The following is a 72089-nucleotide window of genomic DNA, read 5'->3' on the forward strand; positions in this document are numbered from 1 at the left end:
ATATATATATATATATATATATATACACACACACACACACACACACACACACACACACACACACACACACACACACATACACCTCAACTCCATGGTCACACTACTATGACCAAAAGAAATGATCCTATATTATGTTACAGTAAATGGAGCATAAGCTATAGCACAAATCAACAAACCATGATTTTGACAGGTTGTGACATATTTACAACAGATGTGTGAGGTCGCACCATCCCCAGGGTTGGGGAATATGTCCTTTCTGATATTAGGACATCTCAGCATTAGTATATATAATTATCAAGGGGTGGGGGGTGCAGGGGGTTTAACCCCCCTGCAAATAGTGGCATGCTATTGTTGCATTCTCTAAAGTTATACCTTGGAACATGCAGACTCATGTGTCAGTATTTTTCTTTTCAATTTTTTCATGTTGACATTAATAATGAACAGGCACCTGACTAAGCGCAAATGCTCAAACAGCAACATATCAAAGCAGAAACAAGAGGGAATAAACATTTGCTTTTTTTGTGTTTTTTTTTTTTTTTTTTTTTTTGCAGATGGGCAAGCCTCACTTCACTCTGTGTGGGCACACCCCTGTTTATTATGTACATATCAAATCTGAGATTGCATTACATTGATGAAAGGTCATATTCTCATATCCCCCCTGTACCATGATCCCACTCAGAAAAAAACTGCCAGATAGTGCTACCAGATGATTTTCAATAACACAAGACAGCTGTTTTTCCTTTCAATAAATAGAGCATTCAATAAACACCAACTACATATATTTATGGAACCATGCAGTTCTTCCAATATTCATATCAAATGTTTTTAATTAATATGTGGGAGGTTGTAGTACAGTAGGGAGTGGGAATTTTCCCTTTCCCCACTGTTCTGAGATCACAGAGTTGTGTGCGCATGTGTATGTGTGTGTGTAAATATATATATATATATCTATATATATATCTATATATATATATATATATATATATATATATATGGTTCCCTACCAGAAGCCTGAAACACTATAAGCCTGAAAATCAAAATCCTGAAAACTATAGACTGAAAATTCAAAATCCTGAAAGCCCAAAATCCTGAAAACACAAAATGGACATACTGACGTCATTGTGGCTTTGCTATTGTTAGCCCTGTGGTGTTGGGTCATGCGTTGGGTTCAGGTAAGTGTGCGGTTGGTTTTATGTTAGGGTTAGGGGCGGTTTAAGTGAGTTAGGGTTAAGGCGCAGGTTAGGCATGTATGCAATAGTGACAAATATTGGGGTTAGGGGCGGTTTAAGTGAGTTAGGGTTAGGGCGCAGGTCAGGTGAGTGTGCGATAGTGACGGACCTTAGGGTTAGGGTTAGGGTCAGGGTCAGTTGGTAGATATTAGTGTCTTTATAGTGACATATTAGCATTATTTGTGTTTTCAGGATTTTGTGTTTCAGGATTTTGGGCTTTCAGGATTTTGAATTTTCAGTCTATAGTTTTCAGGATTTTGATTTTCAGGCTTATAGTGTTCCAGGCTTCTGATAGGGAACCATATATATATATATATATATATATATATATATATATATGTGTGTGTGTGTGTGTGTGTGTGTATTAAAAGGGTGCAGGGGACTTGCCTCTGCAAAAAAATAAATAAATTAACAACAATTTGGGGGTAGTTTTTGTTGATATTTTCTTTTTCACTCTAAAAACAACTGATATTTTGTGGTTAGATGGGGCTGTTGTTCATTGAATCATACCACATTCATACATATACATACACATACACACACGCACACACATGCACATGCACACACACACACTCTCAGAGTAGAATACACTTAGAAAAGGGGTGCTGTACTGGGGTATTTAGACCTCAATGAATTTAGATCACATCTCCTGTGCCTGTGCTCTCTTTATTGACTATTCAGACACTACAGCTAGGTTGTTCTCTGGACTTGAGTGACACCTGTGTGACTGCTGCAGAAGTAATGTCGATTTTGTTGCACTGTCAGCTTTTCTGACAGCAAATAGCCGGACTTCTAGTTATTTCCTTCACAAATATGTAAGTATTTCTGTATCTTGGGCCCCAGGAAGAAACTGCTTCCTGATTCTAGAATATTCAAAATACATGAAGAATACTGCTGTCTTGGTATGGTATGACCATAACACATGAAGAATACTGCTGCCTTGGTACGGTATGACCATAATACATGAAGAATACTGCTGCCTTGGTGGGGTATGAGTGGCTACTGGAAGATGTTTGAGCAGAAGCCATATTCTCACTTCCACCCTCATATGCATATGACATAAAAGTTGTAAGAAAACTTAAGTAGTCAAAATGCAGACTTCCACATTTTTTCATTTATCACTATATAAAAGACATAAATAAATGTGTTTTGGAATTGCACATATAAGCCGTACAGTAAATGGTTCTAATTCTGTATTAAAGAAATGTTGGAAGACATGTGTGAACATGACATGAGCACCACAATAGAAGCAACTCTGTACAAAGAACCCAAAGGAATTGGACTAGCAATAATTGAGAATGGACCATTTCTTCAGATTCTGAAGCTAATCGACTATAGCCCTGCAGCCAGAAATGGAAAACTAATTCCAGGTAAAAATTCAGAAAATTGTTTCAGTCTGTTCCATGTCACACATTCACATGTCAGAATTTTCCCACTATCTGTGTTGTAGGTGAAGTATGCTCAGTCCTTTTTACCATAATATTTTTTCAGCTTCAGAAATCTGACTAGGAGTGCCAGTTGTAAATAATGGTCATAATTCATCTTCACATCTCTAAGCTGCAATAACATGCTACACAGTCATGTATGCTGTCATACACATATACATGCACAAACTCAAACACACACATTTATGAGTTTGCTTTTATTACTTATTATGGATGCAGTATGTTTCCCAGATGTTATTTACATCAAATGTCATTTCCCTGACTGAAGTTTTCAGTTGGCATTATATGGAAAAATCAAATAAACAAACAAAAAAAGAAAGTATTTTGCACTTTGTGACATTGTTCTAGGCATGGACACCTGATGCTCCTCGGAGAAGTGGTTGCTAACTTAGTATATACCTTAACTGAGGATGGGAGTCCTTGACAGACTTTCACATGCTCAACGAGGAGCTATACATTGGTTAGCTTGAAGCTGAGAGCCATCCCTATTTACCAAAGGCCATAAGTAAAAGCATCTGCTGCATACCACACCATACCATACTATACTGTACTGTACTGTACCCTGCCACACCGTACTGTGCCATATAGCATACCATGCCATACCACACTGTAGCATGACTTATCAAAATGTACATCAAACTACACCATCCTGTACCACACTGTACTTTGCTATACCATACCACATCACACCATAACATAACATAACACACCACACACCATAATATACCATACTATACCATATATCTTGTCATATCAAACATACCATAGAGTATCATATCAAACCAATCCCACACTACATCCATACCATATTATACAAATAATGCTACACCATGTCATACCATACTTTACTATGATATATGGCATTACAGTGTACCTTTCATGCCATACCATACCATATCATACCATTGAACTATTGACCTGGATACACTTGTACATGATTTCTTGTTGAGCCTTTGTGAGAAGTATACTGCAATAGTTTAAATAACAATACTATCTAGACAACTCTTCCTTTGACTTTGTAAGGTGCTGCCTTGCCATGTGTACCAACCACACTGACTGCTGATCTTTCTTGGAAGCAGACAGCTGAACTTAATTAGTTAAGGTCATGTCCTGTTAGGCAATCTGGATGTCAGATGCTGTGAGCAGCAACTATGCTCTTTGGGTTGAAAAGCATTCTGCCAGCTGGAATGGTTTTGAAGCCAAATAAGTTTTGTTTTTAATGTAGTGAAAACAAGACCAGTGTGCAGAACTGCTTCTGGGTTCATTTTGTCTAATTTTCTGTGAAGATTTGTGGGAATTATTCTGGGAGACTAGAGAAGAGTCACCATAGAATTAATAAGAGCATTATTGCATTCTGATAATAAATACTGGAAAATAGAAATGGATTAAAAACTGATCCCTGAGTATACTGCAGGTGTGTTTTTGGGGGGCTCTGAGTGTTTGTACAGCATACTGAGCACACTAGTGTAAACAGCCTTTGAGTTATGTATTTGTCTCACGTTAAGTACTGCTGTTCCTCACCCAGACGCTTCTCCTTTATGATCAAATCAGACCAGAGGCCATCATATTTTTTTTTCCTAAAAACCCAACATAAGACTGCATCCAACATCACTGCAGCAGGGATTTCTCTAAGGCCAACCATCTAGCACTCTCTCATGACCTAGGGAAATTAAAAAGCTATACCCTGGGTACTCTATAGCAAAAGACACCACTTATAACACTGACATTTACTCCCACCTTAATGCTGCTATTGAAGCTTGGTATATCTATGTCAAACGATGGCAAATTTAAGAATAAATCCCTATGGTGTAACCTCACAATCAACAAACCATAATAAAATAAAAAAAGATCTTTTACTAAGGAATAAACTCAAATTACCACTTTCTACATGTGATCACAAAAAGGGTCTGCAAAGAGTTTAGGAATAAGATCAAATGTTGCAAACTCAAGTATGAAGTGGTTATTGCAATCTCTTCCAAAGAAGGTAATAAGACCTTCTCTAACTACAACAAGAATCTTGAAAGCAATGCTCAGTACTACACATAGCTAATCCTAAGTGGTATCATCATCTCTGACCCAAAAATATATTTTGGTCAGATTTAAAGTGAACCCTGTAGTTCCATTCAATTGTCATTACAAGAGACATCTCTGCACATTTTTCAGTTTCTATTTATTTACCCTGGAAAAACATCTGCAAGTGTGTTTTTTTTTTCATTTTTTCCATGAATTTCATCAGTATCATCAATAATCTTATTTATAATCAATGATCTTATTGCTAATCAATAATTTTATTTATAATCAATGATCTTATTTATAATCAACGATCTTATTTATAGTCAATGATCTTATTTATAAGCTATCTGATGGTGTTGAAAAGGAGGCTTTCCATCTCACCTGGTATTTTTGTTGAGTCACACCAGACGAAAGTCATTCAATCAAAATAAATTTTCTAGAACTTTTAGTCTGCTCAGTGATGCAGCAGCCAGAACATGCCTTTGTTTGCCTATGTTTCCATTTCCTTGATCAGTACAGCCACTTGCCCTGTATTTCAGCTTGTACAAAATGCGTAATTTTTTTCTTCATATCCATAGCTGTTCCTAAACATAATAAGCGTAGCTCTGAGCAGTTCCCATGGTGAAAGTCAACCTTCTCCTCTGTTTTTTACAAACACTCCTTTTGCTGCATTTTGCTGCATGAAGTCATAACTAATGGCTGACATTCTAAAGGGCATATCTAGTCACTCCTGCAAAATTATTGTCCCACTTTATACCACACTGGTTTGACCGATTATTCAATACACTGCTGCAATTTGTAACTTTCAAATAAGCCAACTGAAACAAGTTGAAAAAGCATAGTGATTCCTTATCAGAAAAATCACAAGACTGGAAACTTTTAATGATTGAGACAGATATCAGGAACTGTTAATATGTTCTGTTTACAATAGGTTACTTAGAGGTGACCTCTGTTTGGTGTATAAGGCAATATCTGATCTGGCTCTCTCTGAGCATCTATGCCTGGAATTTACTGCTGGGGACACTAACACTAAATGGAAAAAAATAATACTAAAATTAAATATCGGTAACAGAAAAATATAACAGACACATTGCATAATGCCTTCCAAGAATATGGAATATACTTCTCTGTAATAATCAGAAGAAATCAGCCATTAACTTCCTTCAGAAATAAATGCTTGGTGCTTTTTGAGGGTAGGCTTTTTCAGGTGATGCTGCATTCAAGGCTTAATATAAAACTTTAAATAGTAGCTGTTAATTTGACACAATTTTTTATAGACAGGAGGGGGGAAGATATTGACTACCAATTAGTAATTGACGGAAGGGATTGTGTTGTGGCAAAGGAGTATTTCTAGGAGATTTGAGTTACTGACTTAGAAATGCGTCACCGTGATGTTTAGAGTTTTCCACCCAGGGAGACTGAAATAGTGCTGAATCTGAACATAAGTGAGGTGACTAATAGTTTGGAGGCAATATAAATCAAGTTGTGAAACTTTATAGGAATATTTGATGTTTACAGGAAAAGGATCAGAACTGCCGCTACAAATGATGTCAAATGTCAGCAATGCAAATAGGAGGTGATGGAGACCCCTAGACAATGCATGGTAGAGATTTTGGTCAAAGTTCCAAGGATAGTTAAAGGACTGGAACAGATAATGATCCATCTTACTGAGTTGGAGAAAAGTTCCAAGGATAGTTAAAGGACTGGAACAAATAATGATCCATCTTACTGAGTTGGGGAAAAGTTCCAAGGATAGTTAAAGGACTGGAACAAATAATGATCCATCTTACTGAGTTGGAGAAAAGTTCCAAGGATAGTTAAAGGCCTGGAACAAATAATGATCCATCTTACTGAGTTGGAGAAAAGTTCCAAGGATAGTTAAAGGACTGGAACAAATAATGATCCATCTTACTGAGTTGGAGAAAAGTTCCAAGGATAGTTAAAGGACTGGAACAAATAATGATCCATCTTACTGAGTTGGAGAAAAGTTCCAAGGATAGTTAAAGGACTGGAACAAATAATGATCCATCTTACTGAGTTGGAGAAAAGTTCCAAGGATAGTTAAAGGACTGGAACAAATAATGATCCATCTTACTGAGTTGGAGAAAAGTTCCAAGGATAGTTAAAGGACTGGAACAAATAATGATCCATCTTACTGAGTTGGAGAAAAGTTCCAAGGATAGTTAAAGGACTGGAACAAATAATGATCCATCTTACTGAGTTGGAGAAAAGTTCCAAGGATAGTTAAAGGACTGGAACAAATAATGATCCATCTTACTGAGTTGGAGAAAAGTTCCAAGGATAGTTAAAGGACTGGAACAAATAATGATCCATCTTACTGAGTTGGAGAAAAGTTCCAAGGATAGTTAAAGGACTGGAACAAATAGTGATCCATCTTACTGAGTTGGAGAAAAGTTCCAAGGATAGTTAAAGGACTGGAACAAATAATGATCCATCTTACTGAGTTGGAGAAAAGTTCCAAGGATAGTTAAAGGACTGGAACAAATAATGATCCATCTTACTGAGTTGGAGAACAAAGAAGAAAAGAAGAATTTAATGTTGCATTGAGGTTTGGAGATAGAGGAGAGAAGTAGCCTGTTGAGCTTTCTGTGAAACATAGTGGCGGAATCGATTGGTTTCTCCAAGGATTTTTCAGCTGTTGCATCACTAAAACACCTGTCACTGTCTGAAAGAGGAAGTAGATATGGGGAGAATGAAAAGGCCAGGCAAAATATTGACTGAGTATTTGACTTGTTATAAGAGAACACAAGTATTGTGGAAATTGTGGCAACCAGGTAGAAAAAATGGTGGTGCAAAGGAAGTGGTGTTCATGGAGCAAGACTATTCACAACTGACTTTAAGGAGCCATTCTTTGTAGGTGTTATAAAGGACAGTAAACACAAAGGACTTAAATTTAAGTTGTCATTTCCTGTAATGTTATTATTATTTTTTTTATGTACAGCAATCCAGACTGAAATAATAAAAAATAAAGCAATTACTAGTTCAACAGACACAGGTGAACCAAAGGAAAAGGACACAGGTGAATTGAGAGATGCAGATATATTTTGGGAAGTGGAAGATAAGTGGGATTAAAAGTGTCCCTTGACTGAGACCCTCCTTTAGCAGCAGTGACATGAAGTAAGTACAAGATGGTTAGTTAGACTGAGAACTGCAACAAAAACTGTCAGTATGAAGAGTAGAAGGACTGCGACTTGACACCGTGACAGTAAGGCTACAAAATGAAGACGGGGTTGGGAGTATTTAAAAATAAGGTAAATAAGGACTGTTTGAATTATGCTCTTCAATGAATGTGCTATAAATATATTTTTGTTTTCCCTATTCAGCTGAGAAAGACAGAAACTTACGAACTCTGCTGTGTTGAACAGTACTGGCCAATTAAGAGGCAAACGATGATGAGTTCCAGATGGAGGCTAAAAAGTTTGTTTAAATTTCATTCTCTGTTGAACCCATTCAAAATATTCATTGTAAACAAAGGGCTGTCGTCATTATCTCAGTCTATGTCTCACAGCAGGGCTGCAGTGGTGAGGAAAAGAGGGCGAACCAGTAGCAACTGCAGGACCTACCAGATAAAGCAGCATAAAATGTGTTGGTTTTAATAATAGGGAACCTGAATGTTCATATTGGGACTGGCAAAACAAGATATGAGGACTGCTTGGGTCCACATGGCTGGTGCAGTTGAAATAATGAAGGAGAAGACGTTCTAGACTTCTGGCGGGTGCACAGCTTAATGGTGACAAACACGTGGTTCACCAAAAGAGATAGTCACAAGATCACATGCAAGAGTGGACAGCATGCAATGCAGGTAGACTCCTCACAGTAATTAAACCAAGTGGGGTCAAATCAGAGATTGCAAAGTCATCCCCAGTGAAATGGTTGATCCCCAGCATAAACCACTGGTGCGTACAATAAGCAGCAAGCAATGGACAACGAAGGTTTTAAAGTTAACAGTAAGTAGTCTGAAGACCTGGAAGTTGACTGGAGTGAAAACACTGGAATTCAGATAAATGCGCAGGTCTGTAACACCACATGAAGATGAAGAAATGGGTGGAGCCAAAGAAGAAGAATGTTACCATCTCAAAACAGCATGTGCTGATAGAACATATATGTGGCCAAGCCAAGTATGGAAATAAGGTACAAAAGAAAATATTGTAACAGAATGTAAAAGTCAGGGAAGTTATCAAAAGAATGAAGGAGTGCAGGAAGAAGTGTGAGTCAGAAAAGACAGGCCAGGCTAAGAGGGAATACTGTTTGGCTGAGGTCAAGAGAGCAGTCACAATGGCAAAGAGAAACACATCAAAGAAACTACCAAATTCTGGAAAATGTCTCAGCAGATGGCACAAAGAAGTTCTACCAGACTGCAAGGGAACAATAGAAAGATAAAAAGATAGTTATCAGAAGCCATTCATACGGATACCAGCAATAATCTGCTTGTCATTCCAGAGAACTTTAGGGGCAGATGGAAGGAGTACTTCAAGAAGCTTCTGAATAAAGAAAACCCCAGTGCCCCATGCACAATCAACAATGAAATAGGAAGAAAAACTTACAGTACAAGAAATACAAAGTGCACTAAAGAAATGCCAGGAAAGTTATAAGCTCAGATGAGGTCATGGCAAATGGGAAAATCAGAAGAAGGTGGAAAGTGAGATAGAAGGGAAAATAGTGGAACAGGTTAACAGCTTCAGGTATCTGGGATGTATGAATGAGACAGAAAATGTAAATTAAGAGGTCAATGATGCAACAGGAGGTGCTGAAATGCATTAGGGGTAGTATATGACAAGAATACTAAAGAAGTATAAAACAGTGGTGTAGTCAGTGCTTCTTTATGGTACAGAAACCCAAGAGTGGTTCTAGAAGCTCGAGATGATGGAGATGAAGGGCCTAAGATGAGTAGTGGAATGCACACGGTGACACTGTGGGACAGATGAAGAAATGAGGGCATCAGAGCTGAAGCCAAATGCTCATTTGCAAGGAAAGTCAAGCAGAGCAGATTACAGTGTCTTGGTCTTGAGTAAGAAAGGAGGAGTTGATTCAGTAAAGCAGATTTGAGAGACAGGAAGATGGCAAGAAAAACTGAAGGCATTTCAGTCAAGAGATAGATGGATTGCGTGAGAGAAGAGTTGTGACAGTCAGGCATGACTGTTGAAGGTGAGAGTGGCTCTGAATCAAAAGAGGTGATGGAAATTGATGTGACAGCCTGTTCCCATGTAATATGGAAAAAATGGGATGATGCTGATGATTGTGATGATCAACAGTAATGCATACTGTTCCATTTTCCAGTGACTCCACATGTTCTGCATTGATGTCCATTGGACGTATCTCCTCCAGGTGTGTGCACACTGTCTTAAATAGTTTGCAATGAGAAGGCTGCTGACAAGAGTGCCTGTGAGTTGAATGACAACATCCGGTGTGCCTCATCTCTGTGGGTGTTACAAGAGCCCTGCTTTGATTATGATCTTCATTCCTTAAGGAGGAAAAATATCCTTCTAGGAGATAACTTAAAATGGATTTACCAGTTGCTCCTGGGTCCAGCTCTTTATCAGATCATTAAGGCAACTTTGAGGATCTGCATTTTTCTATCATCATTTAAGGATGCTTTAGTGACCCAGCCCATGAAGACATCTTCTAAAAAAAATCACAATTTTCTTGGTAATTAACATCTCATTTTGAACTTTCAGTCTATTGATCAAGTCATCAGAAAGGCAGATTGCATATGATTTGAATCCTCCTTGAAAAATGAGTCTCCTGGACCATTTTTAATCTCATTTCCTGACTGATAGCATAAAAACAACCATCTCTAGAGTCACAAATTATCTCTTTCTCTTCTGATCTTCCCTTATCTCTCTCTATGACATTTGACGTGGTGGATCATTTTATCCTTTTAGAATTATTTTGGTCCTACTGTGGAATTTCCTGAATTGTCCATTATTGGTTTGCCTGTTACCAGTTAGCATGTATCCAGGAGTGATGCCTTCTTTTTCCTGCCCTCTAAAATGTGGGCACTGCATGGTTCTGTTTTGGGGTCCAGTTTTGTTCTATGAATATGTGCTGTAATTTAGAGACCTCATTAATGAGAAATGTTTCTGGTAACATTGTTACACAGGTGGTACTCAGCTTTGCCTCTCCTTTGCTGAGAAGCACATGGTGATGAATGATTCCTTGGTAGACAAGCCATACTCAAGCCATCATTCAAGACAGAACAATTGCTTGGAGCTCAACACTTCCAAGTAAGAGGCTTTAGCTATCCATGTCACTTTGTGGACCTTAGCAGCTCCATATTAGAAATGTTACGTTATTTCTGGGGAGACAGGCTGGATTTTGAACATAATGATTTGTTGTGCAATGTTTTATCAAAATTTAAAATATACTGAGTAAATTTATGTAAAGTCTTGTATTATTGACATTCAACTGAATCGGCTGCAACTTTGCTGACCCTCTTTTTAATGCCACTTTTGAGGTTGAGTAACTTAAGAGTAAGAAGAAAAGGTGATTTTTTAATTACTTTTTCTCTTCTCCAAGTCTGTCTGACCCTGGAAATAGTATAGTTGGAGATTGGGAGCATGAGAACAGAGCTCCCACTTTGCAGGATGTAAACTCCTGCAAAACTGCATGTTATATGAGTTTTGTGGATAGTATTACATGTTGGCATTATGTGGTTGCATTGTTGTGAGTTTTTTTTTAGTTGCAATATTATGAGTACGGATTTTTAAAGACCTGATGTTTTATTAAAGACCCACCTGCACTTGTGTCAAAGGTCTGCAGCAACAGAGTGATCCCCAGTGAGAAGATGCAATTTTCAGACAGCATAGAAACATGAAACACACACCTACATTCATGGAGGCTCTCAATAAAAATCTGCTCAAGCAACAGAGACCTCCAAAGCAGAAACGCAAGCAACCTCCACCCCCAAACACAACCCAAATGACACATAGCCCACAAACTCAGTCTGCCACTCAACCACAGCCCATAAGGCATAACAATGTACCCAACACTCTAGTCATATGTGACTCTATAGTCAGGCACACTGATGTTCCACTCACCAGGCTAAACAAGGAGAAAGTTACTGTCAGCTGCCTGTCAGGTGCCAGGATCTGCCACATAATGCACGCACTCAGGTCACTCCACAACAAGTAGAAATATGGCTCTGTCATTGTCCATGTTGGTGTGAATGACCTGAGATGTACCTCCCTAAACTACATGAAAACAGACATGGAGGAGCTCTCCAATCTTGTAGCCCAGACAGGTATGACCCTAGCCCTGAGTAGCATCCTGCCATCACCCAGAATGATACCATAGTACAAGGACAAAATGATTGACTTCAACAATTGGCTAAGCTTCTAGTGTCATTCTAAGGGGATCCAGTATCTGTTTGCCGGGGTTGACATGATTGACAGACCACAATGCTTTGCCAGAGATGGCCTGCACCTGTCACCCTTGAGATTCCAGATACTGGCTAAGGCTCTTGCCACCCCTATAGTGCCTTTTTTAGGCAGGGTTCAAATGACAACTTCACCACTTTAACAGGTACAAGCAAGCAAAATCTGAGGGTAATGCTACTCAATGCTAGAATTCTGAACCTCAAAATGCATTCACTCGAGGCACTCCTTAAAATGGAGAACATCGACATCTGTGCAGTGACAGAGACCTGGTTCAAGGCTCCAGAGAGCAACCCTGCATTACCAGGCTATAATTCATACCACACCTTTCGGCCATCTAACCTGGACTGAAACACTAAAGGCAGGGACGTGTCCATATTCATTAAGGATATCTACACCTCCAGGCTAGTTGCTCAGCATAATGCATCTGAGATTATCCAAGTGCAACTAACTTTGGGCAAGACCGCAATCCAAATTGTAACTTGCTACAGATCCCCCACCATACCCCAAGATTCCCACTCCTCATTTCTTGATACACTGGAAAATATTAGGGTACAACCCAACACCCTAATAATGGGCAATTTCAGCTACCCCACCATTAACTGGTAAAACTACTCATGTACCAACTCTTTTGCTCAACGTTTTCTGGAATTCATAAATTCCAATGCCTTGGATTAACTTATCCACACCCCCACCAGAGGCAGCAATATCCTCGACCTGGTCATTACCAACATGGGCGACTGGTGTTCCACACCAGAGGTCAATTCCTCATTGGTCAGATCCGACCACAAGCTAATCACCCTAGACATCCACATTCTGCCCCCACCCCCCATTAGGGAAACCACCATAAAATATTTCTCCAAAGCCAACTTCACGCTTCTTAAGACAGAAGTGGCAAACTTCACAACACCCATGCAAATGGACAATAGAGGTACAACTGCTGAATCCTACACAAATGCCCTTTATAAGCACTTACACAAGTGCATGGATCATGCTATCCCTAACAGAACCAAGATGCTAGCCTCCAAAAAAAGGAAGCCAATCTGGTAGTCCCCTGCCATAAACAAACTCTACAACAGAAGAAAGAAACTGTTGCAAAAAAGAGCAAAATCCCATGATTGGAGGAACTCCCTGGTCAGCCTCAGTAAGAAGCTGAGATCCTTCATAAAATCCTCCAAAGCTAGTTATGAAAACAAAATTGTCAGTGATTCTAAAGACAACCACAAAGCATTCTATAGCTATGTCAAGAATCTCAATGGCAAATCTCAGATCTGCTCTGAGTTACAGCACAATGGTACTAAATATATAGAACCAACTGATATTGCCAACATCCTGGTAGATAGGTTCAGTGCTAACTTTACCCCCACAATCACCCCCTAAAGGGCCCATCTCTATACCGGAAGAATGCAAAGTTCCTGTAATCATGGCTGCACAGGTACAAACCACACTCTCCAAAGCCAAGAACACAGCATCCATGGGACCTGACAACATCCTAGGCTGTGTTCTACATGAACTGCAGAATGAACTGGCACCCCACCTAAGCACCATGTTCAGTCATAGCCTCACCTCAGGCTTTGTGCCCACTGAATGGCGCACAGCAATGGTTATCCCACTCCACAAAGGGGGAGCCATCACAGACCCCAGAAACTACCGGCCCATTAGCCTAACAAGCCTGGTCTGCAAGGCCATGGAACTTATCATCATGGATCTTATACACAAAGATACTGGTAATCTCCAAACTCTGGACCCCACCCAGTTCAGGTTTGTAAAAGGCAGATCATGTCTCCTAAATCTGATAGACTTCTTTGAAGCAGTCACCAAAGCCGTAGACGAGGGTAAGGTGGTTCACACAGCCTATCAAGATATCGCCAAGGCTTTTGACACCATCCCCCACTCTGGAATTATAGATAAACTCACTAAACTAGGTATAAATCCTTATGTCACAAGATGAGTTGCCAACTGGCTCACTGACAGAACCCATATTGTGAAAGTAGCAGATTCCAAATCTGACTTCAGACCAGTGACAAGTGGAGTACCAGAGGGTTCAGTCCTGGGTCCTCTCCATTTGGTATCCACTTTTCTGAAGTACAGGCTAACGAAGTTTGTAGATGACTGCAAACTAGGAGCCATAATCGAAACTCCTAATGATGTGGACATCCTACAAAAGGGCCTCACAGAGACAGATGCCTGGTGTCAGAGCCATGGCCTCAAGCTCAATGCCAAAAAGTGCACTGTCATCCCCTTTGGTAAAAACTCTGTACCCATGAGCTACCACATAGGTCGTAGTCTACTTAACACTGAAAGTGTGATAAAAGACCTTAGGACACAGGTGGACAGTAGTCTCTCTTTTGATAATCACATCACCACAGTAGTCAGGAAATCCTTCTATGTGGCACGCCTCATCACAAAAGGTTTCTCATCCAGGAAAAAAGAGGCCATTGTTCCCCTCTACTCGTCACTCATTAGACCCATTATAGAGTACAATGCCCCTTTTGGTATGTACCTCACAAGACATCTACAATAACTGGAAAGGCAGCAGAAATGCCTCACAAAGAAGATTACCGGCCTCAAACAGATGCCATACACAGACCATCTCAAAAAACTCCAGCTTTACTCCGTCGCATATCGCCTACTCTGAGGTGATCTCTGCCTAACATGCAACGCTATGTCAAACCCAGAGCTGGTGGACATGCTCCACTTAAAGAAATCCCAATCCCTCCGAGCTACACGCTCTAGGTACCTAAACCTTGTCACTACAATAAACAGAACATACTGGAGGGATAGATTCCTGTCCCAGAGACTTCCCATACTCTGGAACAAGCTACCTATCTATATCAAACAAAGCTCCTCATTAGCACTCTTCAAGAAAAATCTTGATGATTGGATGGGAAATAGGAAATTCACCCCAGGGATCATCTCTGTGACTCTGCTCGACAGAAGCACAAGAAAATAATTTTCTTGGGTGGCGAAAGTCAGGGTACCTTTTTGGCTAGGCTTATATAGGCCCTAGGGCCAATAGCCAAGTACCTACCTATGAACCTATGAACCTATAAGTGATGACTGTTTTAAAGGCTGTTTGCCTGTCATCTTAAGAATACATCCTGAATAAATACCATATTCCATTTGAAGACCTCCCTGTGGCAAATCAAACCTTGATATCACATTATGCCTGGACTATTCTAGTAATGTGTTGTAAAACTTTCTGACAAAAGCTGAATGCCTGCAGCTCGCATAGAACTCTGCTGCCTTTTTTTTTTTTTACCAGACCATGCACTATCATCATAGCATCTAATTTGTGGAATCTGCACTACCCACCTGTATGCGCTCATGCAGCATTTAAGATTCCATTCTTCATATTGCTAGGTTACATGACATGAGTCCCTCCTGTATAAAAGAGGTACTGATTCCCTTCCTCTGATCTATGCTCTCCACTGACCCATGCATTGGCTCTAAGTAGTTTTAAAGGATGCGGCTCGTGACCTCTAGGCTGTGATACTTGACATACCAGATGCTATACCACTGAAATCTACTTTGTCATAAGATGCAAGAGTGTACCTCATGGGTTGAACATGAAGTCATCTCTCTTCTACCTGGCATATCTCTCTACAGCTAAATAATTTGGACTCCGATGACATTTAACTACATTTTTAATTACTGATATCTGATTTTATTATCTACTATTCTAGGTATTATCCACATTATTCAATTTTCAGTGTCATATGTTTCAATGTTTATTTTATGTACCATGCATAGATGTAAGCACATTAATAAATTATTTATATTTAAGCTAATATTTAGCCATATTATAAACCAGTATTTTCATTTGTCACTTGTCATCACGGAGTATAGGTGCAAAAAAGATGTTTGTAAACAGCCTTTATTGTTATACACTAGGAAGACACTGTCCAGACAGATGATTGTTTACAGTCAGGACAGGTATATCATTTACAACCCACTGTCTCTAAAAGTAGTTTCTAATTACTTTGTTTTCTGTCATGATAAATAACAAAGCCTCAAGGTAAAAAAGTCAAGGTTCATTTCACTAAAGTAGTATGTATTTCTGCTCATTGCTATTACAATGTATCACTGCAGGATACATGTTACATTATTGTAGAATCCACTGTTTGCACAGTGCTATTACAATGTATCACTGCAGGATACATGTTACATTATTGTAGAGTCCACTGTTTGCACAGTGCTATTACAATGTATCACTGCAGGAGACATGTTACATTATTGTAGAGTCCACTGTTTGCACAGTGCTATTACAATGTATCACTGCAGGAGACATGTTACATTATTGTAGAGTCCACTGTTTGCACAGTGCTATTACAATGTATCACTGCAGGATACACATTACATTACTGCAGGGTCCACTGTTCGCTCTTTGTAGAAAACTTCACACTAAACATCAGTTTTTGCAGCACAGAAAGATCTGGTTTGGTGGTTCTCTGTGGGTTCTTATCATAATCACCAACAGAGTTCTTTGTTTGGGTATTTTACTGCCTGGAACCATCCTACAAGTAGCACCAACTGCAAAGATCTGTGCTGAAAATAAAATAATGCAGCTATACAAAGTGATCACCACCATAAAAGTACAGTATATAATCAAGGTAGAGACTCTTAAGCAGACAATGTAGTCCCCTCTTCCAACCAACTGAAAAATAATGCTTGTGATGACTGAAAATCATGATTTTGTTGTTGACTTTTTCATATCTACTTGACTTCGTACAGGCAGCCCACAGGTCCATTAAATAAATGGGTTAACAATGGAAAGTTGGAAGGAAGCCAGGGTATATTCCCTTTGTAAAGTATGTATGTACTATTGACTTCAACTTAAAGTTGTACTCTCACATGGACATGGCTGCTGGTGAAACCTGTCATTTGGTAGAACAAGGGGCAACAAACCATCCTGCATAGCATGCATGTTGAAAAAGCCGCTCTCTCTCTCTCTCTCTCTCTCTCTCTCTGTCTCTCTCTCTCTCTCTCTCTCTCTCTCTCTCTCTCTCTCTCTCTCTCTCTGTCTCTCTCTCTCTCTCTCTCTCTCTCTCTCTCTCTCTCTCTCTCTCTCTCTCTCTCTCTCTCTCTCTGTCTTTCTCTTTCTCACATCTAATACAGTAAAAATGCCACATTACCATCACTAATTTGTCTTTATTATTTTTGAAAAGAAGAAATGAACACTGAATGTATAAGTACTAAATGAATACTATAACTGTTTAACTGAAATATTTGCAGGGGATGTTATCACGAAAATTGGGTATGCAAACGTCTTGGGTTATAAACTTCGTGAGTTTCAACAGCTGATCAATGCACTTCCTATTGGTACAAAATTGCGGATTATTGCCTACAGAAATTACATTGACTTACCCAAGGCCTGGACCACTGAACCAGCTATATCCAATATACTAAATACAATGAGGTATGTACTTATTTTTCAGATATCTGTTCTAGATTATGAATGCTTCATTTGCTACCTCTGTCATCTCTTAAGTTTGAAGGTCACTTTCTTATTTTACATATTTATATCTTAGCTGTTAAAACACAATACTCAGGCTTAATTTATGGTGTCATATACAGATATATTTTCATACATGATGTGTGTTAATACAAGAACAAGTTTTGCAGTATTCTGAAAATGGCACTTTAGCAAGGTCATGGATCTCAGTAGTTCTCTAAACAGTGAACAATGGCCATAGTAAAACATTCACCTTGTATCAGCTATTCTATGGTATGTTCCCAATATGTCTCATTAAGATGATAACCTGCTGGTATTGGACTAAATGAATCTAATGTGTTATCATCTTTAGAACTATTGTAGACAGGGTGGGTTTATTTTACTGTTTTGTTGTCTTTACCATGATTTTTTCTGTCAGTTTACTGCTGTTCCATTTCATTGATTTTTCTGCATCATAGACAGTAATTTAAAAGTACTAAAAAGAGAAAAACTACATTTTTTCAGGGGGCAACCCCTCATGCAGCCCCCATGAAGGGGGTTTATCCCTACACCACTTTACTCATCTATAATAATTCTGTTTTGTGCAATAGTACAGAAAGGTGAAAAACCCCACTGAAGTGCAGCCCACAACCACACAATAAAAGTGTGTTTCCAATAAGCCAAGGATGTTGTTGTGTCATTCGGCTTTTCCCGGTTAGGGATCGCCACAGCGGAACTCCGGTCCGCTAATGATTGGCAGTTGATTTTTACGTACCGAGTTGCCATCTCTGATGCACAACCTTCAATGAAGGTACACCCATTCACGCATGTCTCCATGCAGAAGACGGTCTAGCTGAGAATCGAACCGGACAGTGTCTTACTGTGAGGCGACAACGTTAATAAGCCAAGGATAAAAAAAAAAAAAAAAAAAATAGTAAAACTGCAGTAATAAGAGTGCAGGATAACCACTTTCATTTCCATTTTCCTAGACCCCAAATGACTTACACACCTACAGTATAAGAAACCTACCAAGTGATGTAATATGTAACTGTGATCTAGTGTAGGATTAGCATATAGGTCAGCAACCTTTGCTAAGCATCAAAGTACAATACAGAAGTTCAGATAAGTTATTAAAATTAGAAAGACTAAAAAGGCATGAATGCAGTTTTCACACAGTCTGCTTTAAAAATGTTATACTTATATAATGTTGCACACAGATATATTGCAAATTATAAATATATCTGTGTTTCTGTGATATAAATGTGCTGCATGCATGAAAAAGGCTGCACATACAGTTACACAGTTTAAAATATATAGCATGTGACTAAGTACATACCTGTAATATGTTATTTTTGTGGGCTTATAAGGTATGCAGAATATCAGAATGCTGTGGATTCTGTCTAATAACTGAGGACATACAAAATTTTTTTAAATGTTTGGTGATGTGATATTGCATACTACATCAACAGCATAGCACTATGATGGTATTTAAAATAACGGGGGGAGTGGGATGTGTGGGGGAATGCATACAATGCACATACCATGAGGAGTGGGGAGACAGGACTGTAAAAGATGAATAAGGGTAAAGAGGAGTGACTGACATGGAAGAAGGGAAAGTAAGGTATGGGAAGGTCAGAGGGGCATGGGTAGGACTAGTGAGTTATTGGCAAATGGTGATGGAGAACTAGGTTGGGAAGAAACACATAACATAATGGGCACCACAAAACAGAAGAAGGGTGGTGCAAAGCAAAGAAACAAGATGTAGCAGGCATACAATAAACCTGTATATAAAATAGGAAGGGAGCATGTGATGGCACCAAAAAGCACTAACAAGGGAGGGGTGCAACCTACACTCATGACCCACTGCACCAACAATTGCACCGATGTATAAATCATTGCTGCAGTGCTGTCAGCTGTGTGCATGAGCACCTAACTAGGGGTCCAGGAATTACTAACTGTGGCACAGCATGTGGAGAAATACCTGTATAAAAGGGATACCACTGCACATGCACAACCACACATATGAACAACTGTACACATGCCCTAGTATTGAGCTCTGGACATGTAAGCAAATGGCAAAGACTACATGTAATAAAGATCCAGACATATGTAGGATCACACATATGGGAGCCCTAGAGATGGGAAGGAAACATCTTGCTAAAAAGCAATAATGCAAGTATGATAATCACTGACATACATAGCAGTGTTCTGCTAAAGTAGCAACAAAATCTGCCTGCTGCATCAGAGCACCAACACTGCATATATGCAGGACTCTGGAAGTAAATGCTACCAAAAAGATAGAACACATGTTCCATCTTATGGACATTAATCAGGCCCAGTGCATGTACAACACAAGTGTACACATCTACTAGGTCTGATATGCTGCAGCTAATTGTACCAGTACAAAATGCACAATGGTATGTAATATGGATCTGTGCACTATACATGTGGTGTTATAGGCCTACTGTGGCAACAACATGTTTACTATGCATCAATACTGTGATGTGTCATGTCCGACACCGTATAGACAGGACTATGTACATGTATGCCTAATAAGGTTAGTTTTACCATGTGCTTGACATACACAAGTGTAATGTACACCTGTATTACAGTACTGTCAAGTCTGGTGCAAACAAGTACCAGCTATTTATGGAAACCTAAACTGTTGCTACAGGAAAGTAGCTCTGCAGTTGTCATGTGCAAATGTAACAAATATGTGCAGCTATAAATCACACACAAGTGCATATTTATTTATTTATTTGACATTTGTTGACCGGGATAGTCCAACTGGGACAGAGCCCTTTTTCAGCTAAGGCCCGAGGAGAAAAGCTCCAATGTACAGTAGAAGAATACAAAAAGTCATGCTATTTACACAATACACAACAGAAGAATGCAAAAATAGTGGAACACAAATTTTGCTAAATACATGAATAGAGTTATGATTGTTAATTGCATTTAAATAGGGAAGGCAAGTGAGAGTTTAACACAGATGCAGTTAGATAGCAGCTTAGTGTTGTAATGGAGTCAGAGCAAATGGAGGGTAGTTGAGGCTTGAAGGTGATGTAAGTAGGATAAGTACGGGGGGAGTAGGAGCAGTGGGATTTGGGGGGAGTTTGCAAAGTTAGTGTAGAGGGGTGATTATGAGTAGATAGGTTTATGGATTAGCAATTGTGAGGGGTCCTAGTATGAAATTGGTAGCCTGTGAAGAGTTGGGAAAGGTTATCTACTTACTGACAAGAGGTAGGTAGGAGAGAGCAAGCCTTGTGGTATAAAGGTAAAGGGTGGCAGGAAGGAAGCATGAAGGGAAGAGGGGGGTTGATTGGTAGTAGGGAGGGAGGATGAGATGGATAGTAGGCTGATGAAGGGAGGGGGAGAGAGGTCTGAATAGTCCAAGATGTGTACCAGGTTCAAGGGGGGAGGTTGCAGGGGAAAGTTGTGAGGTGGCTAAGTAGTGCTTAAGAGAGATCTTGAAAGTGTGGGTCTGGGGTAGGCTTCTTAGAATCAAGGGAAACTTGTTCCAGAGGATGACTGGAGAGTAGCTGTATACGTTCTGTCCTGCACATTTGTTAGATTTGTAAATTTGTAGCAGATGTTGATCTGAGCTCCTTAGTGATCGAGTGGGAGTGTAGAGGGAGACTAGTGAAGACAGACTTAGACAAGAGGAAGGTTTGTTGAGAATGGAGTGGATAGTGTGAAGTTGGGTAAATTTGAGGTGGTTTGGAAACTCAAGCCAGTGTAGTGGCTTGAGAGCCAGACAGTGGTGAGATTTGGGTGGTAAGTTTGCAGCAAATCTAGCCACTTTGTTGTAGGCAGATTCAAGTTTGGAGAGAAGTGTAGACTGCATATATGCAACTACATGGTATACCATATGTGCAAGCAATGATGTGGATGTTAGAATGTGATTGTTTGTTTACAGAGCATCTATACACAATAGCCACCATGCAGCATGTGTGTAAGGCATAAGGAGTATATGTAATATGATGTCTGTAGTTGTATGCCGAACATCTGTGTGTAAATGTGTGTAAAAACACATCATATGGCCAAAGTTCTGAACAAAATCAGCTATGCACTGGCACATATGGCTCAGTATATGAGGAATGTATATATGATGTATATGTGAGTACATGTTCATAGGTTCATAGGTTGGTACTAGGCTATTAGCCCTAGGGCCTATATAAGCCTAGCCATAACAATTCCCTGGCTATTTCTTCCCACAATATTTACTTTCCTGGTCCCCTGTCTAGCAGGGTGACTGACGTGATCCCCGGGGTGAATTTCCTTTCTCCCATCCAATCGTCAAGGTTCCTTTTGAAGAGGGCCAAAGAGGCACTCTGCTTGACATGTATGGGCAATCTATTCCAGAGTCTGGGGAGTCTCTGGGTCAGGAATCTATCCCTCCAGCAAGTTTTGTTTATTGTGATGACAAGGTTTAGATCCCTGGAGCGTGTGGCTCTGAGGGATTGGGATTTCTTTAAGTGTAGCATGTCCAACAGCTCTGGGTTTGACATGGCCTTGTATGTTAAGCAGAGATCGCCTCTGAGTATTCGATATGCGACAGAGTATAGCTGGAGTTTTTTAAGGCAGTCAGCGTAGGGCATCTGCTTTAGGCCTGGGATTCTTTTAGTGAGGTATTTCTGCGGCCTTTCCAGTTGTTGCAGATGTCTTGAGAGGTAGATACTAAATGGGGCGTTGTATTCTATAATGGGTCTAATGAGGGATGAGTACAGTGGGACAATGACCTCCTTTTTTCTGGATGAAAAGCCCTTAGTGATGAGGTGTGCCACATAGAAGGATTTCCTGACTGTTGTGGCGATGTGGTTATCGAAGGTGAGACCACTGTCCACCTGTGTCCCTAAGTCTCTTATCACACTTTCAGTGATTGGTGTACTGCCACCTATATGGTAATTCACGGGTACATGTTTTTTCCCAAAGGGGATAACTATACATTTCTTGGCATTGAGCTTGAGCCCATGGCTCTAGCACCAAGCATCTGTTTCTGTAAGGCCCTTTTGTAGAGTATCCACATCATTTGGGGATTCAATAATGGCTCCCAGTTTGCAGTTATCTGCGAACTTTGTTATCCAGAGTCCCTTAGTGTTGGCCTGCACTTCAGAGAAGTAGATGCCAAACAAGAGCAGTCCCAGGACTGAACCCTGAGATACTCCACTTGTCACTTGTCTGGAGCTGGATTTGGAGTCGGCTACTTTTACAGTGTGGGTTCTATCAGTAAGCCAGTTAGCAACCCATTGGGTGACATAGGGATTAATGCCCAGCTTAGTAAGTTTGTCTATGATTCCAGAGTGGGGATGGTGTCAAAGGCCTTGCCAAGGTCTAGATAGGCTGTGTGGACCACCTTACCCTCGTCCATGGCTCTGGAGACTGATTCAAAGAAGTCAATCAGGTTCAGGAGACAAGATCGTCCCTTCACGAACTCAAACTGGGTGGGGTACAGTGTTTGAAGGTTGCCAATGTCTTTGTTTATAAGTTCCATGATAATACGCTCCATGGCCTTGCAGATAAGGCTTGTCAGACTGATGGGATGGTAGTTTCCGGGATCCAAGGTGGATCCCCCTTGTGGAGTGGGATAACTGCAGCTCTGCGCCACTCAGTGGGCATGAAACCTGAGGTGAGGCTATGATTAAAAATGACACTTAGGTGAGGTGCCAGTTCATATTGTAGTTCATGTAGTACACAGCCCAGGATGTCATCTGGTCCCATGGATGCTGTATTCTTAGCTTTGGAGAGTGCGTTTTTTACCTGTGTGGCCGTTATTACCGGAAATTGGCAATCTTCCGGTATTGAGATGGGCCATTTAGGGGGTGAGAGGGGGGTGAAGTTGGCACTGAATCGATCTGCCAGGATATTGGCAATATCCTTGGGATCAGTATATTTAATGCCATTCTGTTTTAGCTCAGAGCAGATCTGATCATTGCCGTTTAGATTCTTGACATAACTATAGAATGCCTTGTGGTTGTCTTTGGAATCTTTGGCAATTTTAGTGTAAGGCCCTTTTGTTTGAAAATCATGCATACAACACAATTGTGTACAACAGTACCAGATTTGCCATAAACATGGGTCCATTATAATTAGGAAGGCATATAAAATATTACATGACAACTATAAGAATCAATCAGAGGAGCATAGAAAAGATTGAAAAGAGGGACTGGAAAAGCAATTTACAAGAAAACAATGGGAAAACATATGTATGGCTCCCAAGTGTACAGCCAAGTCCAGAAGGTTTAGGATCTTTGCTTGGAACACACAGGTATTTTTATACCCCAAGCAGACTTAAAAAAAATAATTCCTTAAGTAGATAGCAAATGTTGGTGGTGTGATAGTGAAGAAAGAGGTAACTAGGAACATATGTTTTTGAAAGTGTAATGAGCTGGCAGATTTTAAAAAATCCCTGCAGAGTACTTGTCAAAAATATTGGGTGAGCAAATGGCTGTAAGTAAGGAAATGATTCTTTTGAGCTGGGATACAGGATCTCAACTGGCTAGACATAGGAAGACCTTATTAAGTTTAATGCTGTTGGCCACCAAAAAAGCAATTGCTAGAAAATGGAAACCAAAGTCCTCACCAACTGTATTTGAGGTATTGAATATTATAAAAGAGAAAAAATAAGTGGAAGAGGGATGTTTCGAAAAGGGAAGGAGCAAATTACATAGTAGTAAATAAAAACTGTGGGAACAATACATGCATAATAATGTGGTGAGGAGTGAGGTGTAAGGGAAGACAGGAATTCAGCATTTTTTGTAATGTTGGACTGATGATAGTAGCAAAGAAAATATATGTGCTATATATTGTATTTAAATAGAAAATGTTAAAATGGTTTGTTTTCTTTTCTGTTAGTATATGTTTACCTATGTCTTAAGTGATAATTTAATACAGGTGTTAAAAAACATTGGTGCATCACTATTTAATACAAAGCATGTAATGTCATCAAATTTACAGTCATGCAAGCAAAGTACAACAGATGTCATAGCTTCAAGAATGTGACTCAACAATTCTGCACATGTGAGGGAAGAGAATAAGGGAACTGCATGTGCAGAAATAAAATGTTATATTGTATGGCGGCAAACAGACATGTGGACACGTATTGCATTCCATGGCCTTAAGTGACCTTTCTACTAATGTGTGAAAAATGTGAATGTGCCATGCAGCAATATACCCCTGTATATGGAGGAAACAGCTGCAAATGGCTCACACAAGAATGTAACTGTAATTCAAGCATAAACATTGCAATGTCAGGATGTACGGACTCTAGAGAGAGAGTCCCAAAATATGATATGTGTAACTGTGATGAGGAATTGTACAATTACAACCCACCATTGGTCAACAGGGCAACATACAGACACACTGATCTGAAGCCTACATGCACATATGACATGGCACTGTGCGACATGGCAGAATGCCTTCAACTGTGGAATGTGCAAGCTGTGGAAAGGCAAAACCCAACTAAAAGGGGAATATGTCTGTATAGAGTAGCCTATACAGTGTAAAGCAATGAAGATGTAGACCACATCCTGACAATGATGCCATTTCTCAAGTAAATATACACTGCCAATATGGCAGGTAATTTAAGACAGAAATGAATCCATGGTGGCCAGTTACCGATATTGTCAACAATGACCCTATAATAGAGAAGCATAAGTAAGTGGTAACACTGTGCTGCAGTACATATGAGTGGAAATGCTTCTGCTGGACTACACATCTACTATGCTGTAACACTGTGTATGTGTGCACAATGCTATGTCAATAGAGATGCCACAGCATAATAGTGTAGTGTCCTGCACACAACTGTGGATCAGGAATGCAAATAACACTCTTAACCATCTTGCACAGGATAAGAGGTTTACATATCACAGCCAGTGAGAGGCATATGCCATGTACAGCAAATTGTGACATGGCAGAGGGTATCATAGGAGCACAGCCTGTAGGACAGTATCAGTGAAATTACAGGGAAAGCATCACTGCCATATGGTAGAAGTGCACAAACATGTGCCATGATATCAGTAATAATAAACTATGTGACTATCATGTGCAGGATACATAAAATATTGAAGGAATGCAAAGATTATGCTTACTGCCATGAGGGACCTTTTCCTAGTGGTGCAAAAGCTCATGATGAGTTCTGTAGCAACCTCCTAGAGACAATCACCCATTACACAGGTCATATCACTGAAAAACTGGCCCATCATCATGATCTGCATCTGGCCTTGAACAATGTCCGGAATGATCTCTCTCATCAACTCCTGGAAGTCTTCTCCTCATTGTGGGACATGCTTTATTACTCCTCTAGAATCTGATGGGGATGCTTCCTCCTCCTCTGACTCAGGCTCATCTGGCATGGGTCAGGCATGTCTCTCCCACAATAGTGTGTCGATTGGTGACTCGCACATCATGGGTCCTTTGTAAAATGCAAAGAATAAAACTGGAATATTCTGTAAAATTAGCCATGTATTACAGTTATTGCTATGCAATACAACACTGTAAAGCAAGTGTGCCCTCTGTGCTATTAATCACAAGTTTACATTATTATTATACCTATAAAACCTGTACAGTGATACACCTAAAAGGAGCAAAACAGGAATGGAGGCACAAGACCCATATTGTGTGACAAGTGTTACATATGAATCACTTAAGACAATCATTGTAGTAACAGGTTAGCTAATAATGAATGTTATGAAGGATATAAGGTATGATTCTCAAATAATACCACGATTTACTGAATAAAACTCACAATGGTTTCCTGCAGTCAAAATGCTTATGAGACACATAATATGTGTAACACATACTGGCAGTCTGTCAAATAACAGATAGTAGAGAGGTATGCACCTATGCACAAACACTGGGTTCTAATCTGAATGCAGAACACCGATGCACAGAAAAGTGTCATAGCTCCTGCCATATACTCGTGGAACAACTACATACACTTTGGCAGGCCAGCAGGGACATACACATTCATGCTTCAATATGTAAGTGAGGTCAGGTATTACTACTTACAGTACAATGTCTTGAAGACGGACTTTGTTGTATATGGTGAATGTAATATATTATAACACACATTTGGAGGATAGATCTACAGCGAACAGCAATTGCACATGCTGCACAGTCAGGTGCATGCTGGTATGCCTTAAGCCTGGTGATCTAGCATAGTGAGAGCTTGTTGCCCAGCAACCTACAAGTAAGTGTACATGTCAATTACAAATGTAGTACATAAAAACTTACATAAAAACTAATCTGAAACATAATCTCAGTGGGTCTGTGACAACTGAACTAGCTGTGCTATGTTCAGGTCACAGTGTACACTAATATGTCTGCTGTTGTTATAGACTGTGGAAGTGAGATATTAAAATATATACATATCTTCTGCCCGCATTTTCAAACAGTAAGCAAACACCAGAATGAAAATACTTGCATTCTACACAGACCTACACTTACTGCAGGTAAGCTATGATCCCACATTTATAAACTGAAAATAAAGTCCCCGATCTGAGTGTACTTTATACTCACCACCACATACTGCATCAAACCCCCTCAGAGGTGGCACAAAAGACAGACTTCCTCTCTAGCAAATATTACTTACCCCTACAAGCTGTATTACACAATTACTAAGCATACCTCATTGAGCAAAATAAAGAACTGAAGGTGCACAATCTGACATACCAGAACAGGGATATAGAGCTCGACTGTGTATTACACTGCTTCACACACACACACACACACACACACACACACACACACACACACACACAAAAGAAGAGTGTACAGATTGATATATGGTAGCTCAACAAAATGTAAACACTGTAAGATTATTAATCAGACCTTACGAACAAGCAGCAAAGAGGTATCGCACAGTATAACAGCAAATATAAAATACATGCATGCCTTGTAAATTGTCCCCATTACTAAATGCCATGTGATCAAGTAGTGGTGCATGATGGGAGTGCATACAATATTCCTAAGTATCTAATGTAAGCTACTGGTAGGAAAATGCAGCAGGAAGGGTGACTGCCAAAAATACATTTCAGCAGTTGCCAATGTGTACAACCATAGTAACAGATGCAGTTCTTATTTTTCTCCTATCTGTGCTCCTTGGGTCGCTGCATCCACTCCATCATCATCTGTCAGGTTTTTGCTACTTCTTCTTTGGCTATTTGAAGACAAGAGAAAAACACTAGTTAGCACATATGAAGAAAACAGCTGACATCATCATTAAAATATGCTAGCTACTGAAAATATTACAGAATCGATGACACATTTCATAGGTTCATAGGTTCATACTAGGCTATCTGCCCTAGGGCATTTATAAGCCTAGCCAGAGTGTGTTTGGCTTTCACCACCCATTTTAAATTAATTTTGCTATGCCCTTTTTCGAGGTTAGTATACTGTGCCTCTGTCTAACAGTGACACAGAAGTGATACCCGGGGTAAACCTACGATCTCCCATCCACTCATCAAGATTCCTCTTGAAGAGAGTCAATGAGGGACTGCCTAACCTGGACTGGGATTTTATTCCAGAGTGAAGGGAGCCTCTGGGTTATGAATCTGTCCCTCCAGCATGTCCTATTTATTTCAGTGCTGAGGTTCAAGTCTCTCGAGGGCGTAGCTCGATGGGATTTAGATTTTCTGAGGTGCAGCATGTCCATTAATTCCGGGTTGGACATGGCTTTATACGTCAGGCACAGATCGCCTCTGAGCAGTCGGTATGCCACTGAGTAGAGCTGGAGTTTCTTTAACCGGGCAGCATATGGCATCTGTTTGAGCCCTTTGATCCTCTTGGTGAGGTACTTTTGGGGTCTTTCCAGTTGCTGCAGGTGTCTGATATGGTACATCCCAAAAGGGGCATTGTACTCAATTATGGGCCTGATGAGGGATGAGTAAAGAGGCACGATGACCTCCCCTGATCTAGATGTGAATCCCTTCATGATTAGGTGGGCTATATAAAATGTTTTTCTAACCACTTTGGCCACGTGGTTGTCAAATGAGAGATTGCTATCAACTTGGGTCCCCAGGTCCCTAATTACTTCTTCTGTACTTAATGGATTACCACCTATGTGGTAATTTGTGGGCACTTTGTTTTTGCCAAAGGGGATGACTATACACTTTTTGGCGTTTAGCTTGAGGCCATGGCTCTGGCACCAGTTGTCTGTTTCTATGAGGCCCTTTTGGAGGATACTTGTGTCGGCTGGAGAGTCGATTATGGTGCCCAGTTTGAGGTCATCTGTGAACTTGGTCAGCCACAGTCCTTCCGTGTTGGCCTGTACCACCGAGAAATATATACCGAACAAGAGAGGTCCCAGGACTGAGCCTTGTGGGATGCCACTTGTAACTGGTTTGGAGTCTGACATGGCTCCAGCAATTCTAACCATGTGGGTTCTGTCCTTGAGCCAGTTTGCAACCCATCTAGTGACATAGTGGTTTATATTTAAGCTGGTGAGCTTATCTATAATGCCCGAGTGGGGTATTGTATCGAAGGCTTTTGTGAGGTCCAGGTAGGCTGTGTGGCCCACCTTCCCCTCGTCAATGGCCTTGGTGACTGTTTCAAAGAAATAAACCAGGTTTAAGAGGCAGGATCTGCCCTTAACAAAGCCGAACTGGGTAGGATCCAGTGTCTGTAGGTCCCCAATATCTTTATTTATGAGGTCCATGATGATCCTTTCCATAGCTTTGCAGACCAAGCTAGTCAGGCTTATGGGGCGATAGTTTCCAGGATCTGTTGAGGCACCACCTTTGTGGAGAGGGACCACTGTTGCTGTATGCCACTCTTTGGGTACATATTCTGTAGTAAGGCTGAGACTGAACAGTAGTTTTATGTTTGGGTTTAGCTCTTCTTGGAGTTCATGTAGGATGCAGCCCAGGACACCGTCTGGTCCCATTGATGCTGTGTTTTTTGCTTTGGAGAGGGCGGCTCTTACCTGAGCATCAGGGGGGCAGCACTCTGCTGGGATAGATATTTGCCCTTTTGGTGGGGAGGGGGGGGGAGAAGTTTGCGCTGAACCTGTCAGCTAGGATTTTGGCAATGTCTGTGGGTTCGGTGTATTTTTTGTCATTTTGGACTAATTCTGAGCATTTCTGGGAATTCCCACCCAGGTTCCTAACATAACTAAAGAAAGCCTTGTGATTATCCTTAGTGTCCTGTGCAATTCGTCTCGAAGCTGACCTTAGACGATTTTATGAGTGCCCGTAGTTTTTTGCTAATACTGATCAGAGATGCCTTCCCTTTTTGGGATTTTGCTCTATCATGTAGTAGCTTCCTCCTTCTATTGTATAGTTTGTTTATGGCTGGGGTCCACCAGACAGGACGTCTGCCTTTGGAGGATTGGGTCTTGGTTTTATTTGGGATTGCATGATCCATGCATTCCTGAAGGTGTTCATAGAATGCGTTTATAAAGGATTCTGTGGTCTGGGCTATATTTTCCACAGGCCCAGGGGCTTTGAAGGATTCCACCTCGGTTTTGAGCAGTGTGAAATTTGCTTTAGAGAAGTTTTTCACTGTGGTTTTCTGGGCAGGGGGTGGGGTCGAGATGTGAATATCCAGTGAGATTAGTTTATGGTCTGATCTTACCAGTGAGGGATACACTTCTGGTCTAGAGCATAGAGTCCCCATGTTGGTGATGATCAGGTCCAGTATGTTTTCCCCTCTTGTGGGAGAGGTAACAAGTTGTTCCATAGCATTTGAGTTTATAAATTCTAGGAACCTTTGGGCTAGGGTGTTGGAGCTAGAGTAATGCTCCCAGTCTATGTTTGGGTAGTTGAAGTTGCCCAATATAATGGAGTTTGGAGAGACCTTCATATTTTCCAGTGTTCTCAGGAAGGCCGAGTGGGGTTCCTGGGTTTGGGAGGGTGGTCTGTAGCAGGCTATAAACTGGAAGGCAGTTTTACCCACTGTTAGTTGCACATGGATAGTCTCTGATGCTTCATGCTGTGCCACCAACCTGGAGGTGTGGGTATCTTTGACAAATATTGATACTCCCCCTCCTTTTGTGGTTCGGTCCAAGTTTTGGGGCCGAAAAGCATGGTATGAGGTATAACCTGGTAGTGCTGGGGTGCTCTCGGGAGCCTTGAACCAGGTTTCTGTTACTGCACAGATATCAATGTTCTCCATGCTAAGGAGAGTTTTGAGTGCATGCATCTTGAGGTTTTGACTTCTGGTGTTGAGTAGCATTACTCTTAGTTTCTTATCCCTTGTGATACCTATGGAGGTGGGTTTGTCTTTTGAGCCTTGCCTAAAAAAGGCACTATGGGGGTAGCAAGAGCCTTTGCCAATATCCGAAAGCCCAGGGGTGACAGGTGCAAGCTGTCCCTAGCGAAGCATCATGGCTTGTCGAGCATGTCATCCCAGGCTGACAGGCATTGGATCCCCTTTGAATGACACCAATACTTAAGCCAATTGTTGAAATTGATCATCTTGTCTTCATATTGTGGCATAATTCTTGGTGAGGGTAAGATGCTACTCAAGGTCAGGGTCATACCAGCCTGTGCTACATGCTCAGAGAGCTCCTCTATGTCTCTTTTCATGTAGTCCAGGGAGGTACGTCTCAGGTCATTCACACCAGCATGGACAATGACTGAGTCATATTTGTACTTGCCTTGGAGTGACCTGAGTGCTTGTGTTATATGGTGGATCCTAGCACCCGACAGGCAGCTCACCATGACCTTCTCCTTGTTCAGCCTGGTGAGCGGGATGTCAGTGTGCCTGATGATAGAGTCACCTATTACAAGTGTATCAGGTGTGTTGTTTAGCCTTAAGGGTTGTGACTGTTTGGCACACTGGCTTTTTGAGCTATGTGTTGCACGTGTTTTGTTTTGGGGTAGTGGTTGCTTGGGTGTCTGCTTTGGAGGTCTCTGCTGCTTAGGCAGATTTTTATTTAGAGCCTCCGAGTATGTTTTTGTGTGTTTATGTGTTTGGTTTGCTGTCGTGGTAGGTCTATGTGAGACTGGAATTGTAGTGAGTGTGGTTTCCTTCTCCTCCTGACTGGTTACGCCAGTACTGAGTTGAGAGAGCTTAGCCTCCAGTTTGGCTATATGGTTGCATCTCTCACATGTGTTAGACTTTGTTGGGAGGAGGAGGGGGTTGTCTGTGTACATGAGGCAGTTGTAACATTGCCTCAAGATTCCCAGATTCACCAGCTGGACCGGAGAGGAGAGTGTATTTATTATCTATATATACATATTATGTAATTTGGTTTCTACACTGCTTGCACCCACAGTAACTTGCCATTATCAGTACAGAGACATACAGCTAGTGGTTTGTAGGTAACCATTCCTAACAGTACAACACATGGGTTGTTTTAAAGAATGCATTCTAAATAACATGTGCAACATTACTGTGACAGTTATTGTTGAATCTGCAATCCTACATCCTTACACAAATAATTGTCACACATACTGCTCTACGCCTACTTGCAACCCCTAAATTTGAACCCTCACACATTCCAATGTCCTACACTAAAAATGAGGATCATTACTGCAATGCCACACATAGAACTCTGGAAACAATTAGGAGCTAGTTATGCTTTACGCAATCATCATACTATCTCAGGAGGTTTACAAATATAATATAGACGATGTGCTTGTAACTGAAAGGCATGAATAGCTCTATGTATACTATGCCTGTAGTTTTCTCTGTGCTTATGTGAACATTCATGTATTACAGTAGATGTGTATGACAGCACAAACAAGCAGAAGATTGCTTCAAACTGTGCACAGGTGTCCAACAGGTGGACAGGTTAGGGGAGTCAGTGCTATGGTTTATACTTTGCAATGTGTCCATCCAAACCCATGAACACATTTACAATTTATTAAGTATGTAAGGTGAAGTCCCTCCCATATATCGCAAAGGACATTGTACAGCAAATGAGATTTGACTACAGCATTGTCATGTCCATTCTGTATATGTCATGAGGAAAATGTGTTTGTATACTTTTGGGAATTCTGTAGCATCATCTGTGCTCAGAGCTGCTTGGCAACAACCTGCTGAACTGCACAGGCACTCTCTTTCTCTCTCTCTCCCTCTCTCTCTATATATATATATATATATAGCAAGAGAGAGAAAGAGATTAGATATAGATATATACTTATACATTTATATTTTTATCTATATATATATATATATATATATATATATATATATATATATAAAAATATATATACATATATATATATATATATATATATATATATATATATATATATAGTTATACGCACATATATACATGCATACACAAAGCATAAACCCTATGACTGTGCATATCCTCACTGCTACAGATGCACATCTTTCAAGAAAAACATATGCAGGCATTATAAGCTCATCTACATGTACAAGTGGCAGAGTTTTCAGAGTATCACACCTTTTTGTAAAAGAATACTTACATCTCTTCAATGTTATATAGCATATGACTTTTATTTATTTATTTATTTATTTATGTTGGGGGAGTATACACCCCTGCTTCATTCTGACTGCTGTATCCAGTGCCTCACATCCACCAATGGGTCTGCTGGTCACTCCACTTTACCTCTTGACTTACACCAGTTATAACCGGGGACAAGGTGGAATGTAAGGGCATCCTGGGAAGGGGGTACAGTCTTACATCTGCCAGGTTGAGTTCTCTGAAAGCCTATTCCTGCTTTCTCCTCCCTCTGTTTAAATGGTTACATCACAGGAATGAGCATGCAATGGGGGTATGCAACATCTCACCCTGCCAGTGCAAAAGCTCTGTCAGACAAGCACTTGTCAAGATCAGGGAAGAGAATTTTTGCAGCAGATATTTTGCAATATTTAACAAACACAAGGCAGGATTTTTGCCAGGTCAAAAATTTAACATTTCGCTGATAGCAAAATTTAATGCATCTCTGATGGCTGTAAATGGAAGGAACATTAATAATAACGTTTTTTTTATTTGGAAAATATGCTATGTCTCCACAAGACTGATGTTGTTATTGTTTGTAAAACAGTGTTAAAGAACTGTGACTAGAAACCAGTTCTGTTAGGGTATAAATATTTTTACTGTGCATACATTCTAACAAAAAAATGAGGTGGAGTTGTTATAATAGGGTTTAAAGATTGTTATGTGACCTGTGATTATCACATGTTCAATGATACCACCAATACTGTAAATTGTGTAACTGTGACAATAAATACAACCCTGCAACATATAACAATTGTTGGAGTATAAAGACCACAAAAGCCAAGTGCTGAACTAGAAGGATTTATACATTTCTTGCATGAAACACAGGAGGGAGAATAATAGTGGCTGGGGAGTGAAATTTACCAGAAACAGATGAATAATACTGATTCAACAAAATTAGTAAGGAAATGGTCAAGACCACAATTGCTTCTGATTGTAAAAAAGTCTACCAGGGGATGGAACATACTAGACATTGTGATTTTAAAGAAATTACTGTTACTTTATGTCAAGTTTTACCACTATTGATATACAGTGATCATGGGGTTATAAAGGTTCATGTGTTGCTAGATAATTCTTCCATACTGAAATCTAAACCAATGCATAGAAGGTTGATTACAGATTATATGGTAGCAAAACAGTCACTGTGTAAAATTATTTGGAGTGATGCACTCAGTAGAAAAACTGAAGAAATAATGTGGAAAGTTTAGAAAGAAAAAATTGTTTGAATGCAAAAATAAATAAATAAATAAATAAAAATGTTTAACATTAGGATCTAGGCACGCAACTTTAAGAGGATATATTTCCATGAATAAAATACTTGATTAAGGTGACAGACAAGAAATATAAGACATGGAAATGAGGTTGAACTATTACTTCAAAAACTGAAATAAACAAGTTGGACACATAAATTAAATATAGTATGAGACAAGATCAAGGAAAATTTGAAGAAAATTTATATAAAGATATTGAGCATAATAGGAAACCATTTTATAGATACATACGATGTGGTAGGAGTAATGACATACAAATCAATAGTATTTAGATTCTAAATTTCAAAATTAAAATTTTAAATGTATTCTCAGACACAAAAGATTATAGTTATATTTACAAAATCTTATGCAAAGTAGTTTGACTCCACAAATAGGGTGATAAATTGTCCTAGTGACATCCAGATAACCTCAGATACTGAAATCAAAATAGATTATATTGAAAAATAACTACACAAACTGGATCCAAACAAAGCACAGGGAGGAGACAGAATTAGTAATAATGACCTGAAAACACTTCAGCATGAACCCACAGCATCATTATATCTGTTATTTATTAGGTTGTATAAATATGGATAAATTCCTCATTAATGGAGATATGCACTTGTTAAACCTGTCTTTAAGGGAAAGAGGAGTACAACAAACCCAGGGTCATACAGACCCAGAAGTTTACTTTCATGTTGTGGAAAAATAATGGAAAAGGTTATAATGGAACAGCTATGAATGAAAAATTGTGCTGTGATGTCATTTCTATAGATTTACATTCAGCATTTGATAGGGTCATGCACAAAACACTGATCAGTAAATTGGTACAACTAGGTATCAATGTACTCTTGATAAGATGGATAGCTGCATGGCTTACAAATAGGACATGGCAAGTATCATACAGCAATTAGGTGAAATTCACGGTTACAGTCAGGGTGTCACACAGGGGTCTATATTAGGCTAATACTTGTTTAGATTGTATCTTTTTCATCTTAGGTGTTCTACATTCTGTATACAGATGATTTGCAAAAATGGGTTAAATTACATGTGTTACAGATAGAGCATGCCTGCAAAATAACTTGACTAAATTGGCCATTTGGGTACAGGAGAATAATATACTGATAAATACATCAGAAACTAAGCATGTGAGATAAATTGAAAGGAGACTATTTAAAATAGTACACAGTAATTAAAATTGTAGATTCATTTAAATCATATTTATATGGGTAGATCAAGCTTTGACTATTTCTAATCATATAAACAAATTGGTTATTGATAGTTATAGAACTATAGGTTGTATAAAAATATTTATAAAGTCTAGGAAATCAGAAATGATGAAGTCATTGCTTATTAATTACATTAGACTCAAACATGAGTGTGGAATAACAATATGGGAACCCTGTAAGAAAACAAGCGTGAGTAAACGAGAAAGAGTACTGCGGAAATGTACCAAGAGCATCCATGGATGTGAAAATTTAAGTTATTAGGAGAGATTAAAATATCTGAACTTGTACAGTGTCTGATATAGACACTTAAGAGAAAACCTTGTTTAAGTATGTAGGGCATTTAGAGACAACTACCTCAGGGAGTGTTTGGGGTTATTGAAGAGTAGTAGAGAATCATCAGACAACCTATGTAGAATATTCTATAGGAATGAGAAGTGTACTAATTGGTTCTCTAAGGGAGTAGATGATGCACGCAATAGACTACCAAATGACATTAAAACAAGCACTTGTTTAGATATAAGACTAGCCTGGGCACTTATTATGGGAATGATTGTTTAATATATTGGCAGGATAGAAGGGTATTATTGCTGTGCTTGAACTATTTGTATGTATGTATGTACCATGCTGACATTCTATTCCCCTCTTAGAGGACTCTTTCCCTTCTGTAAATCCCATCCTTCAACTAGGACATCACAGGGCACACTGACATAACCACCTCCCACCGCAGGATGTGCTCACCCTCATTCCTCCCTGACACTCCGTCAATCACCCAGCTGCTAATCAAATACAGGTCACCTGGGCCATAGCCATGGCTTTATCTTTCTACCACATCAGAGCACCCAGCATATGATATTTAATTAATGAACCCTCAGCATGACTATGCTGATTGCATTTTTGGATATGTAAGCACACATGATGCTGCTCCCAGAATAACACCAACTAATTGAACAGCCTCACCACTATGAGCAGCATATTGGGCCTCTATCCATCACACAAACATTACATACAATCTGATTTGTCTAGTATTAACAGTGCAGTAGTTATACAGCAGCATATTTACCTGTGCCATATCAGCTGCTGCAAAATAAATGAAAACACCTAATCAGGGTTTTGAACCTACAGTGTTAATGTTACACACCACCAAGGGCAAGAGCTCTATATTTTCAGCTAAACAAATTCCTGCATGGCAATACTCTGATTAAACAGACTTACTTGTGCCATAAGTTCATGTCACTCTAATAACAGTTAATACTACAAAGAAGCATATATACAGAAATATATATGTGTGGGTGCTTAAAAATGTACATTATATGGGTTATCTACATTTTATTAGCAATTCATGCTGTCGAAAAGGAAAAAAAGTTTGTACAGCTGATTGAAAATCGGTTGTTTGAAAATTGCCTGCTTTTTCTCTGTGAGATCTGGGAACAGCAGGAATGCAGGATTTGTTATTTGCCATTTCATCACTGTAATGTAATCTCAGGTTGATATATTTAATAAGCATAGAAAACCCATATATATATATATATATATATATATATATACACACACACACACACACACACACACACACACACACACACACACACACATAAACATTTGATAAGCTAATTTTTAATCAGCTGTACCAGTTTTTCCAAAGTCTGGCCAATTGCCTTCTGGGAGTTGCACACACAAATAACAGATATTTGCTGTGTGCACATTATACTGAGAGAAATGCATAGGGATAATGAAATTAATGAGTATCTCAGCTTTACCTGACTAACACGGTTATGCTACAGTGGGTCCATTTCGTCACCTTACTTATTTGCACAGACATAATATTTTGCTTGTTATTTCAATAATCATTACAAGTACATGATAACTTCTTGCTGTAGCTGGGAAGTACAAATTAGTAGAAGCAACAGTTACACAGTTTTCAAGAAGCAGGCTCTTTCATAACATGATAAAGTATTTAAGGTGTGGAAATTCTACCTTACTGTAGGGTGCTGGTGGGGTCTAATAATCCTCAGTGAGCCAGTCCTGTACTTGCTAGGGCATCATGCAGTGAAGGTTGTCATGTCGATGATGGACACAGATAGCTGTCTGGAAAATCCCTGTCATTCTGCTCAGCTCTCGAGTGATGGTAGTCCACAAGTCAGTCATGGCAAAGGTCTCCTCGTGGACTCACATCCTAGATTCATGTGTGACATACACATGAAGAAGGTGAAAAGGTGGAGGATCTACTGGTTGGTCCAGATGGGCACTCAGATGCACTGTAGTGATCTCTCTGAATCTATTCTTTCCAAAATTTCACTTTTTCCAAATTGTTCACTGATGCTATGCACTCAATTCACAGCTAAATATGTGGAATGAACTGGAATGATCACTGAGCAACTTTTTAAATTTGGTACACTACAGGGGGTGGATCGTGTCTCTACACTTCAGGGGCATCCTGTCTAGCCTCAGTTACATTAGTAATTATCACTTGTATACACTGAGCTCAAGACTCATACTAAGATCCACAACTGTACGGCAGCGCAAGAATAATTAATGAGGTTCATTCACATGAAATATTTCTGATTCACAATTCAGGAATATTCTTTGTTTATGAACTTCATTAATTATGTTTGGTTCAAAACATACTTAAAATGACTGTTCAGACTTTTCAGTCTTCAGCAGTTCTCGGAAGTACACTTTCCATAGGTATATCAGTTGACAATTCTTATTTAATTGAATTTGTAATATACATATTCAAGCTGCTGATTAATTGGTGTGGAATGATTCAGATTCCAAAGGAATCCATAGGTATAGTAGTAGTAACTGACCTTTACTGCATTTCGCACACAAGGCCAAGTATCACTGCTTCACAGACATGGGACTCTGAGGCACAGAATATACTCTGATCTTAATAATTACCCGAATAGCATGTTTTGCAGTCCACTGCCATCATATTTCTTTCCCATCACATTCATTCATGTTGTAATTGTTATGTAACTCACTATGAATGAAAGTATTCCTATTTTGTTTGTCACAGCTGGAGGCACAAGTATACACGGGACTGCATACCTTTGTTTGCACTGGCACATTTTCCTAGATGTACTGCCAATGAGAAATCCAATGTATTGTATTCCTTAAAAAAAGAATACGTCATGACATACATCAGTATAAATAATAGTACATTTATGTCTGCTGTTTATCTACTGTTTACAAAAAAATTAATGTTCATCATTACGATTCCTGCTGCAGTAGCTAAGCTATGTGGGTTATATTCTACATAGGCTATAATAGCTGGTCACTTTCAAAAGCTTCAGAAGACCTTCCACATACTCAAACCATTAGGTAGCTTGAGCTGAGCTGACTAAAAGTCAGGTTTGGGCACCAAGCCATTTAGAACTTCCCTGTGAGGGCTTTCAATGATTGATGGCCAGCTAACGCTGTTCCTTGCTGGGCAGATACATTGCCTTCAGAGGAAAACCTTCCACTTTACTTTTTTTCATAAAGAACACTTAATTTTTTGATGAAAAGTAGTACTTTTCAGGCCAGGAAAAATTTTCTTATTGACTGTCTCTTGACTTTTATATAAAATGCGCACGCGAGTCCACATTTTACTTTTGTGGAAAAGGTTAACTGTTATTTAAAATTACTTTTTCTGTGAAGAAACTGCAGTTATTTTATTTTTAGCTGTGATGAAAGTGTTTAAAGTGCTTCTGTTTTTTTTTTCTGGAAAAAATTTATTTTTTACTACTTTCCATTTTTACAGACTTCTAAACTTCCCTGGGAAACAGGCATCATTTTTGGCTTGACCATGGAACAGTATACAGGTTCCTTGGATGGACCTTCTTCCAGTCACAAAAAGAAAAAAGAGAAAGATTACTAAGCAGCCTTTGCCACCACAGCATTCTGGTAATTTGCCTCAACTACAAATGGGTGACTCTGCTGTGGACAATGTTGGTTCCTCAGACCACTCATCTTTTTCTTCAGCTCCCTCTGGTATAGTCCATACGGCCACCATGGACCAAGGAGCTAGACACACCCTCTTTGGATGTTGGAGTCCTTTACTGGGCAAGGGAGAGCTACTCATGCCAGTCCTAGGAAAAAAAAAACAGAAAATGTGCTCCTGTTTAGGCAGAATGTACCACCCATCATTTTTGGGTCTGTTTCTTCACAAATTCCTGTCAAGAAGAGACAGAAAACTAAACATCTGTCTTCTTCTGTGTCAGCTACTCTGGACAGGAGTAATTTATTAGGCTTGGCTCAGGGTCTTGTATATGCTCTTGCCCCTTCTTATAAGGCTGTTTCCTGGTAAAATTAAAAAAGGAGTCCTCTTTCTCTGAAGAAGTTCAAGAAATTGAATCTGCAGGAGAATGTGAAGGGGCAGATGCTATTTTTTTCTCCTCAGGTTTCTGATTCAGATTCTGAGCAGAGTGTGGTATCAGATTTTCCCTGTCAGGGATTCCCTTTCTCTGAGACTATATCCAAAATGAATCACTGTTTTCAATGAGAGAATAGTGAGCTTTCTCGGTCTCTCAGAAAATATTATGATTTGTTACAAATGGAATTTCCAGATTCTTCAACTATCAACTAACGTCAAGTTTGGAGGACATATTTGCCACTGCCTGCCATTTCCCCTGACCGTCAATCTGCTGCCTTTAAAAAAAGCAGACTGATTGTATAAAGGTCCACCATCTTTCAAGTTTTTATACACCAATCCCAGACCTGACCCAGTAGCTATAGCTTCTATTAGCAGACACCTAATACACAATTGCAATTTGATAAAACATTTCAAATAGCTTGCAGTCCCTTATAGGGCCACATTTCTTCTAAGTACTATAATTTACCAGGGGCTAAAACATGGTCACTGACCCCCCCCCTTTAAGAATGAAACTTCCTTTACAAGACAAGCCTTATGTATTCAGAAGTGCACAGGACAACAGTTTCACTGTAGTACGCCCTCATTTAAATCTGCTATAGGTGAGAGACCCTTGTTTGAACTGGGACCTGCTACCTGGAACCACCTGCCTACAGACATCAAAAATATAGAAACCATCACTGAATCTACCTGCAAGTGCTACCATGACCATCTCATATCAGGAATACCAGAATGCATTTAATAAACTTTTCTCTGCCTGTTAATGTGGCATCTTATACTCAAATATTTCACATGTATATAGTTTATGTATTACATGCATGATTGCTCTATATTTTATGCACATCTTGGGACCCTATCATTTTGTTTTCTCCAAATCTAGGAATGCTCAGTTGGACTCTTTCCTCATCTCTAACTACTTCTGCACTATCTGTTTCTCAGCAAAGATCACGTCAATTGTGCTACATCTATTTGAGTGTAATCATATGCCGCTCATGGTGACCATTTCTGCAATCTTTTCTGGTCTGTACTGCAGTGCACCCCCAGATGTGTTCAGACATCTGAATCTTGCTTTCAGCATGCCAAACAGTTGCACTGTGTGCCCTGTTAAATGCATCTTCGGCAGACGTATATGAGACTCTGGTGTCATGAGCCTGGACTCCAAAAGATAATCACAATCACCTGTTAGCATAAATGGAGAGAACATTACAATTTCTGCATCACACAGTATCAGAACACAGAACATCAATTTCATATACAGTATACATACCAAGTAGTAGCTCCTCAGGATCTTACTTAGGGCACTTTCTTTGCAAATTGCAACATGATGCACACTATCAGGGTGCATTTCCATTCCGTTAATGATGAGGCCATCTATTGAGCATACTACATGGCATTTGAGAAATGGCCACTCCTTTCTATTGAAATAGAGTTCTATATTCTATCCAGAAGGGGTTTTAATTGCTACATGGGTACAACCAGTTGCACTGACATGAGTAAAACTGGCTATGGCATAGAATTGGTCCATGACAGCATGGACCCATGGTGTATTTGGGAAGCAGATTAAGTCATCTGCTTTGCTGCACACAACTGCCAGGATCTGTTGTAGTATATGACTAGCTGCTGTTCAGGACATTCCTGTGATATCAGCCATGCGCCACTGTAAGTCAAAGGCCAGAATAGCAAGGTTCAGACAAACCTTTGTTTCTAAAGGGCTGGGTTACCTCACAAGCTGTTGGAGGATATGTGGACTGTGCACATTCTACACACAGCCTGCACCAGCTCTACATCTGTTCTATATTGATCTATTATTTCTTGGACAAAAATCTGACTTAACAGCAGCCTGGCTTGCCACCATGCTGGATGTCTGAAAATATTAGGACACATTTGCAGAGAATCATCTAATGTCACCTGTAGAATCTCAGCCTGCTGTACTGCACTCACTACATTATCTATAATTCTTCCATATTCTGAGAAATCTGCAGAGAAATAATGAAAACTCACAAGAAAATTTGTATCTTGTGAAAGATAATGTGATCTCTGCTATAATCGTGCCAAAATGTGATAACATATTCCTCCAAAAACTGCTCATTACTTTTTATTGTCATGGGGCACAGATTTTGTGTTTTGGAATTGTGCATGCTTATTCTGAAACTGCAATTATCTTGTGCTATACTCATTAGTGTATACACTGGTCTTTGACTTGATTTTGTATTGGTGCCCAGCCTCAAATTGCCAAAAAACTACTTTGACATGCTGTACTAAGTACAACTTTCTTTGTAATGCAGCCCATAGATATACACACACAAACACACACACACACTCACACACACACACACACACACACACACACACACACACACACACACACACACACACACACACACAGATCTACAAGAACAATGTGGATATTTACAGCTATGGGTAGTACAGAGGTATCGGACTCCTGTCACACTGCATGAAAGTGCTTGAGAGGGTAACTGATAAATGAATATCATTTAAGATGTGGATAAGCAGTTTGGATTCAGATCAGAAAGCAGTATATCTGCCCTGATATCTGCTTTGACCAAGACAGAGGAAAATAAGCTACAGATAAAGAAATGTCTAACTGGGCATTCCTAGACTTGGAGAAAGCATATAACATGGTGACAAAAAAGATGATTAAGCCAGTTCTGATGTTTTAAAGTCATGGAAACACTTGGTATAATTATGCACACTGAAGCACTATACAAGAACCTTATAACGAAGGTATGAAGAATGTTCAAATTCACAGAGGCGTTCCCAATGGGAGTTTGTCTGCATGAGGGTTCAGATGTTATCCACTCACATTCATACTAGTGATGGGCTACATCAACAAATAGATCAGAGGGGACATGCCAACAAAATTGCTATATGTAGATGATGTGGCATTACCACTACAAGCAGAATCTGAACAGGAACCTCTGCAAATGTTAGAAGACTGGAATGCAAAACCAAAGGCATATCAGATATGAAATTGAGTACAGACAAGGCAGTGGTTATGGCAGCAAATGGGGAAATCAGAAGAAGCTGAATAATGAGATCGAAGAGAAAATATGGGAAAATGTGGTATAAACCTTGGCTGTAGGTGACTGTCCCCACTGGAGTCACACGCAGACCCCATGTGCAAAAATGGAAAAAAGGGTTGTGGATGGATGAGTGGATGGATGTTTACAGCTTCAAGTATCTGGCAATTGGGGTTGATAAGAATGGAAGTGTAAATAAGGAAGTCAAAGCTAGAATCAGAGGTACTGCAGCCAACTAGCATAAAATGTCACGGGTAGTGTGTGTGGAGAAAAAATGCTGAAATAATTTGAAAAGTACGGTGCACAAAGCAGTGGTACAACCAGTGATGCTCATCATTCACACTGCCTCAGTAACATATGGATTCAGTACCTGCACGAATACATACTGGCACCATTCCAGTGCTCAGAATCCCTTCCTTTTGACTCTCTGTGGTAGGGGACTGGAAAAGCCCCTCCCATCAGGGGAAGCCTAATTCCTCTCACAGAAAGTCAGTTATTCAGTCCTTTACTGTCAGCTCTAGGATTCACACAGTTGAATCTCCTGATCAGCTTGTATTGGTGGATTACAGCTTCCAGACTCAGATAAAATCTCTTTGAGAACTCCCCTTCCTCTTTATTATTTTACATTTTTGATATATTTATGTTTTATTTTGTGTGTGTGTGTGTGTGTGTGTGTGTGTGTGTGTGTGTGTGTGTGTGTGTGTGTGTGTGTGTGTGTGTGTGTGCGTGTGCGTGTGCGTGTGCGTGTGTGTGTGTGTGTGTGTGTGTGTGTGTGTGTGTGTGTGTGTGTGTGTGTTAACCTTTTATTTTAATAAATGTCTAATGTCTCATTAGAACACTTCACCTAACTTAAGTAACTCTGCTAAGCCAACCAATCATAGTACTGTACCCACTTAGGACTGTTAATCGACTGCTCATCCCATCTCTCCAGGAGTTAGGGAAGACTACCCCAGCAATGTTGTGCTTTCCATAAGCAACTAAAGCCAGGAGAAGATATATTGTAAATCAATTTGTTATCCTTCTCAACTAAAACCAGACGAAGACATATAGTAAATCAACTTACTATCCTTCTCAACTATAGCGAGCATCATCTGCCCTCTCGGAGCCTTATTCTATGTCTCTCTGCTTTTACTCTGATAGTAAATCTATCACAGGAATCCTAAACTTAGGAATATCTTCTAAAATGTAATATTATATTGTAGAGATTGAATGTATCCTGTTAGTTAATATGTATGTCAAAGTCTCTTCTATAGAAATTGTATGTCAAAAGTCTGTCCTTAAAACTATGGTTTGTAAAAAATTGTTCTCTTGGAGCTTTTCTCCCCGGGCCTCCACTGAAAATGGACTTATAGTCCAGTTGGACTCTCCCGGTCAACAAATGTAAAATAAATAAATAATAAGTAAACTTAATGCACTTGCTGTTTACTACTGATGTTAATTCCTCTAGGAAATTTAACTTACTCTGTGTTATTTCTATGCCTAATACTGCCTTAAGCTGTATGCGACTTTTCTAAAGTGTTTTATGACTTGTACTAGGAAACTGAAATTCTCTGGTGTCACTTGAATACTAGTTACTGCCTCGTGCAGGGCCTGTTCTTTCTGTTATTCATGTGTTTCATTTTGATGTTCTGACAGGAAAATATTGCAATTTTCATCTTTTTCTTCATTTTTATTATATTTACTTCTGATTTAACACTGCTACAGTTGTTTTTATTGTTAAATCACAATTTTGCTACAAATAATTTTATTTGAATTTTCTGTGGATTTCTTTTCATTTCTGACAAGGAGAATCTCTAGTTTGCTTATTTGTGCCATTTTGAAAGGTTTATATTTGATTTAAGGACATATATTTCATATCTGACACTATCTGAACAAGTGAATTTTACTAGGTACTGTGACTGTGTACAGGTTGTAGAACAAGCCTTGGCACATCTTAAACTGTCTCTGCTGTATTTATGTAGTTTAGTCCAATTTGCTGTGTGGGGACATAGTTTATATTTTCTGTTAGTCTACCCTTAGTTAGGCCTTGATTGTGTCATTGTATTATTCTGCCTGGTGTTTTTCCCTGACCTGACAGATCTTGAAACAGCTGCCCCCCCCCCACCCCCACCCAAATCCAGTTACACCTAAAAAGAAAAAGCACTCAACAAAACATGCCACAGCCTATGGTGTGTGAATCTGTTGTTGCCTTAAAATGGCCTGCAGCCCAGTTACCTTTCCCTGTCACCCTCTGGTGTGTCTACAACCCTCTAAGGTACAGTGGTCAGACACATCCTCTGAGGCTGTTCCATTACTTGGTTTAGGTACAAGAGAACCAAACTCTTTAGCTGCAGGACAGGTATGTGGAAAAGATCCCCTGCTAGACATAATGCTCTGTCCCTAGATATTTTGTCCTCTAATGTAGTTCACAATAAGAAGAAGAAACAAAAACTTTACCATACAACAGATAATCATGGTATTACCATGTATAGGGCTGGTGTAGTTTCCTTGGCTAAGAGTGTTTAGTCAGCTAATCTCAGAGACTGTACTCCTCTGCAGAATAACTATGGGGCTGCCTTCTCTAGAGATCAGTCTAAGGCCACAGATTTTGATGGGAACTTTAATACAGACACTCTGAGTCCTTCCAATCTGATTCTTTAGAAGGTGAGTAGGTTCAAAAACCCAAACAAGTGTTCAGCTTTCCACAGACGATAACTAGGTTTAGAAATGTATCTGACTGGAAGCTATCTGGAGCTATGCCAGAGACTGGCAGAGTTTATAATCTTATCAAAATTCTAAATGTTTTAGCTACTTCTTCTCTGTTACGGGCCTAAGAAGATGTTGATAAAACTGCATGTAAAACCCCTTTGGTTAATGAACCAACTCCTTAAAAGGTTACGAGGAAATATATGGTGTAGTCTAATCTTGTAGCTCTCTTAGTATCTTTGTCAGCTGATCCAGCTGCAGCTTCTCCAGCTGCCAACTCTAACATGAGGGTCTTGGCTTCTTCTAACCCAGTGATGGAGAACCTATGACACACGTGTCAAAGGTAACACGCCATGGCTTTTTGGGTGACACACCAGCATTCACCAACACCTGAGTTACCAGAGAAATTGAATGAACAAAAATACAAGAAATATGTGACCCTGTATTTATCTATTAAAACTCAGCAACAAAAAGTCAATAATTGATGTTAATCAATTTAAATGCAACGTGTTCCATATTTTTCAGTTCAATTCAAAATTACAGTTAAAAGTACGGTAATCTTTTGGTGCACTGTTTTAAGCCCAATTATCTGGGCACATATTGTTTTCTCTATTGTAAGTCACTGATTTTTCTTTTACTTTTATAATACATAGCAACACCATGATTGGACTGTATTTTTTAAATAAATGAATATGTAAAGAATAGTGGCTCTTTTGTTGGGGGGGGTAACACATCAGCAGAGTCAAGATAGGTATTTTCCAAGTTTTTGACATGCCAAGCCCAAAAGGTTTGCCATCACTATTCTAACCCTACACCACCAGATAAAATTGTAAAGTAGTTGGAATCTCAGGGGGAAAAAGTTGACTCAGCCTATTAATTCAGTCTTTAGAATTTTAAATTACTAGAGCTTTATGCTGAAATTTATTTGCAATGTGCTTACAGTTTAGATGACTTTGCTGCATCTTTGCCTGCTGAAGACAAGTATTATATGAATGAAATTGTTTCTAATGTGAGTCAGGTTTTCAAAACATGCTTTGAGGAGTGTCTTTGAAGGTGTGGACACATTTTCTAGAAATGCAGCCACTTCTGTTGTATTGAGAATGCATGCTTGTTTACATAACCAGTATTTTCTGAGGATTTAAAAATTAGTGTTTGACTGTTCCTTTAAGTACTGAATTGGTGTTTGGTCCTGCTACTACTCAGATTCTCAAACAATGGGATGACAGAGGTAAATTGATGCATGGGATACCCAGAATATTTCATATTCCAGGGTCGCTCCCTAAAAAGGCATTCAACTTCAAAGGGCAGAACAAACAAAAATCCCAACTTAACAATAGTTTGCATACCAAGAGGAAATGGCAGAAGGATAATGCTTCCGAACCAAATAAAAGGAGTTCCTTTCCCAAAAAAGATCATTCCCTACTACAAAATGACTGTGCCAAGACTCAGGGCAACCTGTTCCTTCCTCCTGCCCTCCTCCCCTCTTCCCCTTCCCCCAAGCTTTTGCTTAAACCAGCAATATGGCCACAAACAGTATCAGACAAATGTGTGCTCACAATAAATCAGTGATGATACTCTTGGCAGTGGACAGAAAATCCTCCTCCCTTCAGGCAAATTTGCCACCCCCCCCCCCCCACACACACACACACACACACACACACCAGCCAGACCAGAAACATTTGCTTTCTACAGTACTCCTTCATATGTTGTAAGCAGGGGATATAGAACCAGTTTCTGCACCACAAAAAGGAAAATAATCTTACACCAGAATCTTTCTGGTACCCAATAAAAGAGTTATCATGGAGACCAGTGTCAGAGCTGTCTTGCCTAAATACCTTTCTGAAAGTACACATATTCAAAATGCTCACCCTGTAGACAGTCCTAACCCTTCTTCTAGAACATTGTTTCATGGTAACTTTAGATCTGTATTATGCCTATCATCACATTCCAATAGTTTCCAACTACAGGTTGAACAACCCAAAGCCCTGTCTTACACCCTTACAAAGAATTGTCTTCTTAGGGTGTATGATGGACACAGAAAAAAGTATTGCCTTTATATCAGAACATTTTCAGGGATCTCTCTTTTCCAAAAGCTACCTCCACAAGAGAGTTTTTTCAAAATTCTAGGCTTTATGGCATCAGAGATCATCATAATACCACTGGCCAGACTCCACATGAGATAGATTCAATGATACTTAAAAAATTGTTTGACCCATCACCCGCATCCCTTAGACTTCCAGGTACCAGTGCTGGAATATGTGAAACAAGAGTTACAGTGGTGGAGGAATCAGATGTCTTTCAATCCAGACCTACCCTTCTCTCTCTCCACCAGACCTCAGTTCAGTCAGTCCAGATAGACTTGTCAGATTTTGCATGGGGAGCAGTGTCCATTGGAATTCAAGTTCAGACACTATAAAGCACATAAATGTCAAAGCAGTGTTAGCAGTGATTCAGACCTTAAAAGTTCTTCACCACTTATGGTCTCCGGGTTCCCTTTTATAAATCATAGACAGCACCACGCTCATGTGGTACCTGAAAAAACAACTCTTTTTGTCGGTTTGTGATGATAGCCTGGGAGACAGCCTTACAGCATCTGTGAGGAGTTCCTCAAGTAGACCTCTTTGCCTCCTCTCTGTATTATCAACTGAAAAAATCTGTTCCATGTAAGAAGGCCCGGAAGACAGATGTCTTTTGTTTTCTTTGGGCAGGAATGTTCCTGTATACCTTTTCACCCTTTCCACTAATATCTAGGTTACTTCTCTAGATACAGAAGGAATCCCCCTAGATCACTGTGGTGACACCTTTCTCACCCAGGAAACTGTGGTTCTCCCTTCTTTTGGAAATGGCCAGGGTCAATTACCACTAGTTTCCTCACAGAATTGATCTACTCAGACAAGAACAAAGGTGTTTGATACACCTTGACATCAATCATCTTCAACTGACTTTCTGGATGATATGGTCTTAATTCCTTTTAGGCACCTGTTTACTGAGGATGTTCATCAGGTACTAATTGAGACAAGAAAGTCTGCTTCTAGAAAGTCATATATTAGCAAATGGAAAAGGTTTTCTAGTTGATGCCAACAACATAACCAACACCCAATCCAGACTAGCTGTTCTCTGTTTTTACAATATCTGTGTGAGTTACTGTCCTATGGCTTTTCTTATTCCTCTATCAAGGTTACTTCACCAGTCATTTCAGCACATCTGCCCATGGATCCTCTTCTTTCAAGGCAGTCACATGTCAAAATGTTCTTGAAAGAGTAAGAGTTTTGCATAAGAGGCCTCCAAGTAAACTAGTGGCATCTCCTTGGAATCTTAATTTTGTGTTAGAGAAATTAAAACGTGCTCCAGTACAACCAGCTAATCTGTCTTACATGAGGTTCTTAACATGGAAAACAGCTTTATTGATTTCTATGACCTCTGCAAGAAGGGTATTTGAGTTGCAAGCTCTTATGGTGAGTCAACACATTGTTTTGCTCAAGGACAGTGTTTCTTTGAGAACGAATCCTATTTTTATTCTTAAAGTGGTATCCACGTTTACTTTAAGTCAAACTATCCATCTCCCTGTTTTCTTTCCTGAACCTAAAAATAAAGGAGAAAGCATATTCCATACTTTGGATGTCACAGACAACTCAGGTACTATCTTGACAGAACTAAATCTTTTAAATCATCAGATCAAGTGTTAATTTCTTGTGAAGGTAAGAAGAAGGAATAACAAGTGTAAAAACAGGCTATCTACAAACAGTTGTCTAAGGCTATTACCTTTTGTTATAGTCATCATAACAAATCTGTCCCAGGCAGGGTCAAGGACCATTCTACAAGGACCTTGGCTTTGTCTATGTTTTATTTTTTTGGAATGGGTTGGATCATAGAAGTAACCTAGACGCTGCTACTTGGTCCTTTGTACATACTTTCACAAAGCACTATAAGCTGAATTCCTTCTCTAGGTCTAGATCATGCTTTGCTAGGACCATTCTCCAGGGGATCGTGCACCCTATTTCTTCTCCTTCCACCTCCCAAATATAGCTAGCTATGATAATTTACCCATTTAGCTAATGCTACTGCATCAGTGATCAATATGAAGAACATAGTACAGTTGTGTAAGTGGAATTTACTATAACAGTAGATATTCAAATAATCTAGGTTGTAAGCAATCTGATTTTTTACAGTTAGACTTACACCCCCCATCTCTTCCATTGAAGAGCAAAAAAAAGGACATTTCTTCTACTAGCACACCAACCAGATAACCAGATGCATGATACACACACCCCTCCTGCCCCAGCAATTCAGGTTCCTTTATTGTGCCCTGACCCCAACCCTCTTTCAACACATTTTATTAAAAAAAATAATTTCTTCTTTTAAACTGTGGAAAACTGTTTGCTACACAGTTTTTATTCTGCCTTCACAAAGTGCTACAGCACGCATGTTTTACTTAAAAAAAAAATCTTCTTTTTAAACGGTAGCGAACTGCTTGTTACAAATGTAGCAAACAGTTGCTACAGTTTATACCCTGTCTGCATGGAGAGCTACAGTGCTCAGGTTTAGTTTAAACAAATATTTTTTTTTTACTTTTAAACTGTAACAAACTGCTTGCTGAAGTTTACCTAGCAATTGCTACAATTTAGACCATACCCGGAGCACTACAGCACTCACGTTTGACAGCAAATGCAATATCAGCTTTTAAAAGCCAGTATTGCATTAAAGAAAGATTTGGATTGGCTGACTGCAACCCTCAACACTTTGCACCTGGGGCAGTTGATCCTCTCTCCCCAATGTAGCTATGTTACTGTTAAGAAATGCAGGCATTACAATCCAAAAAGTAAAAGAAAAGTTTTGACAAAAGCATCTGTAAGTTAATAGGCTGTAATTTGGAGTTGTTGAGGTAGGGATGGGATATAAAAGTACACAGATCCTAATATATGTAGAACTGATATGTTTTCTCTTACTTTTGCATAGGTGAATGTCTGGGTTAAGACCCTTGGCTTAATATAATAGTAAGTTTTAAGTCTAAACAAGTAGATAAGGGAATTCTGCATGTGTTGAAAAACTTTCCTTTAGCAATAAATATTCAGCATGCCTTTAGAACTTTTCATCTAAGGGCTATATTTTCTCTAATGTTTCCATGGAGATAAGCTGATAATAAGGTGATACAAAGCCAGAACACTGGTTTCTTTAAAGCTAAAAGTTAATGTTTTCTGAAGGCATGCAAGTGGTTTTTCACATCTGGGAGGGGAATAATTAAAAAAGGAGACACAGCAATAATTCTAAGGAAGAGCACAGGCATCTTAGGATAGACAACATAACTTTAGGTTAGATCACGGGTTCCCAAAGTGTGTGCCGCGGTGCCCTGGGGAGCTACAGCTTCCTCACAGGGGTGCTGTGAACTAATAAGCTTATCCGCAAAATAAACCATGAACTAAGCTTATTAGTTTTCTGTTTATTTTGCAGCCATTAGAAAAAGGTTGTGGTTTATTTTGCGGCCATTAGAAAACAATCTAAATAAACTAGCTAAGTGTGGGATGAGAGTGCTTGGCTAAAAAACACAGTCAAGGGGATAAGATGCACAGTTTGAAGTAATTTCTTACTACAGTCGCGCTGTGGATAGCAATTTTTGAAACCAGGATTCCCTGCCTAAAGCTGCAGGTAATAGTCTCAGGAGATTACTTCATCTGTTTTTTATTAAAACTCTGCTTGCCATTTCACAGTGCATATGCTAGATTCTGAATTTACACATGAATTTTTCAGCAGCAGTTGATTTCTTTTTTCTTGACATGATTTATATGCTGCTGCTGTCTCGTCCAGTTAAGAATATCTGATAGACAACACACCTTTAATTGGACTTTGGTTAAAAATGCAATTATCTTTCTAAGGTTTTCATATGCTTTCACCTCTCTGGCTCATATTTTATTTGTGTAACCTTATCAAAGATACTCCTGTTTACTTGGGTTAGTATGCCATGGATTTCAAGTTGAATGTTTTTATAGTACATCTTTCCAAATTTTTGCAAACATTGTGGAATATTCATGCATGTTTCTGTAATAATATAATAATAGTTATTGATTAGTCATTCAGAAAGCCTGTCTTTAAATTGTCTTCAAGTGTTGGTTAACAGAACACTCCGTGAGGGATGTATATGGAGGAAAAGTACCCCCAAACTTTATTAGGTACACCAAAACCCGAGAGGTGTAATGCCTGTTAGACATATACTTTGGACTATGGTTTAATTACAGTGAGATGCACTGGAAAAGATCCAGTGTCATAAAATAAAATGGCTAAATTCATTTTGGATGTGTGTGAGTTTAACAGAACATGTGTGTTTTCTTATATTTAGTTTATTGTGGTGTTGGCATGTTTGGGTTCAGTGTAGAGTTCAGAAGCCATGTGCTATTATTACTGTGCTGTTTTTATTAATTACAATGATGTTAATGTTTGTCAGTCTCTGCGTTTCTTTGTAATCTCAATTTCTACCCAAGTGGTTGCTAAAAATGGACAGGGGATTACTTTATTTAATCCAGTTCAAATGAATAAGCAAATAAAACCAAAAGTTGCAGAAAGTAATAAAGAAGCATTTGGAATGAAGTGTGCAGTTTTGGGTCCAGTCCTTTGTCATCTTTTTCACAGTAACATACTATTTCACAAAGTATACTTGTTAGAATTTGACGGGGGGGGGGGCACCTTGGGAAAACCTGGATTCAACAAGGGAGCCGAGAATTGAAAAAGTTTGGGAACCCACTGGGTTAGATGATACCTATGTTTACAGCTGTTTAGGAAAATTGTTCCTATTAGGAGGGTTAAACTTCATTATTTGAACATGAACATACTTTTGTGTTTTTATATTAAGTTAATAGGTTCTGGGATGTGTTTGTTTTTTTTTGTTTTTTTTTTTGAGGATTTTCCTTAAAACAAAAAGCCTTGTAAAATGTTCAAATGGATATTACAAGAAAAAATGTATAAAAGATCAACCTGTCAAACATTTTAGTGGGTGCATGTATCACAAAAGCTGGAAATAGACATATAAAAAGCTGTCATATATAATAGGTGGGAATGATAATTTCTTATCATAATGGAAGCACTTTCCATATTATCATGGGACATGAATGGTCTCACGGGTATAGACAGAAAGGAAAGAGTACTGAATTATATTACAAAATGTAGAGTTCAAATAGCAATGCTACAGGAGACACATTTGGAAAGAAGTGAGCATGTGAATTTGATAAAGAAAGGATTTTAGGATGGATATTCAACAGAATATATGGGACAAAATAAAAGGGGAGTATTTATCTTAATTGCTAGAGGAGCTCCAACAGTGATAGAAGAGGAAAAACAATGGGAGATTTGTGGTAGTTGGGGGCTAATGGCAAGGAAAAAAGATTACAATAGTGTGTATTTATATTCCACTAAAAACTGCTATTGTGGAACTTAAAAAATGTTTCAGAGAAGTAATCAACTTTCTGCAGTGAATATTAGTTATTGGTGGTAACTGGAATTTGATTTGCAATAATGCAGATGTATTTGAGGGGGGCTAGAAGGGAAAATATAACAATAACAGGTTAGATTTCTGAAGACATTTATGAAAATATTTGGCATGGAAGACATGAATTTAGCATTAGGTACTCTGAGAGAATTTATATATTATTTACCAAGACAGATTATAAGTGGTGTATAATGTTTGCAAGTGGGAGTGTATCAATGTGGTTTGTGATATAAAATGCTTGCAACTAAGATTGTATTGGTGTGGTTTGTTTTCATTTATATAAATATATAATTGTTTATGTCATAAATGATGGTTTAATAAAGATGTTTCTTGTTTAAAAAAGAGGAAAGAATTGAATAATTTAAGTAATGTTGCTTAGGTTATATGATATATATAGCAATATATGTGAAGTATAATGTTTGTTGATGTTAATTTGTTAATACAGGTTGATTACTTTTGTATAAATGTAAATTTGCCTATGTCACAAGTGATAATTCAATAAAACTGTTTAAAAATATACAATAACTGAGCTAGACTAAACAGAACTTTTATTTCACAGCAACATGTGCATTTAAATGAGAGTTTTGCCACACACAAATAACTATTTCAGATCATTCACCCATAATAATGAAAATAGAAATGCAGGCAATGAAGTAAAAATGACACACTGCTGCTTCTCTTCCTGCCTGTTAAAAAGAGAGGAATTTAAGGAAAGGGTAGTGGAAATTATTTGGGAGTTATTAGGGAAGATAAAAAGTACTTCAGAAGTTATAGTTAGTGAGTGAGATAACATGAAAGTGGAGCTTAAAATTAGGGTAGAAATAGAAGAAGAGATAAGGTGAAGAAGTTACAGGAACTGTTTAGCGGAGCAGACAAAGGTTAAAGTATGGCAAAATAAAGGGAATCTCACAAAATAAGAAGAAATGTAACTGCACAATGGTAAAGAAAAAAATAAGGGAGAATCTGGATAATATGCATGGGTTTAGAAAGATCGCTGTTAAGCAACTGTTTTTGATAATAGCCCCAGAGCACAAAAACTTTTAGCACAATGACTTAAGCAACAGAATATAGAAAGGGCTTTTGCCAAAATTAGGGAGCCTATAACAAGAAAAATAACCAGAGATCCTGTAGAGGTATTAATATTTTGGAAATTTTATGAAATGTTGTTACATTTGTTAAAGCAGAGATATGTGGGAATCAAGAAAAAGCACAAATGGAAATATTTATGTAAAACTTTTAAATATGCCAAGGTGTATCAGGCTCAACAATTAACAGTTAAGATAGGAGGAGATGAGATAAAACAGTGATATATAACCAGTCTGCAGGAAAGTGTCTAGGAGCAGATATTGTTCCAATGGAACTTTGGAAGGTAGGAGTGAAGAAATTGATACAGATCTGTAAGGTTTTTTTTAACAGTGTCATAAAAGTAGGAAAAGCACCAACATCCTACAAAAAAACTGGTGTGACTGTAACACCTAAAGACTGTAAAGACCTCTTAGAACCAGCTTCACATAGGCCCATTTTAATTTTAAACCATGATTATAAAGTGGTTATGTCTATACTAGCTAAAAGAATGACAAATGTGTTGCCAAAACTGATAGATATGGATCAATGTTTTTTTTTTTTTTTGTGGAAGGGAAGCAAATATTTGACAACCTTAATAGAGCAATGATGATCCAGAGGGAAGCAGAATGTAAGAAAATACCATTGTTGTTGGTAGGTCTTGATGCAGAGAAAGCATTCAACAGACTAAGCTGAAATTTTATGAGTGTGCAATGATAGCATTTGCATTCCATGATACAATAACAAGGTTACTTGGGAGGATATATGAGGGATCGGAGGCAAAAATCAAAGTGGGGAGGGATCCTGATGATAAGGTGTGCCTGAACAGAGGAACCAGGTAGAGTGTCCTCTTTTCCATTTGTTATTTCCTTTATACTTATAGGCCATTGGAAAACAAAATAAGGGACTCAGAAATGCAAGGATATAATTGACATGGTGATCAAGAAAAGTTGGCTTTATTTGCTGATGATATTATTTTGTACCCGATAAATCCAGAAAAGGAAATTTCAGTGTTGTGGAACATTTTGAGACAGTTTCAAGTCTTTTGTGGATATAAATGAAGATAAAACAAAGACTATAGCCACTAAATTATGTACCTACACACAAAGTGTTTCAGCAATACCCATATTTATGGAGACACAAATACTTCACAAGTATTGATTAAAAAGGCTTCTGTTATGGCAACTAAGGATGTGTGGGAAGAAACTAAACAAAAGATAATACAAAAACAGAGAAACTGGAAGCTCTTGGTTATGGATGGGGATAGTAAGATACAAGCAGTGAAAATGTTTTAATCCTGTTAATTTTGCATATGGGTTAGGCATATTATATCAACCAGAGGAAAAATTGTGGACAATAATTAATACAGAGTTGAAGGAATTTATCTGGGAGGAGAATAAGGCAAGAATTAAGTAGGATAAGCTGATCCTCCCAAAAGAACAAGGTGGTTTAGGATTACCTGATTGAGGGGATACTTTAGAGCTACACATTTAAGGCTCATATACATAACACAAACAGAAGGTTATAATTCAAAATGGAAAGGGATAATGATGAAGTGAGGAGAAGTTTAAGAAGTAAAGCTGGAGTAGGATTTTGCCTGCAGATCCTTAAGGAGAATAATAACAAATAGCAGAAAGTATTCTAAGAACTAAGGTAACACAAGAATGGAGAAATGAGATATAAGGCCAAGAAGACATTTGGACTACAGGCTAGAGACTGCCTTCCTACCAGGGACTGATATCAACATATAAGCAAAGAGAAAAGGATAGGGGAATCTTAAGCAAAAAAAAAACTCATCTGGTGGGATTTTTAGCCAAATCTAGAACAGAAGCTGCTGTTAAAAAATGGATAATAAATAGGGCATATAAATTATTGCATGATAACTATGCAAATCAAATAGAGAAATTTAGAAAAGATTATGAAGAAAGACTGGAAAATAAATTTATGAGCGGACCTTTTCTTTGTCTCAGTAACACCCCAACTATTTTTTCCATCTGCATGCCCTTTCTGTGTATGTCTACATATAGTGATTTTTTTGCTTGAATGGGTAGCTAGTGTTTGACATGAATAACAGCTTGGTTTCTCTTTGTGATGAGAAAAAACATGGTATGTTTATATATATATATATATATATATATATATATATATATATATATATATATATATATATATATTATAGATGTCATTCATTTGATCAACAACTAAAAATATTGAAACTCAAAATGTTAAAAACTCAAAATATTGAAAATTTTTTTAATGTAGTGGTCAACCCCCTGCACCCCCAGATATTATATATACCAACTCTGGGTCTGCACAATGGGAAAATGGCACATTCTCCTTTTCAACATTTTGAATTTCAATATTTTGAATTTTTAATCAAACAAATTATATACACGCACACACACACACACACACACACATACACATACATATACACACACACACACACACACACACACACACACACACACACACACACACACACACACACACACACACCCACACACCCACACACACACACACACACACACACACACATTTATATGATTGTCTCATCAAAAACTGAACAGTCATAAGAGCAAATGAAAAAAGAACAATCATGTTAGACTAAATCTAAAAGGATCTAAACAACAGAAATGCTATATATGCCAATTCTAAGATTGCACAACAGTGGCATAAAGGGCAAATTCCCTGAACCTGTTGACCACAATCTCATACAAAAGGCTTACTGGAAAAACTCCATAAAAAAGAATGCTCACTCATACGAGCATTTACTCTGATTTACAGTTTCAAAAAGTATTCACTCATATAATCGCTTGCCCTTCATCGTTTAGTCATGACACACAATGTTGAAAACGACAAGGTTTTCAGATCGACATGTCGAAAATTCTTTCCCCAACATCCACAGTCAACATTATTCGACAGAATGGAAGGTGATATCAGACACCCAGGATACGCAGCTGAGGTACAGCGGTAGCATTGTTGCCTCACAGCAAGAGGTTATCTGGTTCGATTCTCGACTGGGGTGCCTTTGGTGTGGAATCTGCATGTCCTCCCTGTATTCATGTGGATTTCCTCCGGGTGCTCCGGTTTCTTCCCACATCACAAAGACATGCATCTGGAGTGTTTCTCCCCAGGCCTCCAATGAAAATTGGCTTTGTTCCAAGTCGGACTTTCCTGGTTAACAAATGTTAAATAAAAATAAAATAAATAAAAATGCAGCTCAACGTGGGTGAGTATTTCACCTCAACAGCACTTGCCCCCCTGCACCCCTGGCAAATTATATATACCAACTCTGAGATCACACTACAGTGAGGAAAAGGGTAAATTCCCTGGTCCTCACTGTACCGTGATCTCCAGTCACAATGCTGAATCCATAATAGCGAATCACACTTTGCATTTGTTATAATGAGTTTGTAGTATTCAGGTTTGGCATTGTGTATCTTTGAAATTGTACTTTCCTTCAACCAACATTTGATGAAGGGCCTTTCAAGCTTTTGATAGTAAACATATATATATATATATATATATATATATATATATATATATATATATATATATATATATTCATAAATACTCACACGCATACACACACACACACACACACACATATAAATATATGGGTCACCTGGCATTGAACAAATTTTATTTTTTGTCAACCCCTGTACCCATTTTGGTTGACATACAGATGGCTGAACAGATATGCAAGACTGACAGTCCCCCGGCTGGAAGAATATGTCCTTTCCCTGGGAACTGTGCAATCTCAGAGTTAGTATATAGTATTAGTGGGGGGTGGAGGCACAGGGGGTGGAGTCACAGGGATTTACACTCCTGTAAAAAGCACTTTCTTTTGTAATGCATGTTTTGAGGATTAGCCTTGCAGCATGCGCTGTAGGATGTTAACATGTTTTTGTCTACATATGCATGTCAACATTAAGCACATCAACATTTCCTTGTATTGACTGTCCTTAGTATGTATGTGTGTATATATATATATATATATATATATATATATATATATATTTTTTTTTTTTTTTTTTTTAATTTTATGCTTATGCAGTGCTGAGCCTTGGCAGTTACAACACATTTGTGCATCTAAAAGTCATCTCATGAGTTGTCTAGTGAATTCACCATTCTTATAGTCTGGACATTTTTCCTAAGAGAGTGTGTGTAAAAACTGTGCCTTTCCAATGGAAGGCTTTGAAACTTTCTGTCAGTGTTAGTTGCATTTATACAGCAGTACTCACCAGCGGCCAGATGCTGTTATTACAGGCAGCACAATCACTTCTAGAGAGATGAGGCCAATTTGGTATTAAGGAAGCAACATAGATAACCCTTATGTGACAAATGAGATCTCAAAAAACAAAAAACATTTTATTTTTTTATTTATTTTACATTTGTCTATTAGAGTAGTGTGCCAGTCTCAATGGACCAGCCTCAAAAAGCTATATTTCTTAGTTGGAAACATACGTTTTTATTGCATTCCATCTCTACAGTTAAATGCAGTACACGATCAGGTGTTGATAGTCATGGGAGTGTGCACAACATCCTTGTTTTGCATGTTTATCATGTAGCAAGTGCTATTATATGCAGTCACAACCTCCACACTCTTACTACAAATAGCACTTTCAGAATGTGCCTGACTTCTTGCAGAGAATGCATGCACAATTCTTGCAGCAACTGATTAAATAACTCTGGTACCAGTTACTATGGAAAATTCTGATCACTGAGGGGTGCACAACAGGAGTGCAATGCTTCCACTTCCATGTGATATTAAGGGACCTCTAGAATTACATTGTTGATGTCACTGCACATTTACATCATTGCCTGAGAGTTTTATAGTTATGCATCTTGTGGTGATTATATTGTCTTGTGTTGATGACAACCAAGCATTATTATTCATTGCTCAGAATAAAATGACCAGCGGCACATAAGTAAATGGTATAGTTTTGCACCATATTCTTCAATTCATTTTTCATGCTTGTAGAAAATTAGGAGCACCTTAGAGATTGTGCTCACTGGTTATATACTGTACTCCTCAGGTCCCATTTCACTACTTGATGTACCATGTAATAAAGCCATTCGGGATCTAGGAAACAAACGGCATGGGGCAAAACACAATGATCTTAAGTGCTTCGATGTCACATCATTACCAAGCTTGGCAGCGTAAACTTCTAAAAGTGATCCAATTTAATACATTATCTTTACCCTTTGCGATTCAATCAGTCATGAAATATTTAATAAATTGACAGTTTGAAGTCTACTATAACTAAAACTGAACAGCCTTCAAAAGTTAATAATCAGTTCTAGAGGACTAGTTTCTTATGTGAGTTATAAGTGATAAATCAGCTGGTTGTAATATATCTCAACTTTTGCATCCTTTTTTAACAGGACATATAACTATGAAGCTTGTAGCAGCAGTAAAGAAGAAAGTGAGGATTCAGACTCTGATGAAAGCCTTCTTTCATGTAAAATGGAATCACTACAGTTGCTAATGAAGAATCACGTCTTCACATCAGTTCCGCTAGTGTCAAAAACATGGCACACCCAAAAGACATCATTGAAGGTTCTTTCTGTTGGCTCAGACACTGGATATGATATTATAATTCACAGACCTTTTATAGATGAAGACTTCTCTTCAGATGATAACCTAAATTCCACATCCTCTTCCTCTCCATCATCTTCATGTGATTTGGATCATTTTTGGCTTCAAGGTTCTGCCATTTCTACAGATACTCAGTCTGATGATTAAGGTGATAATATATTAGTATTACTAATAAAATAAAATAAAATCTGAATACAAGCTGCCTGTGTAGCATTAGGGGTTAAGGGTCTGGTTGCCAGATATTGTGCCATTTATTGAGCTCAGAGGTGTACACAGTATACACTAGATAAGCACAGATGCTGTTTAGTATAATCAATGCCCTGATTCTTTGCCACACTGAAGGAGATGCAGTTCAGGGAAAAAAAAGAAGGTGCTTATAATATAAATTGTGCAGCTCTGACTGGGACATAATAGGAGATAAAGAAGATCAACTTTGATCAAAAGCATGGGACCCTCTCAGCTACTGTCTGTCAGTTATTGCAGAAGATTAAGACTCTGAGCTGTTAATGAGCAGCTGCCTGTAGTCAAGGGGTTTAGGGTTTGATTCTTTCCACCACTAGTTGTGTACTGTGTAAGACTGAACAAGTAATTTAACCAGAAAGTGCTTCTGGGTTGCTCCTGAAAAGGGATACATGTCCAGTGGGCTTGCACAATTAGCAAACAGATGAGACACATGCTGATGTAAATATCTCTATTAAAAAGTTGTGTTCAAAGCTCTGCAATTTCACAATGGGATTATGTTTGAAATCAGCAAAGATAATTTATTACTGACTTTTATTTTGCAAGGCAATATAACCTACTAAACATGCATGCTCATTTTCTGGAGTGACATAGGACCTTTAATCTGGGTAACTTTCACACAGCGAATCACATCGCATCTAATTCACTCTCTGTAATAGGCAAGACTATCCCGTCAAAGAACTTTATAAGGCCATGGAAAATACATGACGTAGCTCTTACAATTGAACTAATTTAGCTATGCCTGATTTTCTTCTTTTTTCTGTCAGACCATTATCATGTGACCCTATACCTGAGTCTCTGTCTAATACCATGTCTAATATTGTGCTTCATATGAACTATGTCACATATCTTTTTCATGTGTTTTTTAAATGTGTTTTATATACAGGTGGATTAACCACATATGGTGGACTCCCACAACAGGGGTGAATATCAGTGAATGCCATTATGAGAGAGCGAATGACATTCGTATACTGCTTTCTTTCCATGTTTAGTTATAAAGCCATTTTAATGTCATGTACTGCTGCCTTCCACATTGCTGGAGCTGGAAAATCACTGATGATACTACAGGTGTATGTTACCTCCCACATACTGACACACACAGACACACACACACACACACACACACACACACACACACACATATATGCACACAGAGTACTACTCTGTAATATACAGAAGTATGTATCACAATGGTTTCATTTCCTCTGCCTAGTCCTCACTGTATGACTGTTCCAGAATTGTAGCTAGGCCATCAGGCACCTTGTGAGGACCCCCAGACTGGTGCTGTCCCCAACTCAAAAACACTAATTTTTTCCAAATTGAATACTCCATTCCCCGTTGTAAAAAAAAAAAAGCCTCTTATCCTGTGATACTCTGAAACTGTAACAACCTATGTGGTACTAATGTAACAAGCAGTTTGCTACTGTTACTCATCACACAATGAGTGCTTTGGCAGTTCATCTGTGATAGAAAATGCAGTATCAGCATTCATTCATCCCCTGACAGCTTGACCAGGCTCAGCCAACTCCTTCACCCTAGTTGCATCACTGACCTGTACCTTTTATAGCCAACAACACTCTCTCATAATGACGCTGCAGCACCAGAAATCCCATTGGGTGGGATTCCAAAAAATCTTGCACTACTCTACTCCAAAGTTTTGAGACTAATTAAAGGGGTAATATAACAAACATTATTCATGTGTAATATGCCAAGGAATAGTAATATTGATAAGGCAGATTTTATCCAATGACTGATATAATATATGTTGGCTTTACTTACATTGTGTGTGTGTGTGTGTGTGTGTGTGTGTGTGTGTGTGTGTGTGTGTGTGTGTGTGTGTGTGTGTGTGTGTGTGTGTGTGTGTGTGTGTGTGTGTGTGTGTGTGTGTGTGTGTGTGTGTGTGTGTATGTTGAGAGAGAGAAAAAACATACTCTATATGAATATCATAGTGATTCACTTTCCTACACAGCCACATAGCTATGCAACTATTCACATATGCAGAGGCATAGCTAGGGAAAGGTGAAGACATCTGTGAGGAGCAAGGTGTTAGGGGGCCGCGACTGGCAGATGCTGATGGTGCGGCAGTGCAGTACCAGCATTCAGAACTGGAAGCCAAAACTACAGTAGTGAAAACCTTAGTGTGTGGTGTTTTAAATGTAGCAAGCTACTTGTTAGAGTTGTAGCAATTTTTTTTTTTTTTTTTTTTTTTTTGGATTTTCAATATCTTCAACTTTTCTCACTTTTTTTTTGCTCCTTAACTTAGAGTTAAGGGATGCCAAGTTGGGGAATTGCACAAGGCACCAAATAATATGCCTAACTATGGTTTAGTGCATTTGATAGTTATGTGGCATACTAAATTGGACAGTTGCACCAGCAAACAGCTTTCTGTACTGAAAGCATGACATAGCTTTGGACAACACACATATGTGGGAAAATATGCATCAGTATCCACAAGAGGTACCCACAACAATCATTACAATAAAGTTTTGCCATCTATATTAAATGATTTGCAAAGGAAGCCTCATAAATGTAAGTAGTATCACAATGTACAGGTTTTATCTTCCATGCAGAAGTGTTCATCAGCAACTAAACATGGCAGGAGAATTATAGTCATGTGTGTGTATATATATATATATATATATATATATATATATATATATATATATATATATATATAGATCTAGGACGTTTGCTCGACTGATCGAAAAAGCGCTTTCATTAAAGTGTGTGACAAAACAAAACAAAAAACACTACATTTACATTTTAGCAGGGGGGCTTCGCCTCCCCTGCACCCACCATGTGGGGGTCTGTGCCCCCCACACCTCCCCTACTTTAATATTCTCCCTCCGAGACCACACTACAGTGAGGAAAAGGGAAATTTCCCTTACCCGCACCGTAGTACAGCCTCGGCAACAGTCATATTTACGCGAAAGTGCTTCTTCGGTGAAAATCACTTTTGCGTAAGTATACCCAGCCGTTGGATTTCAGTCGTTTGCTCAGTTGAGCAAACATCCTAGATATCCATATACAGTTAAAAGTGGATCCAAGGGTGTGGTCTATCTTGGTTGCTGTGTTACGTGCCATGCTTTTTACATTGGGAAAACCGAAAGGGTGGTTAGGAGAAGGGTTTACGAACACTTCAATGACATCAATGTAAGGAAGAAAGTAATGCCTTTTATAAGCATTCCTTGACATGTAAGAACATGGACATAAAGTTTATGGTGTTGGAACAGGTACAACCGGATATAAGAGGGGGTAGTTGGGAGTCAAAATTAGAATACCGTGAGCTATTTTGGCAGCTCCGGTTAGACGCTACTAGATACCCAGGTCTGTATGACACCCTTAACATCACTAGTGTTTTGAAATTGAGGCAAGCTCGTTTATAACACAGTTTAGCGCAACATGACATCTATTGTTTTATTCACTTTTGAATCCATAAGATTTCATAATATGATATATGGAATGTTATACATTGGCAACTTAGATAAGAAATGTTTTACAATGCCAGTTAGTAACTCTAGGCTTTAAATTGGAGTTTTGATTTCACCCCCGATGGTTAAAAGGGGTTACTGCACTTATTTGTATTATAAAACTATAAAAATATTTTACAGAATTGTTTTATGACACATTTTAATAGTTTGATTCAATTTTAAGTTCAATATGATATTCAGTCACCAAGACATTTTTAGAAAATGAATTATTTTTAGAAAATGAATTATTTTTAATGATAATAAGAATGTATTTTAGAATTTCCTTATATGGTGATTTTCCTGTTGGGAAAGGTTCACAGGAAGTCATGTGATGACTCTGGAAGTATTTAATTTGAATGAACTTCCAGCAAGGTTGTTTGCCTTGAGAAAGCTCGCATGTGATCGAGTGAAAGCGCTTGGAAGATATTGTGGATTTTTACTTTGCCTGGTTACATTAAAGGATCATTTTGGAGACCTAGCAGCTGTTTGATTTCTTCATCTGCTTATTTGGAAAGCCTTTGTTTACGTGCTTCCGCGTCCTGTGGTGCCACGTGATTTTCATTCTTGGTTTGATTTTGCTTTTAGTTTTGGTGTTTTTTTAGATAGATAGATAGATAGATAGATAGATAGATAGATAGATAGATAGATAGACATATGGGTTACCTTAAGTATGTTGAACAGTCACTTCATAGTGAGCTTGAAGTACTTGGAAATAAAATCAATTTTTTTTTTTTTAGTGCAGGAAATGTAGAAACAAGTATGATCAAATGTGTTAGGGTGGGGTAAGTGTGGGATTTTAAAGCTGAAAGTTTTGAATATTCTTTAAGTTCCAGCATTACAATTAGAAATGTGTGTGATAGTGTTTGCATGTTAGGGTTAGAGTAAGAGCTAGGTGAAGGAAAAGGTTTAATACTGTGCATATGTGCTGGTGTTTGTGATGTGAGTCTGACTGTCTTCTTTAGAAATAGCATTACAGAAAGGATTTTTATAAGCTAAAGTGTAAGGTTGGCGTTAGAAGCAAGGGTGTTTAGGGTCAAGGCATGCCTTTTCAATCAGCTGTGCCATTTTTTTGCAGTTCAACAAGTTGACTTGTTCATGGGTTGAATGGAACCCACATATAATATATATATATATATATATATATATATATATATATATATATATATATCAAACTCAATAATCCACAGGGGAAAATGGTGCTTCTTGACCATTGAAGTTGCTGGCTGAGCCTCCCTAAAACTAACAAAAAGAACACAAATTATAGCCAATCTCAGCTGAGACATCAAAGTAATCAAGCACTTATAACTTGTTTTGAAATTAATACTTCTTTATTGAAAAACAAAAAAAAAATTAAATAGATGAGCACTTTTGTCCTTAACAGAGCTTCATAGATCTGAAGCAAATAAATAAGCAGATGTGTATAAAAAAACATGCTTTTTGACCTCACAACTTTCTTCAGGTTGACAAAAATAACAAAATAAAAAAGCAGCACATTGCATATATTTTGACTCAACTTATTAAATAAATAGCATTATCCAATCGAAAACTTAGTTTAATTTGCAGACTGCTCTAGTTAGTAAGAAAAGCTTTACTGAAGCAACAGTTGATACCTGAACCCACATCTGCTTCCAGCTTTATGATCTGGACTCCAGTATCAACAGACAGTTTGTTTCATTATCATCTATGGAGCTACTTTTTAAAACATATCCTGTATAGAATTTTAATTTACCATAGGTACACCAGTAACCACAGACTTGTTTTTTTTGTCAGCCTGATGACCGTGTAATCACTGACCTGGAAAAAAACGAAAAGACCCAATTGTCCTTTAAGGAAAAGAGCCATGGTCAAACCTCTCAACTTCAAAGAAATGGCCATATCAAATAAATTCCTTTTGTAGGTAAATGTATGCATATCCAGCAACTTGTGTCCAAAAGCAATGCATATGGAAGTAGTCCCTAGCTATCTCAGACTCAGGAGGAGAAGGAACATCACTAAACTGACTTGATGCTGTTTCCTCCCCCTTCCCTTCCTCCTATACCCCTTGCAGGAAGACTTCATAGTATTTCACCTCTTGACAGCAAATAACCACAGGCAAGTGAATATCTATTTTTTTATTTATTTATTCTATTTTACATTTGTTAATCAGGAAAGTCTGACTGGGTGTGAGCCCATTTTCAGAAGAGGCCCGGGAAGAAAAGCTCAAACTTAGATAATAAAATGTCTTCAGAAACTTCAGGCTTATTTATATTTCCCATACTCCATCACATCAGGTTACACAAACCCTTCTGTTCTATTTCTTATGGATCAGCTGCTGTTGAACAAGGTAAAAGAGTGAATATTACCCACTCAAGCAGGCCAGTTCTCTATTACAGATTTTTTCTAATCCTCCAAAAGGACAACACTTAAAGACAAGTACTTGGTTTGACAGACCTGAATACTATGTATTAATATCTTTTATTTATTTACCCTTTGTCAACTGGGTAAGTCTCACTTGGCCAACAGCCTCTTTTCAGGGGAGACTTGAGGTATTCATACTTACTAGAGAACACTTGGCCAGAACACTGGAGAAACTTCCTCAACTCTTTTTAAGTGTCATTGGATTTTTACATCCACCTGAGCTACCAACTCAAGCAGATTAGACCTTGGTTTAATGTCTCATCCAAAGGATGGCACAGTCAGGAGTGCAGCAACCCAGTAATGCTGTACTGCAATGCAAGTAATGGGTAATGAATCCAATCACCCGGGGTGGGAATACAATCTACAGCCTTCTCACCTTCTAGCACCAAAGACAGATGCACTACCTGTTGAGACACTGACACTAACAAATGTATTTGTACAAGCTAAGAAATTCAGGATAGTAACACTGAAACTCCTGCTGCCTTACAAAGAAATGTACAACAGTAACAGTGAAAACACTACTGCAGTACACAAAGGAGATACTATGTGGCAGCCCTGAATGTGGAAGATGCTTATTTATTTATTTAGTTACTCCACAAAAGCTATGACATGTCTTTACATCTCTGCAGAAAGACTCTTCTGATCTGGCAATGAGACATTCAGTACAAGCATCACCTATTAGGCATTTCCTAGGACTACATAACCAACCTGCAGATTTATTCAGCAAGTAAATAACTCTGCCTTGCAAATGGAAACCAGTCCACATACTTTTCAGATTATTGCACAGTAGTGTGGTGTGAAAGAAATTGACCTGTTTACTGCAAATCCTGACAAATAATTCCAAATAATTTGCCCTCTCCTTCTTCAAGACACTGCCAGATAAACAAATGTCTTCTCATTTCCATGGACTCATACTTTATTTTATGCCTTTTCTCTATTTCCTCCTGTTCAGAAATTACATATTAAGACGGAACCATACAAACTAGCTTTATATTAGTAGCCCCTTCATGGTCAAGACCACCATGGTTCCTTCTGTTGACAAATCTAGCCATTCTTTCTCTTTAACCCAGTGGGAGAGGGGCACAAATTACTTCACCCCAAACTCAGGACACTAACCCCGGGATTCATGAAGCTCGGCGCAAGGCCGGTGTTAGGCTTGCACCGACCGTGCGGCATGCAGATGACGCAGTAGCGCCATATGCATATTAATGAAGGCGTGCTGCCGCCACATCCACGTGCATAGGAAATGAGCGCGAGTGCATGGGGCATGTCGAAGTGCCGCACAGAGGCGTAGAAATGTCGGCTGTTGACGTGCAACCTAAAATGCTGAATATTACAGTCTGCCTACAATAGTAATCACACCTGTTAGTGTCTGTGGATACTGAAACGTATGCAAAGCATGCAAGACAGTTCTTGCGAGCACAAAATTAAGACGCAAACACAAATGCATGTTAGCGAATATCGAGTCTCCATCCCTCGAACAAATGACATTTAAAACCGTGTGCCCGTATTCTAATGCAGTGTTGATAGTTATACCAAGTGGAAGTGAAACGCATCATGTTAGAGCGCCGCCAATAGCTAAGTCTAGCCCAATGGTCAGGGTTACCACCTGTCCCACATTGTGAGGGACAGTACACAGCTGGGCAGTTGTGTCCATACCAAAACCATTATAAATGTAAAATATCCTCCGACCGTATGACATAATTATGTCCCACACCGCATGTAATAGTCACATACAATAGTTATTTCCGTATGTAACATACCACATGTTACAAGAAATAGAATAAGCAAGTAAATGAAACAGAAGGAGCATATAAACTGCTACAACAATAAGCTAACATGTAGGCATAAAACAAAAGTATTATCCGTTGTACTGACCGTGGGTATGTGTTGTCCTGTAGAATTTGATTTGTGTCCGGAATATATCCCATCCTGGCCATATGAAAAGGTGGCAACCCTACCAATGGTCAGAGCATTCGCACAATAACTGGCCAGCCTCTTAATCACTCATAGAACCAGTGACCTTTGGAGGAAAGGTGTTGAATGACACTTGAATGAATAATGACAATAATTAAAAGTAATAGATGCTTTTAACTTCAGAAAATAAGTATTAATACATATGCTCTGAATCTGTCAAGACGTTTCAAGTTAATAGTACTAATATTGTAGAAGTGTCCGTGATTGTCCCTGATTTGTCATTGCCTTGTCCCTGTCACTGTTGAAATTAGTCCCTGAGTGTTTGAGAGGTCCGTACACATATGTACACCAACCAACTGTCACATTTGTTGACAGTACTATTGAATACCTGTAGTGAAGTCATAAGCGATGGCCAGAATATATATATATATATATATATATATGAATGAATGAATATGGTCACAATAAAGCATTCATAATGAATGTGAAGGGAAACACCAGTGGAAACACTCCCCACCCTGTATTATGTAGTGGAACCACCCCCACCCTATATTATGTAGTGACAACATAATAATCTGGTCAGAGGTGCCTAAACCCCTGGTTTACAGACAGAATGTTAAAATTGGGACCAACTCTATCCATGTGCTATGTCTGACATTTGAACAGGTACAGGGCAGTTCCGGTCACCAGTCGGATAAGCCTAAACCCAGATCACCACATGAACACACTGACAATCAAACACATGTAAGTGCCAGGACTATAAGCTTTGGAGTTCTGAATATCCTTGGAGTGAGTAAACATGCAGCATGGGTCCAGAGCAGCAGGGAATAGGGAATGTTGCATGTGTAGTACTGCGGTTTTCCCAGCAGGAGAATGGATGCCTGCTGTATAAGTGAAGCGGTAAGGCATATGTTAGGGTAGCTATGAACCATGGGTATACATATAAATGAAGCAGAACACCAATAGTGTAGTGGTTAGAGCATCCGCCTAAAGTAAAGGCATTTCCGGTTCAAGTACGACTATAGCACATATCATTTTCTTCTGTAATGAATGCCTCTGTGCTGTAAAGCCAACATTTAAACATGTAAAGGTGAACGTGTGTTTTGCATGGGGTCATTAACCAGATTCCTTCAATCAGTGTGGTACTGTCATAATGAATAAGGCACATGTAAGCACAAAGAAGTGGCAGTAAACATATGCAACTCACAATAACCATATGCAAGTGCGCCTGCGCGGGTGTAAGCAGCTCCCAGCATAGCAAATGTATGTTGTTATGTACAGATATAACATATATATATATATATATATATATATATATATATATATATATATATAGATATATATACACACACATATATACACATATATATATATATATATATATATGTGTGTGTGTGTGTGTGTGTGTGTATAGATATGTATCCACAGACATAAAATAAAGAAATATATATATATATATATATATATATATATATATATATATGTGTCATTGTAGATATACACATGTACATAACTAGGTTACGTTACAGCAATTACGGGTAACATATGTTCAGACCGGGCATATGTTACTGGGAGGTTCAATAAACAAACGTTTACCTCCCACACCACCCAGCTAGGCCGGTCAGACATACAGACATGCAATAAAGGTAAATACACTGCTGCTTTCCAAACCATCGGCAGGAAAGTACCAGTGGGAGAGATCTGCAAGGTCTACACTTTAAACATGGATAATGGGGTCCCTTGCGAGACACCAAAAATTCGCCATACAGGCGAACCTGTGGTAATCGACGCGAGCAGGATGTAGCTGTACACGGAACAGTAGGTTGTGCAAGTGTAATAACACATGGGTTGACAAAACATATGACATGTGTCCCGAGACGGGTAGAGTAGGCAGTGTGTAGGGGTGTGTTCATACCCAAGCTGCTCTCACACTAAGTATTTGTCATGAGTGCTGTAGAGGGGTGTCAGGTAGGTGAATCATGGGTATGCAATAATGGGCCTAAGTGTGCAGGTGTTGGTTGGCAGAGATGTATTAGGCCCGCCCAGTGGAAGTAATTAATATTCCTATGTGGGCACTGCTGACGCTCATACCTCCCAAACCTGAAGAGCATATCTACTGGATAGTCTGTAAACCATTGGGGGAACACATAGGGAATATATCAGTGCCCTGTACCCGATTATCATGGACGTCCGTGATTACGAATTAGAATCTAACACAGTCCTAACTAAACCCTTCCAGAACTAGTGATATTAGGTGGACATGTGGCGGAATACACGTAATGACTAATGACAACATGTATGAGTCATAAACAGCATGTACCTCGACAAATGTGAATGAACACATATGCCCTGTGACTGTCAATGTGTCAGGTTAATAGAACCAATCATCTAAATGTGTCACTGAGGGTGTTATGCAGTGTCCCTGATACAGTGTTCATTCTCCCCCATTCATATGTGAGGTCTGCTAGTGACGGAAAGCGCATATTCTGCCAACCACCTAAGGTAGATGATAGCATAATAGTTTGGGGTTACCACCTGTTCGACTTTGCGAGGGACACTCCACTCTGGGCAGTTGTGTCCTGCAAAATGAATGTTATGGCACGTGGCCTGTGATTTCAGGAAAAGAGTTCATATATTGTCTGTAGTGGTTGCATAAAATGATTTTGTTGTATCTGAAACGCCTAGATGTTATAGGAAACAGTATTTGCAACTATAATGCTACAAGAATAACCTTAACTTATGCAAACCGGTGAAGTAGTCAATTTTCTACTGGCTGTGGGTATGTGTTGCCTTGCCAAATCTGACATCTCTACATATAGGTCCTATAGGGCTGCCACCTTTCCAAATGGCCAAAGTGGGACCTGCTCCGTAGAAATGTCAGACGTCCCAGGTCAGAACATACCTATAGCCATGCATAGTACAGAAATATACATACTAGCACAAATCAAAGCTTAGTCTAGCAGCAGTCAAGTTGCTTATGCTACTTCACATAACATATCAAAGTGTCATTTATACAATAACCATTACATGCAACTATTAGAGAAACGTAGAATATAATATTGTCCTCTTATCAGGACATTTGCTATGGCTAGATCATTCTCGCATGACACATATGCCTAATGAGGGACTGTCCCATGCAAAGTGGGAAAGGTGTTACTCCTAAAGTCTCACTTCGGTCAATTTAAAAGGTGGAAAACCTACAATAGGTATGCGGTAGCATGACCCGGTAGAAAGATGTGTTTCCCAAAACACATTTACTTGTCTGCATTGCAGAGTATCGGTTCCCATGTATCAGCCAGATGGGAGCAGATTGTATGAGGAACACGCATATAATATGATTATGTCACTGGACAGGCCGCCAATTCTGTACAGTCAAACGCCTGCCATCGCATAATGGTCAGCCATACCCGATACTATAATCATGTAGTCCGATGTAATAGGCATCACAAGGGATCACGCCCACCCAGCATGAGTGACAAATGCAAGCACCAATGTCAGTGCACGTGCAAGTGAGGGAGCGAGCGGGTGTAAGCATGTTTGTCTACCAGTATGCGAGTATTACACTGTTAAAGAAATGTGGAGTCTAAACAAGTATAAGGTGCTGTAACCAGAGGTCAGCAGTGCTTAACACCACGCAAACACACGCACAACCGCTCCCAGCTGCTGCAATGTGCCTTACCCACTCCGTATCCAAAGGCCTTGTTCTGGCCGCAAACAAAGAACCGTCCTTTGCAAGTGTTGGTAGCAACACCCTGCGCACACAGCTGATCTGAATTACCAATACACCATGGCATATATACAGACAATAGACAGTACCACACACATGCCATACAGCACAGTCATCCAACAGTATAGCAATGTACTGGCAGATATGTCCGGACCACTGGTGTTTGCAGACCTGGCCGTCTTGTGTTTAAGTGTGTGAGCATGTCCAGTATGACTGTTACACATGTTGTCAACTGACATTACCGTCATACCTTCATGTGTTTGAGCATGCCCAGTATGGTCAACTAGATCGCATGTGTCACATGTCCAGGTAGTCAGTACTGTGGTGCCGACCTCTGCATTGTACACTCACAGGTGGCATGCTGTGTCTGCAGGGTAGCCAATGGTCATGTGGCATTGACTGTTGCTACATTTCTGCACAGCATGGGAGGACATTCAACTGTATCCACATTCCTACACAGCACCGGGGGTGGCGCACATGACGTTCACATGTGTATGTTGGAAGGGGGGCACAGCTGACAGTTGTACACTTTTGCTACTACTGTACTGGTATGCCAGGAACTCCATTTCAGTGTGTGGACCTACCTAATATGCTAGCTAGAGGCATACCAATGTACTTCAGATCCTAGCTTTAATTACCAGCATAGTGGTTTCAGATGTCCTAGCCTTCACAACCTATATCCAACTGCCTGGCCTGCTGTAGTCTGTGTATGTG

The 72089-nt window shown here is 39.0% G+C and overlaps 1 protein-coding gene across 1 annotated transcript; it reads left to right on the forward strand.

The window, feature by feature from the left end:
• Window positions 1-2433: 2433 nt before the first annotated feature.
• PDZD9 (PDZ domain containing 9) lies at window positions 2434-59771 on the forward strand. Its single transcript, XM_044088933.1, has 5 exons — window positions 2434-2599; window positions 17317-17500; window positions 46426-46492; window positions 59007-59185; window positions 59411-59771. Exons 1-5 carry the CDS (start codon window positions 2434-2436, stop codon window positions 59769-59771), a joined length of 957 nt encoding a protein of 318 aa, XP_043944868.1.
• The last annotated feature ends 12318 nt before the right edge of the window (window positions 59772-72089 follow it).

This window comes from Protopterus annectens, chromosome 12.part0 (assembly GCF_019279795.1).
Source record: "Protopterus annectens isolate FY-2018-M chromosome 12.part0, PAN1.0, whole genome shotgun sequence".
Taxonomy (NCBI): Eukaryota; Metazoa; Chordata; order Ceratodontiformes; family Protopteridae; genus Protopterus; species Protopterus annectens.

Excerpts from the sequence above, each read along its gene's own strand:
- PDZD9 (XM_044088933.1), top strand. The coding sequence starts at position 2,434 with ATGTTGGAAGACATGTGTGAACATGACATGAGCACCACAATAGAAGCA. Across the intron at positions 17,501-46,425 it reads AATATACTAAATACAATGAG|TTTAGATGACTTTGCTGCAT; the intron begins GTATGTACTTAT and ends ATGTGCTTACAG. Across the intron at positions 46,493-59,006 it reads TGAATGAAATTGTTTCTAAT|AAAATTAGGAGCACCTTAGA; the intron begins GTGAGTCAGGTT and ends TCATGCTTGTAG.